General features: G+C 47.9%; 3 protein-coding genes across 9 annotated transcripts in view; 1 reads left to right on the top strand and 2 right to left on the bottom strand.

Moving 5' to 3' along the window:
* Nucleotides 1-221: 221 nt before the first annotated feature.
* Nucleotides 222-34759, bottom strand: CC2D1A (coiled-coil and C2 domain containing 1A). 3 transcript variants are annotated; one of them, XM_039514160.1, is made up of 30 exons: nucleotides 34483-34754; nucleotides 33570-33658; nucleotides 30350-30482; nucleotides 29968-30077; nucleotides 29304-29369; nucleotides 27806-27943; nucleotides 26365-26716; nucleotides 26089-26213; nucleotides 25292-25364; nucleotides 24409-24504; nucleotides 23411-23541; nucleotides 22256-22328; nucleotides 21654-21793; nucleotides 21000-21138; nucleotides 20440-20612; nucleotides 19357-19479; nucleotides 18619-18677; nucleotides 17228-17344; nucleotides 16410-16483; nucleotides 14060-14118; nucleotides 13922-13973; nucleotides 12757-12856; nucleotides 11282-11372; nucleotides 10436-10567; nucleotides 9771-9826; nucleotides 6208-6274; nucleotides 5031-5157; nucleotides 4316-4392; nucleotides 3920-3967; nucleotides 222-3498 (listed from the first exon to the last, which is right to left on the bottom strand). In XM_039514160.1, exons 2-30 carry the CDS (start codon nucleotides 33630-33632, stop codon nucleotides 3478-3480), a joined length of 3015 nt encoding a protein of 1004 aa, XP_039370094.1. In that variant the 5' UTR covers nucleotides 33633-33658; nucleotides 34483-34754; the 3' UTR covers nucleotides 222-3477. The 3 variants fall into 3 exon arrangements, 2 of the variants coding, with proteins under 2 accessions (XP_039370094.1, XP_039370095.1); XM_039514161.1 differs by lacking the exon at nucleotides 34483-34754 and adding an exon at nucleotides 33777-33953; XR_005591194.1 differs by lacking the exons at nucleotides 222-3498; nucleotides 3920-3967; nucleotides 4316-4392; nucleotides 5031-5157 and adding an exon at nucleotides 8233-8534 and having other exon boundaries at nucleotides 6215-6274; nucleotides 34483-34759.
* Nucleotides 34760-42300: 7541 nt separating this feature from the next.
* Nucleotides 42301-52939, top strand: BRME1 (break repair meiotic recombinase recruitment factor 1). 5 transcript variants are annotated; one of them, XR_005591144.1, is made up of 6 exons: nucleotides 42306-42555; nucleotides 43199-43303; nucleotides 44708-46624; nucleotides 48656-48783; nucleotides 48957-49091; nucleotides 50011-50026. XR_005591144.1 is itself a non-coding variant. In XM_039513651.1 (6 exons), the coding sequence occupies exons 1-6, from the start codon at nucleotides 42436-42438 to the stop codon at nucleotides 52170-52172; spliced, it is 2487 nt and encodes an 828-aa protein (XP_039369585.1). In that variant the 5' UTR covers nucleotides 42307-42435; the 3' UTR covers nucleotides 52173-52939. The 5 variants fall into 5 exon arrangements, 4 of the variants coding, with proteins under 4 accessions (XP_039369588.1, XP_039369587.1, XP_039369586.1 ...); XM_039513651.1 differs by lacking the exon at nucleotides 48957-49091 and adding an exon at nucleotides 52049-52939 and having other exon boundaries at nucleotides 42307-42555; nucleotides 50011-50103; XM_039513653.1 differs by lacking the exons at nucleotides 48957-49091; nucleotides 50011-50026 and adding an exon at nucleotides 49713-49912 and having other exon boundaries at nucleotides 42305-42555.
* NANOS3 (nanos C2HC-type zinc finger 3) overlaps nucleotides 52180-60948 on the bottom strand; it is a gene marked incomplete at its 5' end in the record, with an annotated part of 9479 nt that continues 710 nt past the window's right edge. Inside the window, 3 exons of the mRNA XM_039514709.1 lie at nucleotides 52180-53894; nucleotides 57556-58128; nucleotides 58749-58763. Coding sequence (XP_039370643.1) covers nucleotides 57592-58128; nucleotides 58749-58763 — 552 coding nt within the window. The remainder of the gene's footprint in view (nucleotides 53895-57555; nucleotides 58129-58748; nucleotides 58764-60948) is intronic.

The following is a 60948-nucleotide window of genomic DNA, read 5'->3' as shown; positions in this document are numbered from 1 at the left end:
TTCCACAGAACTTGTACATTCCATTAATTTACTAGGAACACAGCTTGAGCCAAGGCAGTCGCACCACTAACCGACCCACAGCCCGTGCTGGAGAGAACATACTGACACCAGGCTAGGTAAGTTCAGTGAAGGGTGGAGGCGCAATTGATTTCAGCTGCTCTCTTTCCCCTGGAGGTGGAAGCTGCCATGAGGGGAATCCGGCAGAGAACACAAGGACTGAAGAGGTTCCAGAGAGGTTTAATTGTTATTTGTTACAGGATTTCAGTTCAGGGTAGAGCTGGGTTTGGTTTTGTTTTTTTGGTAGAAAAAAAGATTTGTCTTAAAAACTTTATATAGATTTGTGGTCTCTCTAAGCACAAAATAAAACCCGAACGCAGTCAGTTCCCACATCTCTGCTTTTACATTCGCTCTCGGATTCTCCGGCCGGGCAGACAGACGCCCCCAGAGACAGGCACTTACAGCACGTAAAAACAGACCCAGCAACACACTGCAGTACTGGGCTGTGGAATCAGACCAGGAGGATCAATAGACATTTGGACAATTACCCATTATTTACCCGCAAACAACGTTTCGCTTGGGCCAGAGACAGAAAGGGTTAAAATTTGGTTTAAAAGGAAGGTAGGGGGGGAAACGGGGAAGTTGAGATTGGACCATTTCGACAGCTGATCAACTCATCCATCACCCAGCAGCAGCTCTTTGAATTTGGTTATTTACAGGGATTAAAGGAATGTTTCTGTTTAAACCAGGCCGTCACTCGCAAGGGGTGGGGAGAATCCGGATCAGCCTAACGCTCCCCTCACTTCCTGCCAGTGCAGGGGGCAGCAAGTAGCAGTGCTCCACCCGGCTCATCGCCAGTGGCAGTTTCACGCGTCTCTCAGTGCCAGGCCCGCAAGGAAGAGCCACCGGCCCCCAGCCAAGCTGGCACTGCAGGAGGGAGAGCGCTCCAGGGGGAAATCCCAGCTCCACTGAAGTCAGGGATTTCAGCCCCTCTAGTGTTTGGGCCTGTGGGGAGGTGGGACTCCCACCAGCTCTGAGGAAGGGGACAGTTCCCCGCCTCCCCCACGCAGCTGCTTGCTTGTACGATAGCTCTGCCTCTCCCCTCTGGCTCAGGGGGGGTTGCAGTCTCCTGTTTAGGCAGCTCAGAGCTGGGGGTACCTTTAGTGGCCCCCGGCTGCAGCCTCCTACTGAGCATGGGGTTTTTGAAATCAACCATTCCCAGGCAGGGTATCCCGAGCCCTGTCCCACAGCCCAGCCAGGGCTGGATATGTTCTCTTCAGCGAGAAGCTGCAGCTGGTTCACTGGAGCCAGGCGCCAGGGGAGACGGGCAGTAGGGTGAACTGCAGATCTGCCCTACTGCCACAGAGAGAAAGGCAGCCCCGTGTGTGCGCGCGCCCGGCTCTCTGTCCAAGGGACAAGGAACGGGCATGGGAGTGGGACAAGCGGCCAGAGAGGGGCTTTAGCTGCAGGTTCCTCTATGGCCACTACCAGTAAGTGACTGGGTTGTAGTGGGATGTGCAGGGCAAGGGGGATCCTGGACAGCCCTCAAACGGGCCCAGTAGCCTTCTGGGTGGATCAGGTAAGTAGTGAGAAATAGCCCTGTTCTCCACTTCCCGCTTTCACAGCCTCCTTGAAGCAGCAGGCCCATGACGGGGGTGGTAGTTCACAACGGGTACCACCCTCCCCAGGCATCCTCTGCCTGGAGCCCTGCGGATCCTGAACAAAGCAGCTGGGGCCTGCCATCCCTGGGGGAGAGGTGCGTGCAAAGTGCATTGGTGCAGGGACCCCTCCGTGCAAGATGAGCCGTGACCAGAGTGCAAATCGGGGGTGGGGAGAGGGTCCCCATGAGCCATGCTGGGGAGGAGGGGGAGGGAGCATCTTTAGTGTCATCGAGGTCGGAGAAGGTGCGCAAGTCTTAGTGGGTATTTACACGGGAGCCAGTTCCGGACGTTGGGGCAGCTGCTCTGAGCCACACTCAGGCGCCTTTCGCTCCCTGTGATCGTCCCGGCCTGGGCTGGAGGAGCTGGCAGGAACGGCCTCCCTTCGCCTGGAGCCCTCCGTGCCACATTCACACTCGCTGCGTCCCTGCTCTGACTCCTTAAAGCAGCTTCCTGCCCCACATACCGCCCCAGCTCTCACCCTGCTGCTGGGGGGGGGGGGGCTCAGACAGTGTCTCGGGGCTAGGGAAAGGGTTTTCTGCCCATCTCTGCTCACGCAGCCCCTGCCTCCCACAACGCAGGCGAAGAGCAGCTGCTGCCAAAGCAGGAGCTCTGGTGATATGGGCTGGGGAAGGGCGTGGGGGCGTCTGGGGACGTGCATTGGTCACACCACGCACCGTTTGTCTGTGTGACGCAGACAGGCGCTGGAGCCGTCCCCGGGAGCCGCTGCTGCAGGCAGAGGACGGGGCAGTGCCCAGGAACAGCACCAGGGACTGGATTAGCTGAGCGAGGGGTAAATGCCCCCCTGCCCGGGGCCTCCCTACCTTTGGGAGGGGGAGCACAGAGCAGCGCTCACAGGTCGCAGCCTTTGCCTGGGCCTGGGTGCTGCACAGTACAAAGCCCCCTTACAAACCAGTGCCCGAAAGAGCAGTGCGGATTGCACTTACCGAGGGGGGGGGGTCGCAGGGACAATGGCTGTACTCGAGCCTGGCCCTGCTCCAGCCAGCACCGGTGCCCCATGACAGGCAGGGAGTTTTCCCGGCCACTCCCTGCCCACAGAATTCTAGCACCGGGCTCTGAGGCACAGGGCAGGAGATGGGACGGGGCGGTTTCCCTTTGCACCGGGTCGTGCCTGGACGAGGACGGGGACCTGTGGCTGAGAAGAGGGTGCATGAGCCACAGATCCAGCCCAGGCCCCCGTCAGATGGTGCTGAGAACAGGCCGGGGGCTATCACAGGTAACGGCCGGCACAGATGAAGAGTCCTGCACGCTGCTGTCGGCCTCGCAGCCCCGGGCTGAGCCTGCCAAAGGGAGGCGGGACCTGTGGTCAGCACCCATTTGCCACAGGTATCTGCCCTAGGGGAGGCCCAGCCCCGGTAGACAAACCCTAGTGAGTAAAGTGCCCTCCCGCTAAGCCGGGGACCAGGAGCGGGCTGGACTCAGCATCTGTGCTTCTCGGTGAGCAGAGGGGCAGAGTGATTGTCACGTGATTGTCTGGCTCTTCTCCCTGTGGGGCATCATGCACCTCGGGGTTCGGGGTGGGGCTGTTCTGGGGGGTGAGGTCAGGGCCTGAGCTCGCTCCTACCACCAGAGTGGGGTGGGGGAGGGCACAAGGACAGCACCCGCCCTACACTAGCAGAGGATGCAAGGTCAATTTCAGGGCCTTTCCCATCCCCTCCAGTACATCTCCCCCCTCGGCAGAAAGGAGCTCCACCCCCCATTAGTGTCTGTCTCGTTTCTCCCCCATGGGATCATGGAGGGAAGAGGAGTGCAGTGTGGGGGGGGGTGCATTCTGTCCCAGGCCTTCAGAGCACCAAGGGCTTCATCTGCGGAACTTCTGAAGCTGGAAGAGAAAGAGATGTGTGGGCATTGGAGTGGCAGCCCCTGAGGCCGTGTGGGGCAGGGCAGGGACGGTCACTCGTGGGCGGGGCTACAGGAACCACAGCAGGTTGGCATGAGGGAGCTAACGCTTGCACTCGGGACCCCTGAGACTTCCAGGCCTCAAGGACTGGGAACATCTACTGCCTCGGGGCCACCATAAATCTAGTGAACCGTCTCTGAAGCATCATCGACCTCCATCGCTGGTCAGCCCCCTCCATGGCAGAGAGGCCGAGGGTGGAATGGGCCATGGAGAACGAGCTCCCCTCCACCTGCCAGTGGGGGTGCAGGGCTGAGATGTGGGAACCTGACCCTGCCCTTGGAATAAGCCAAGGGCTCCTGGCCGAATGCACTTTGACCCTGCTCAGCCGCTAGGGGCCGCTTACCTCACTCTCCACGAGATTCCGCTTGTACAGGGCTTCCTTGGCGGCGTCCTGTTAACCAACACAACAAGCATCAGGACCTCGAACACCCCTGGGGCAGAGGGCAGCTGCTGCAGGGACCATGCCACGTTTGACAGCTCGGCTGCTGTACAGCAGGTACCTTGGCAGCACTGGGTGATGGGCCTGGCACAACCTACACCCCCACACCAGGCAGTAGTGAGCATGTGAAGTTACACACCAGTCCCACAGATTCCAGTCGCCCCGTGTTACTTATCACGAGCGGAAAGGGCTCATGCAAAGACGCCTGCCCTGTCCCACCACACACCATCACAGAACCTACGTCTGGCTTCTGCCCCAGCTTCCTGCCAGGGAGAAGAGAACGGTAAGTGGTTTCCTCACCCGATTGCCCTCGTTCCCGAGACGCCGTGCCGAGTCGGTGTAGAACTGCAGGAACCTCTCCAGCTGCGACAGGTACTCTAGGGGGAGGAAGGTTAGATTCAGCCAAGCCTCTATGGGCAGGGCGGGGGTCTTCAAACCTTTCTGTGGTGGGGAATGCAGCTGAATAGCGATTCTCTCCAGGACACCTCCCCTCCCGAACTGCAGAACGCTCCCGGTGGTTGCTCACACAGTCATGCAGCGTTAGGAAAGCCCTTATCTTCAGTTGCTTTTAGCGCCATCGCTCAGTTACACAAGGCAGCCCCAGCACGGGTGACTAGCCAGCGCTCTGAGGTTTGGGAATCTCTGCTCTTGGGACCACCCCTGTGCCTACGGTGAGAGGGAGGGGGATTAAACAGGCCCAGCCAGGCACGGGCATTAGGACTAAGAAGAGCAGGGGGAGTCCTTAAAGGTGCTGTAGGAACGAGGCTCAGGAACTACCACAGACGTGACAAATGGCTGGTCTCTGCCCAAGTCCTAGTGGGACACGTGTCCCTTGCCCCAAGCCCCTTTCCCGTCTCACCCACAGCCCAGGGCGGAGGCCGGGGGAGGCTTGCGATGCCAGGCTGTGCCCACCCTGGGGCAGAAATCCTCACCTCTCACAAGCACTGCGATGGGCAGCACCTCCCGCCCCCCCCCCGCCCCCCGAAACGAGCTCCGATCACAGGGCTGCACTGACCTTTCCTGAACGCAGGGCCCCCGTGCTGCAGCTGGGATTTCAGCCACTGGCTCCGCTGCGTGATGTCCTGGAACTGTTCCACTAGCTCGTTGGGAAGCGGCTTGTGAGCCTGTCTGTACGCCAGCACCTGCCAGCAAAGCCAGAAGGCCTGTTGGCTTCCCAGGCAAACACAGAGGAGCCCACAAAGCCCTGACACACGTCAAGTCATTCTGAGCTGCGTGTGGGAATCGGCGCAGGGAGCAGGGAGCGCGGGCTGGGGAGGGAGCAGCTCAGGAAAAGCAGCCAGGACCCGGAGAGAGAGGCACTCCCGTGGGGAGTGCACACACTGCCGCCCTCCAAGCCAATGCCCAGATCTCCTGTGCAGGGCAGTGGCGGATGCATCCAGCGGCAGGGCAGGACTCCGTCCTGTATTCTCTCACCCTTTCACATTGCCCCTAGAAGGGGACATGACCTGCGACCACGTCTCCCATAACCCGGCACCCTTGCGATTGTGCGGGAAGAGCCGTTGCAGCCCACCGAGCAGGGAACCTGCAAGTCGTAAGCGGCTGGTTCCCCTCGGCGGTCACTGGGCTGGGTGGGTTCGTGAACTCAAGATCATTTCACTGGAAACCCCCACCGGGAGCAGGGCTGGTGAGGACCCACCCAGCAGAGACAAGGGACCTGCCCCAAAGACCGTGCCTACGCGAGGGAGAGACAGAGCCAACACATCTGAAAATCCTGGCCCAGTCCGGGCGGGGTGTGGTCTGAACAGGTGCTCCATGGGGAAGGTGAACCCCAGGATGCCCTAGAGGGAAATGCCCCGGCCCATCAGTGCCTCCCAGGCAGAGGCAGCCCCACAGCATTAACGTGCTGCGGCCTGATCCGAAGCCCACTGCAGTCAAAGGGAGTCTCCTAAACAGAGATAGGCCTCAGCCAGCCTCTTGGATTCAACCCCCTCCCGAGGCCAGAGCCCATTCTGCTTCCCCATCCGGATGGGAAGCGCAGGCTTTGTCAAGGCAGGCGACTGGGAGTCAGGACTCCGGGTTGCTATTTCTAGCTCCATCACCCAGATCCCTCATGGCATAACCAGCGGCTGCAGAAGACCCCCACCCCTTCCCCACAGAGTTCTGCTCGAGGCCTCGCTGAGCCGGGGCTGCCAGAGAATCTGGGCAGGGGTAGGGCATCGGGTTTCACTCACCTTCTTTTCCAGCTTCTCCTTGTCAAAGGCTAAAACATTCAAGCTGTGCAGAGTGTGAATGGGTTTGCTGGGGGAAGAGAAACATTAGCTTTGGTTAAACCCAAGAAAGGGGCAGGATTCCATCCCCTGGAGGTGGGTAGAATGTCCCCTCGCTCTGACTCCACAGAGAGGAGAGACGCCATAGGAATCGAGACCACGCCAGTGCAGGAGAGATCCCAGGGTTGACCCTACCGAGATCCTCATGGCCTGGGGAAGCTTTGCCCTGCCAGAATGCCCCATTTCACCCCAGAGCTGCTACTCCGAAGCAGGCATCAGCCCCTCGGAGGGATAGCAAGCATGCTCCTGAGAGCTGAACCCACTCCCGCTGCCTAGAAATGAGCTCCCCTGACACCTGCCAGTCGCTCCAGCTCCCAGGTCAATGGCTTTGCCTGGCTAGATGTCGCGCTGGTGGAGGTGGGAGGGGTGCAGAGGCAGCACTGTCCTCAGACAGGCACTTGGGTGCGCTACGTGGCGTTGAAAGGAACAGGGAGGGGTGGGTCAAGTACGGTCACGTTGTATCAGACTGGGGGACCAGAGCTCAGGCAGAGAGAGGGGAAGTGAACTGTCCACTGCCACAGCCAGGATTACAACTCAGGCATCCTGATTCCCAACCCCAGACCCCCCCAGCTCAAACCACTAGACTCCACTCCCGTTCCAAAGCCGTGACTACAGCCTAGGAGTCCAGAGACCCAGTCCCTTGCTCCAGTCACTAGCCCACATGCAGCCTGGAGAACACCGCAGCCTTCAGAGAAGCCACCCGCCGCACGTGAGCAGAAAACCCTTTTGAGCCAATAGCTCAGGAGACTGGTGGGGGTATTAACTCGGACCCGGTGCATTTCAGCGCACTGTGGTCTAGCGGCGCTCGTAAAACATCCTAGAAACACAGGAGCCCAGTGTCGTGTTCCCATCAGACCCCCCACCTGTCCCCCTCTAGCGACCTCTCACGTCCCAGCCCTGCCACGCAGCAGAGTGACTGATGGGCTGCTGGGGCGAGTCTGTGCCCCTCTGTCATGGCCTGCACGCCTGGACCAAGTGGGTCGGTCCAAATGCACAGAGGGAACATTCATCAGACTAAAGGAAGGGCCCCAACTCTGACAACCCCTGAGGAGGTGGAGGGTCTCTGGAGTGAAGGCGAAGCAGAAAAATGATCCCTCCTGTCACACAAATCCTGCTGCATAAAGATGCTGGGCTCTCAGAAGTGGGAGGGAGATTAGAGCATGGGGTTGGGACTCCTCGGGTCTACTCCCAGCTGTGTCACTAACTCACTGCAGGGCCTTGAGCAAGTCACTGCCTCCATTGTGCCTCAGTTTCCCCTTGAAGTTAACAGTCTCGCTGACTCCTCTCTGGTACAAACTAAGGCAAACCTTTTGCTGGGGATGGATTAGTTTGTCTCAGGGAAACTGCACAGACATGAGCTCTTCACACTCTCTCACACACACCCACCCACCCATACACGTCCCATCTTTGCCATTTCCTTTCAGAACATCGCTTGCTGCACTCAGGCTGAGAGAACCTTCCAGAACCGGGACCTCCGTCACGGGGAATCAGGGATCCAGGCAGGGAAGGGAGCTAGGGAACTGCTGTCCCTCCCCCGCAGTCCACTTGCTCTCCCCAGGCCAGATCCTAAGCCCAGGATGCATCACCGGGAAGCAGACTGCTGTGACCCTTCCTGCGACTACAGGGGATTCGCCAGCCCCTGCTTGTCCCCCCCCTGCCCCCAGCTCCTTTTCCTTTTATTCTCTCCAGCTCCGAGTCCTACTCAATTCCTTGCTCCTCCTGAGTATCTGCTTGGCCTTCCTCCTCCTCGAGCCTCTGTTCTTCACCACTTCTCTGTCCCCTCTGAGCCTCCTCCTTCTCCCTCCCTGCCTCCAGCCTGGGGCTGAGAAAACCCATTGCCCCCCCCCCCCCACTCCCTCCATCTCTGCCCCTAGCTCCCGGAGGAACTGTTCGAGCCCCCCATGCTGCCCTGCACACATCACCTCATACCTTTTCTCTGCCCCCTCAGCAGGCGCATACCTCACCTCTGCCACTGGGGAGAGGTGGCAGGAGGATGGAGTAGGGAGCAGGGTCTGTAAGACGCCAGCAAAGGGGAGAGTATCCCTGGATTACACTGAAGCAGGAGGCTCCTGGAATACCAGGGGCTCTAAATGCACTAGTCACTCTACGCTATTGCTCTTCCAGGGCCGGCAGGAGCGACAGGCGTTCCACGTAAGAACTTCCAGGGCCCGAGAGGACGAGGAGGGTCCAGTCAGAGCCGGCCTTGCTAGAGCACTGAGCAGATGGACGTTCTGAAAGGAAATTAAAGACAGAGACAAGAGACCATAAACAGCGACTGGCAGACAGAGGCTGCGCCCTGATCTCAGCAGGGCCTGCACAGACTCGCTCACCCCATTCAGAGAACCTGCCAGGACTCGCCGGGCACGGGCCATACAGCCGAAGGTATCTACGCACAGCACACTGCCTCTCAAAGTGCTTCTCAGCCAGCACTGCCAGGATCCCCTCCCCACGTACCCAGCATCTAGCCAGGATCCCCCATTCCGCACACGAAGATGGGAAGGGCAGAGTGGCCGCAACCCCATGCATTAGACAGCTACACAAATGTTCTGTTTTGCTGTCCAGACTACGGTGGCAAGTCTCTCCGTGGGTGCTGCTGTTTTACTGAACTTTCCTCACCCCACCCAGGAAGTTGGGTCTGTCCAGCAGGATGGAGGGAGTTGCTTTCTCCACTGGAGCAAATGGAAAATCAGCCGCAGATGAGCACAGCTTTGCACTTCTACACCACTGCTCATCCATAGATCTAGGAGCGCTCAAGGAAGGCAAGCGTTCTTTCCACTTTAGAGCTGGGGAAACTGAGGCATGGGGCAGCAAAGTGACTTGCCCAGGGTCACACAGTGAGTTAGTGGCAGAGCTGTGAATGAGCTCAGTTCCTTGCTCTAACAAAAGCATCCCCCCACCCCAGTTACAAAATAACTGATGACTGGCATAGGGCGTTACCATGAGCAGCTACCGTACGGCGCAATAATGCAGCTTGTTAGAGCACCAGGCAGGGAAGGGATAATTAGTGACTGAATAATAATCTGGGTTCTGTTCCCTACTCTGGCACCACTCGTAACCACTCACTTCCCCCTCTCTGGGCCTTAGTTTTCCCACCTGTACAATGGGGATAATTCTGACCTACATCCCAGAGAAGACATTGTGAAGTGCAGGGAGATTCTGTGAGTGGACAGAAGGTCCTAGAGAAGGGCAAATAATTTATTATTATTATTATCCTGGAGTTTACAGTCTACAATATCAGCACTGCCAGCTGAGGGTAGTTTGCTTATGCCCACGTCTCATCATCCAAAGCTACAGAAGCAGCAGCTCACCAGGGATGCAAAACGTCCAGCAGGAATCCCGCCCCCGTAGCCCCGACAGAATGGGAGCGGGGAAGGATCCTTACGCAGACAAATCCTCACAGTTTCCTCAGAGCACAGACAAAACCCTAAGCCGCACAACTAAGCTAAGCCAACGCTAGGGGGACGTACCTGTTGCCCACGTCCCTTACTGGACCGACGGTTGGTTTTGGTTTGGGGAGAGCAACCTGAAAGAAGAGGCAGAAGCTTTCAAAATAAGTCCTAGCAGTGCGATGCCTTTTCATCCCCGGATCTCCGGGTGCTCTACAAGGGGCCAGGGCAGGATCATGACCCCACTATACCGACTGGGAAATGACTTGTCCAGCCTCACACAAGTTAATGGCACAGCTGGGAAGAGACTCTCCCCAGTACAGAGCCCTGCACACCGGGCTGGGCTGCCTCTCTATTGGAAGGGGAAAGGGCCTTTTAAAGCAAAATCCCCGGGGGCATCACCACAGCTCACAGGGACGACCCAAGGCAGACCCGCTGCATGCTGCTCCTCAGGCAATTTTTCTTTTAGGTCGAGTCCCAGCTTTTCAGACCCCGGTGCGTAGGAAGCTTTGCAGGCGAAGGGGAGATGTGATCGCTCTGTTGGGGAACGACTTACATTCCCTCCCTCACGCCAACCCCCCCGATGGAGCCCGCCGCCTCCTCTGACTGGCAGCCCAATGCCAGTGGCCTGGGGCTAAGGCAAAGTCTCTGCAGAGCCAGATCTGACTCACTTTCCCAGTCAGTCCTAGAACCATCCTGCCTAGGTCACAGGGAACCCAGAGCCCCATCAAGACAGCTGCCCTTACCGCCGGCATGGTCAGAGGGTCAATCACCAGCCATTTCTCTGTTCTTGTCTCCAGCTGCTGAGAACTCAGAGGCTCCCTTAGCCGCACAATCACCTCCAACTTCCCCCCTGTGGGCCGGCGGCCATCCAGTAGCTAGGCATGGAAAAGAATGGAGCAGACGTGGGTGTAGGGGAAACACAGTGAAAAACCAAGAAGAGGCCAAAGCAAAATGAAACAATGGTGTCTAGTCCAATATCCCATCTCCGGACATATCTAGTCTAGCATCCTGCCTCCCTGGAGCAGACCGCTGGTCCATCTAGCCCAGTATCCTCTCTCCAGCAGAGTCTTCAGAGACAGGCTCAAGCCCATAATTGGCACCTGGGCCAACAGTGAAATACTGCACACCGAAGGGGACTGGAATTCCTTCCTGACCCTGCAGCCACCTGCCGGGAAGCATGAGATTGGATTATCCTCATTTTAGCAGAATTATCTGTATTACTGGTCAATTATCCGGCCCATTAAAATATAACCATCCGGACACAGTGTCTGCCTTTGCTCCTATAGCAGTGCACTCCCTACCCACTGTACAGCAGGGAGGCATTTCCGAGAGGTGTTGACTGCAACTGGAAATGGCTGGAGTCCCCAGTAACAGAACCAGCCCGACACTGACCAGAGAGTTCAGAGCAGCTGGTAATAACATCCAGCCCCTGCCCCTGCTCTGCTGTTTGCTCCTTTCTAGCCTCAGCTGCTCGGGCCGGGAGGAAGCTCTGGGACTGAGACTCTGAAGGATAAGAGGGCAGGATTTATAGGCAGGTGCACACAGGTGCCGCTTAGAGGGAGGAGGGGGAACTCTCCACTGTTTCCTACCTCGACAATCTCCCGAAGCTCACACATTGTCTCCAGGGCCTCCAGTTTCAGCTGTGCTGTGCCCACAACGCGGTCTGTCTTGAACAGCCCCCTGGGAGATTGTGTGTGTGTGGGGAGAAAGGGATATGGCAACATAAAATTGAAGTCCTTATCAGTCCCTCAGCCCAGTGCATCCAATCCCAGCTCCCGCAAAGACCTGTTTGTTCCTGGAACGTCCCCAAAGTGGGAATCCAATTCTCAGAAGTGACTAGTGGGCAGAACCCTGCCGCTCCAACCCCCATTCCCACAATGACCGATCCCAGCAGCGACCGATCCCACAGATCGAACACGTTAACGGGAGGGTTTCAGCTTTTGGGGAAGGTTCTGTCCCTAGCCTCCTAAGGGCCAGCTGTGCTCTGGAGGTGCAGCACATTACAGACCAGTGGCCTAACTACAGAAGACAAAATATTCCTCCTCTGGTAGCTGCTGCTCCTCTCAGCTCAGTCCCAAACCTCCGTCTCCCAGGACAGTTTCCTATGCACCAGTGTCAATGCTTCATGCAGCCTCTCTGTCTCCTAGACTCTCACAACCCTCTACTCACAAGTCCTCTCCCCATCTCCCTTGTCAGAGCCCTGGTAACCCAGCAAACCCTCTCCCCGACCATGACCACTATCCTTCCAGCTAAGGAGGGACACACATTCACTGCTGCTTCTTAAGCGGCCTAGTGGGGGCACCGTTACGCTACAGTGCAAGGGGAGGTGTGACCAGACAGCAAGTGTGAAAAATCAGGACGGAGGTGGGGGGTAACAGGAGCCTATGTAAGAAAAAGACCCGAAAATCGGGACTGTCCCTATAAAATCAGGACACCTGGTCGCACACACGGGCACAGCCAAGTGCTAGCTTTAATTTAGCTAGCACGGATAACAGCGCCAGTGAAAACGCGGTGGCACAGGCTTCAGCCTGGGCTAATCACTTGAGTACGCAGCTCCCACACAGGTATGCACTTGCAGCGAAGACATACCCAGTGTGACAAACTGTTCTCCTCCCCAAGCAGGCTACCTCTGCGATGCTCCCAACACAGGGGCGGGACACAGGCAGGGAAGGAGCCCAGCTCTCTGCCTGGCAGCACAGAGCGCTTACCAGCAGGGCAGAGAGGAGGCGCTATTCCTTTGCCACACAGGGTGACAATAACCTGCTGACCAGCACTCCGGGGACACAGAGATGTGCACACTTGGTCCATCTCACAGGATTGCAGGTTTTGATTTCAGCAGCAGACCAACTGTCGGCAGCAGTGAAGCTGTTAATAAGCAGTGACGCCCAACAGCCGTTGTTTATTTCACCTTTGAACGCTGCACCGGCCCTTCTGCCTGCCCCCAATATTCATGAGTTTTCCACCCCAGGACATATCAAGAGTGTCACAAGGAAGGTTCCCTCTAGCTTCTGCAGATGACATTTAAACCTGCCCTCCAGTGCCCCCAGCCTCGCATCTCACTCACCCTTTGTGGACAACCTCAAACTTGAGGCCTTTGGTCTGAAAGACTCTCTTGAGCCCTCGGTGGCCCCGATTAATATACAGCTTGAACTGCTCTTTGAATTCTGGCAAGGGAACAGCAACAAATCATGGTATTAGCATGAGGATTACACACCAAGGAAGGAGCCATCAACTGCATCCCTGGGCAAGACATGAGGCCAGGAATAGGATTAGCAGGAAACGCTTTGCGCAGCTGCAATGATTTTCGCCTTGGGATCTCAGTGCACTTTGCAGTTCGTTATGCCTCAATACAACCCCCGCCGCCTGCTCCATTTTATAGCTGGAGAAAAGGAAACGGTGTGGTGAAGTGATCTGCCCCCCAGGTATCACAGAATCAGCAGCAGAGCTGGGAACAGAACCCAGGAGTCCTGGTTCCCCGTCCCCTGCTTTAGCCACTACAGCCATCACCTCTCAGAATCTTGGGAAGAAAGACCTCGAGGCACCAGCTGGCGTGTCACCGGAGCTTACAGCATCTCGGTCTTTCAACCTCAAGCAGAACGTATTTCACAGAACGAGTTTCCAGGTCAGGCAAGAGGAAATTGTGATGCTGACAGGAGAGGAACTAAAAACAGACCCAGCAATGCACCGAGGGGGCATAGACTGTGTGGTCCTTGCCCATAGTGAAATCTTGCCGCCATAGTGAAATCTTGTCCCTTTACCAACCACCCACCCCACCCTAATACACCAGTCCTGGGCTCCCCACGCACACAGCCCTGCTGGTGCCTCTCAGTCTCAACCTGCTGGCTCTCCACTTTTCCAGCCCGTGAGCTCCTCACACACAGTTTAGCGACTGTCCCTCAATCCTGACCTGCTCCCCTCTGCTCTCCTAGTCCCAAGTCCCCAGATAGAAGACTGACGTGCACCTGCAACGCTGTTCATCCAGGATCCCTGCAGTATCTAAGTGCTTCATTGCAGAATCAGTCTTGACCTGTCCCATCCATTTCTATTCCTGCTCTGCAACTCTCTTGAGCAGAGACTGCCCGATTACATATGGGGTGTTTTGTCACCTGGGCTCATTCCACATGCAGATCACCTTAAGGCCAGCACTCTAGTCTTCAGAAATGAAAGGCTAACGCAAGGGAACCCTCCTCCCAACACAAATGCATCCATAACTCTAGATGGGAACCTACCGGGCGAATCTGTGTTTTTGATCACGTTGGTCTTATCTTTTTGAGCTTCCTCCTACAACACAAGACACAAGGGAGGGTGAGAACTGAGCCTTCCCAACTGAAGCCTGGGAATGTCGCCGAGCAGCATTCATAACTCACCGCGTTGGGGTAGGGAAACTCGAAGCGTACGAAGGCATCCAGGTCATTGGGAGTCACACCTTAAAATACAAAAAACCCACCCAGTTTATAGCTTAAAGGAGAAACCCTAATATGCAACACATGAGATAAAAAGCCAAGGACTCTGCTAGGGTCGCTGGGAGAGAGCAATCCCCCCTGAAGCTATCTACCGGGAGAAGAGAGCTTTTTAACTCTTAATTTGGGCAGATTAATTTGTACTGGAGACGTCTGGGATAGTTGAAATGGTTGTTTAAGACAGAAGGTTCCGGCCTACGCTGAAGACAAATCCTTTTTCTAGGACTGGCTGAAAACTGTCAAAACTCTTCTGTGATGGAAAAGCGAGTTTTCGATTCAACGATATTTTTCACAAGAAGTATCCAATTTCCACAGAAAGTTTTGGCTTTTCTGCAAAAAAACCCCAAACCAAAGAATTTCTATTTTGATAATCTGCCACGTTGCCACATGGGAGCTGTAGTTCCACTGTCTCATGTCCCCACTGTCCTCTACTAGCCGAGCTCCCTGGCTGGACTACATCTTCCATGATGCACTATAGTCAGGGACTCCCAGGATGTACTGACTCCCCTCTTCAGCCGGGGAGCGGGTGCATCATGGCAGATGCACATGAACCAGGCAGCCCAGTCTGTAGGAGAATGGGAGCACAAGGTACCCAAACTACAACTCCCATAAGGCAGCATTTCCTAATAGAAAGTTTGTAGTTTTCAAATTTTCCCATAAAAAATAAATTTTCCATTGGAGGAAAAAACCCATTTCCCAACCAGCTTGAACACTTTCACTCTGAGAGGATCTATAATCCATCCTAGATCTGTGCATTCTCACGTTCTGCTCAGTTCTCCCCACACATTCACAGTTACCACCATCCACCTCCTGCCCAGCTCTTGCTATTTGATCGTATTTTGGTGTTATTTTTGTCTGATACCCTCCTAGCGTCCCATGTCCCACTTTGTTCCTCCTCTGCTAACGACTGGATACATTTCACTACACGTTAATCCTGCTGAAGAGCGTTGGCTCAGGGTAAGGACTGGGCCTCAGGAGAAATGGCTTCAGTGTGTGGCTCTGCCACAGACTCCCCGTGCAACCTTGTGCAAGTCACAACCTCTGGGTGCCTCAGTTCCCCCTCTGTAAAATGGGGATAGAAATACCGATCTACCTCCAAGGGTGTTGTGATCATAAACATCTGAGAGACACTCAGGTATTAGGGTGATGGAGTAGTACCTACATGAGCACCTAGTACTAGGTAAGTACCTAGACGAATAGAGATAGTTGCTGCAGGGGAGGGTTATTTTCAACTGAAGCTGAAAATATGGGGACTATGGAGACAGTAAATCTTCTACAGCACTTAAGTTCCTCATAAATCGTAACTTTGCATTTCCATAGCAATTTTCATTCCAGGATCTCAAAGTCTACGACAAACATTAATAAATTACAGAGACAAAGTGGGTGAGATAATATCTTTTATTGAACCAACTTCTGCTGGTGAAAGAAACAAGCTTTTCAGCTACACAGACAAGAGTGCTCTGTAAGCGCGAAAGCTTGTCTCTCTCACCAACGGAAATTAGTCCAATAAATGGTAACGCCTTACCTGCCTTTTCTGTTGAATATCCTGGAACCCACACGGCCACAACAACACTGCAAACAATTAATAAGTTAAGTCTCTCAGTCCCCTTCCCCAAGAGCTAGGTGGTATTATCCCTATTTTACACATGGGGAAATTGAGGCACAGAGGCTAAATGACTTGCCCAAGGTCACACGATCAGTGGCAGAGATTGGAATGGAACTCATTTTTCCTGACTTTTATTTCCATATTCTAATCATCCGAGCCCCACCCCCAGTGGGGTTCTTCTCCTTATTGGGACAGCTCTGCATAACACAATTTTTGATGCACCTACCAGTCCACAAGGGGATCCCATCCGAGAAGAGCAGGGAAAAGCACCAGTGATAATTGCTGGTGCTCTGACCAACAGTCTCTGGGGCATTTTACCAAAAGGTAATTAAAAAGCAGCTGAAAATGGGCACTTTGCGTGGGAGTCCAAGAGCTGGAGCAGACACTGTAGCAACATCCCGCCCCACCCACAATGTCGTCAGACAAAGTGCCATGCTCCCACTGCACCTAGGCCACCCCCACTCGGCAGCAGTCCCAGTGCCTGGGGCTCTTCACCTGCTCCAATCGGTCAGCGCATTAGCAGAACAGATTATTCCCACTGCAGAGCGAAACCACCACTCAGCACCTCTGCTTAGGGTTATTTCGCATAGCGGTAATGAGACACATCCCCTTCACCCCTCCTTTGCTAATAAGAGCCAACTGCTGTTTTACCTGGAGGAGCTGGGAGGTTGATCCCTTTCACTATAGTAAGAACCATATCGTTGCTGTTCAGCTCAGGAAAGATCCTTCAAGAATAAGGCAGAAAGAAGGTTAAACATGAAATAATTCCTACCTCCTCCAGCCAGCCAAGTAGTGACTTGGGGACGGGGGACAGGGACGGGCGGGGGGGTTGGCATGCTCTGCAGTGCCCCCTGCAGGTGCTGTAGGTCGACACTTCCTGCTCTTGCATACAGCGGACCAACACAGGTATGTCTCAACTATACCAGTAAAAATATATCTGCCAGGACAACCTTTCCATAGAAATGATGAAACACTGCACTTCTACCACCTTCCATCCAAGAATTGCAACGTCTTATCCCCATTTTGGTGATGGGGAAACAGGGACAGAGTGGGCTGGATCGATGGATAAAACAAATATTGTGTTTAATTGACTATGGAGTATGGCACCAAGACGGCACACAGGGCTAGCCAGGGGTGAAACATACAACAGCCCTATCCACTCCACCTGCTGTGGGCCCCCATCTCCACCTCATGCACACACCGGATCATGAAAGAACTCAAACCAATTATTCAGTTCCTGAGACTAGAGTGGGAGGGAGGACTCCACACCGATTGGGAGGCAGAGTCAATATGTACACTCCAGTGTATAGAAGAGCTCCCCCGAAAGCGAGGCCACGGGAAGCTGCCCCAGTGGAGGGCCAGACATATCAGCACCGGCGAGGTCTTGGTTACCTTCTCCCACCCTGCAATGAGGGATAGCATGGCTGGAATGAAAGGAGCAGGAAGCAACTGGCAGCAAATTAACCTACTTGACCACACTGAAGGTCCTCTGCTCATAGTGGTACTTGGGCAATGGGAAGCCTTTGGCATGGGCTTGCTTTAAGATTACCATGTTCTTCTTGCAATCCTCTGCCATCTTCTCAAACCTGCAGAGGGAAGGGCTAAAATGAGCCAGGAGTTTACTCTTTTGTAGCTTACCTGTTATTCTGCACTCTGCTCTCAGACCAGTGCAAGAACCTTCACGCCTGCAGCTCCTGCTGTCTGGAAGAGCATTCCTGCATTGTCCACTCCCCATCTCACTACAGATTGCAGGAGATGGCCTATCACATTCCCCCTCTTGTCTGTGGCTTTGGGTATGTCTCCACTACAATCAGGAGGCTTGACTGCAGCTCCTGTATGCCTAGCTAGAACAGCAGCAGTTTAGCCACAGTAGCACAGGTGGTTACATGGGCTCGTTGTCAGAGTACATACCCAGGGTCAAAGGTACCTTGGGTATGCATGGAGAGCTGCAATCACACCTCAGGATCGCAGTGTGGACATACCCACAATTTCTCTCTCCTTCTATTTATTAAACTCTGAACTGTAGCCTGAAAACTTCCCATGAGTGACACTAAAAAATACCCCAATTGTTTTATTTTGTAACATATATTGTGCACATCGCATAAATATCTGGTATTGTTGGCCTCTGTCCTTGCTGAAGGCATCTCTGTGTGCCTGACCCACTGAACCAGTTCCTGTCTCACAAATTCACACCACGAGCCTACGTCCAACAGATGTGGAGCAAACTGGACCCATTTGGGCCAAGACAATCTTAATTCGCAGTCTTAGCTTTGACTCAGGTTGGGGAGTGGAAGATAGATTATTGAATTTAGCGAAAGCACCTTCTAGGATGGAGAGAGAAACTGGAGACATGGGGTCACCAGTTTAATATGATCACTACAAACACTTTCTATATTTAATATAGCACCCTTCATCCAAATGCTCCAGAAGTTGCAATGCTTTTAAGTATTTCGCCCACCACTGAAATGTAGCTACCTCTGGAGTAGAGAACAGCAGCTGATGTGTGCTGTTAAACAACACTGCACAATGAGGTGTCCTGTGTGCCAGGAATTTTAGGCAGGCAGTATGGAATTACCTATGCTGGAATTTAGCGAGGACACTGGCGCTGGGAAAAATGCCATAGGATCGTTAACCCATGAGCAGTCAGGACCTCTGCTTAGCATCTAATCTGAAAGGCAGAACATCCAGCAGAGCCCCCAACACAGCCACATTTCGGAAAGGAAATGAACGACTTCCCTGATAGAAGCAACCAGGAAGGACACCCTAGGCAATTCTGCAGCAGCGTCATGGTGTGTACAACCAACACAAGGAAAGGAGCCTGAGGGAAAGGGGGAAAGAAAGCACTCCCGCTGACACTTACTTGGTTGTTTCGGCGATATTCCCTAGGTGAGTGAACTGCTTGGAGTAATTCAAACACATCTGGGACAAAAACACACGAGAGAGAAAGTTACTACAATCTGCCCTCCTCTGGCGCCTTCCAGCCAAGGATCTGCAGCACTTCAAACACGCAGACACGGCCTCCCGTGGAAGAAGTATTCTCATTCACAATTACAGATGGAGCCACTGAGACGGAAAAGGGAAGCTCACTCAGTGGGGAAACAGAACCCCTGAGTCCTGTCTCCCAAGTTATCCTTTCTCCTTTACAATCCACCCAGTACACTGCCATCGGGACGGCATTCCTGCCACCACACACTACAGCAATACACGTCGGCTTAACAAAACTGGAGTCTCCCTCAGCCCCCTGCCTAATGCCTTGGATCAGCAGTTCTTAATCTAGGAACCAACAGACCCCTGTGCTTTCTTGCTATGCCCCCCGAAATCCCACAACCCTTTGCAGAGAAGGAGGACTCCAGAAGAGGCAGAGCAAGTTTCACTTAACAAGACGCAGCAGCAGGTGTGACCCTAACACGCCTGGGATCACAGCTGGCAGAATCTCCTCCTGGAGGAAGAAGGGCAAGAAACTTGACTTAAGCCCTAGGCAGGAAAGCTCCAGTCCCTGAGGAATCCGCTGCCGTCACTGCTCTTCTGAAGAGCTTCCCAGGAGATTCTAAGCCTCTGAAAGCCCAACCAAGCGCTCTCTTCCTACTGCATCCCCCACCTCGTGCTGCTGCCTCATCAGCTTCATGAACTCCATGTACTGGCTGGCAGCCTCTGGGGAGATGCTGACCCCACGACGCTGCACGAGCATGAAATCCTCCTTGTTCACTGGGGCTTGAGGCACCTGAAACAGAAGTGAGGCATGACAGTGACCTGCGGTTTCAAGAGAAGAGATTTTCACCTACACACACCCATCTGCAAAAGTCAGTCCTGGAGTAAGGAATTGCCCATGCTGGACCACATCTTCCATCCGAGGTGCTCAAAACCCTTCTTCATTATCTCATCAAGCCTCACAGCCCCCGGAAGGCAGAGCTTATCCCCACTTTGCAAAGTGGACAAGTCACTTCCTCTTTGCATCTCCATTTCCAGAGTCCCAAAATGGGTCAGTATCAGAACCCGAACCCAGGAGTACTGACTTCCACTCTCCTGCTCTAAGCACTAGCCCCAACTCCCCTCTCAGAGCTTGGAATAGAATCCAGGAGACTTGAATGCTCACCCCCCTACTCTAACCATTAGACATATCTTCTGAGACAGGCAGAGATGTCAGCACTCCGAAAGCAAGTGCAGGGGGCGGGGTATTCCAGTGTTCAGCATGTAACTCAGCTCCAGTTATATTTAAGTTCAGGAGCTTGTGCATTCAATACTCCTGAATTCAGCCAAAAGACATAGCTATGAATATTCATGTAGTGGCTAGTTTTAGAGACAGATTATCATTACAGTATAAGTAGCAATATAACCATTTATCTTTTTGTTATGCAGGATCCCCAGAGATCTTGACAAATTTTAACAGTGACAGACGCTGTCTGTGAGGATCATAATGCCCAGCGCTAAAATGCAGCCACTTCTGGGGTGGGAAGTGTCAGCTGTCTAACTAGCACACAGCAACGGTGCACAACATGGTAGGAGAGGGAGTGAAAGATGCCATAATAAATGCATTTGGAATTGAAAGAGGCAGAATAGAATTACCCAGGCCTTCTGGGCTTTTGAAAAGGTCAGGAATCTTTAACGACTGAGTGGTCAGAGATCAGTATTTCTCACGCCGTGGATTGGTCTCAAATTAAATGCACTGCAGGGACCTCCTTACTTTGGTTATGTCGACAGGAAGCCCACCCTGGGACGCCTCGATCATGGGGTCAAGTCCCTTGGCCTGACGCAGGAACAGCTTCGCTCCCTCAATGTCATTCTTCTGTTTGGCTCGAAGCGCCGCCTGCATCAGTTGTTTTTTCCTGCCCTCCAGGAAAGCCAGCTGCTGTTGGGCTGCCAGGAGGAAGAGAAAGAAGATAGTCACATTGGGGGTGGCTGTCAGGACCTCATGCTACGGGTCGTCCGAGCTGGAAAGGGAAGCTGGGAATGTTGGTGTATTCAAAATACCGGGCCCATCAGACCCTACAGTCCTCTCTGGTTCCTAGCCTGTGCTGCCTTGTGTCACCATGCATGCTCTCCCTAAATCCTGGCCTGGCCTCCCGACTACACCACAGGTACCGAGTCAGACAAGGGAACCATTCCAGCCAGAGAACCGTAGCAGGCACCAGCACCACAGATCAGCATATAGGATAGTGTGGCCCTGAACGCAGTCTGGCCGCTTCCTACAGTATCGGCCTTGATAAAGACGGAACGTTTCTGAGAGCTGGAAAGCACAAGTACCTTTTGTGGTGGCTTTTGCGGTGGATTTGCCAGTCCCAGCAGGATTTGCTGCTGCAGGGGTACCTCCCGAAGACACACGTGGAACCAGCTTGGGCTGGGACGAGGCGGCTGGCTTTGACAGCGCAGGGCGGGAGCCCGGCTGTAATTAACAATCAGAAAAATACATGAAGCTATTTTTCTTACAACAGAACGTGACATTTCTGAACCCTGGGACTCAGGTAAGGTGGGAATTGAAACAAATGGAGAGGAAAAAAGCCAATGTTAGCTAGCACTATAAAATTCAACCCAAACACAGACCCAAAGGACTTCAAGGGACCATCGTGATCATCTGGTCTGACCTCCCACACATTGCAGACCACAGAACCTCACCCACCCAATCCTGTAATAGACCCCTAACCTGTAGCTGAGTTGCTGAAGTCCTCAAATCATGGTTTAAAGACTTCAAGTTACAGAGAATCCACCTTTTATGCTAGCTTAAACCTGCAAGTGACCTGTATCCAGTTTCCATAGAGAAAAAAGTTCCATAGCACAAATGAATGGGGTTCTGTATAAACTGGTCCCACCCCTGATAATCAGTTAATACAACTCAGCGTTGGTTTTAACTGAGCCATCTTGTGCCCAACGGATCAGGCTCCCAGATTAGCAGAACCTGACCTTTTTCATCCCTTCCACATTGTCATCTTCCTCATCATTCTCTCGGTCTTCCTGATTGGCTAGTTTCATAGCGGTTTCCAGGACTCCCATGATGCTTTGGTCTCCCGATGAAGCCTCCATGCCATGGATGGGTGGGAAGCCTGCCAAAGAGATGGCAAGTCTAAAGAGGAGATCGAAACTGATGAAACTACTATAGAGCGCTGCTGCGTACCTGAGCGCCCCAAAGAGGTAGGAAGATTCCACATCTAGCTACTTGTGTGATAATGCCATTCAAACCCGCTGAGTGAACAGTGCCATATAACAGAACTGCAGGGAACAAGGGGGCGATCTCAGAAGAAATGCCAAGGACCACAGAAAGGAGACTGAAATTCCCTCTTGCTCCTAGGGGAAAGGTCCTTCTAGGGCAGGGCTCAGAGACATTGGTGGGGATGGAGTGTAGAAATGTGCCCTGTTACTGCCAATGCTGTATGTGTTGTAAAACAGAGAGGTCTCCAAGCTGCTATTCCAGAGTGAAATTCACACATATGGAAGTTTTAAAAAACCATGAGTGAAGAGCGTCCTCTACTGTTCTACACTGGTAGCAAGATAAAACCAGAAAATACCTGGTGGAACAGGCAGCTCAGCAAAATCCACAGTTTTCCCCGCTTTGTGAGCTCGGATGGCCTCTTGGTATTGCTGAAAGAGAAATCAGGACTGAGTACCTCTGCCATGGTGCCTCACAGGCATGCCGTATCCCTTATTATTTACACTAGGGTAGCACCTATGAGCCCCAGTTGTGGGCAAGGAACCCGTTGTGCTAGGTACTGTACGAACAGAACAAAAAGGTGGTCCCTGCTCCAGAGAGTTTACAATCTAAGTATCAGCCAAGAGGCAGCAGGTGGATACAGACAGATGGGGGGAGCACAAGGAAACACTGAGACAATCCGCATGCAAGCTGCCAATAAGGGGGGTGGTCCCATCAACTAATCAGAGTCAGACAACCAGCTTGCGCCTCAGAATCTTTTTACTGAGGAGTTCGAATCTTATCCCCATGGAACCAGTTAGGGATTTCTCCTCCCATTACTGCACTGAGTGGGGTATGAGAGAAGAAACCTGGCTAACTCTAACATCCATTGGAATTATGCCATCAGTGGCAGATTAGATTCCAAATCATGGTTGAGTTTTGCTTAGGTCTAAAAGATCAGGGTTTTTTAAGCCCTCCATTTCTCTGTCAAGATACTGGCAATTTGCACCAGGCTTTAATGCTCAGCCTTCAAGAAGATATTGAGCAAAACTGATGGACTTTACGAATAAAGATGATAGGCACAAGGATCTTTCATGCATCTCTGAAATGCAGCAGTCTCTGGGGTGGAACGGAGCAGCTGTTTAACAGCGCACAGAAACATTTATGCTACTTGAAGTGATGTATCATGGATCCAAATGAAACTGCAGGGGGATTTGGGAAGGCAGTATGCAGTTATCCAAAATGTACCCCCCAACTTTTGGGGAAAGCACTAAAGACTAATGACTACGAGTGGGGAAGAATCTCACTCAATAAGATGGCACCTCCAGAGGCACTGTGCCCCCGGCAAGTGGGGTCAGCACCGACTCAAAGAGAAGGCAACCCCTGATTGAATCCCCAGCCAGCAGATAACACTGCCCCAGAAGGAATAATGCCCTGCTGTAGAGCTCTAATTCAGAACGGTATCTGGCGGGGGGTGAGGGGAGCCAGGATCCACGCAGAGCTGTAGGCCACAGGACTTTCACGCTTTTCTCACCTTCACAATGCGCTCGTGCATTCTTGCCTTCCGGTCATCTCCTTTGCTCTTGGCCTGAGCGGAGGCTGTTTTGTACCGCTCCATCCTCTGCTGCAGGGCTTCCAACATGTCTCGCGGGGGTGGAGGGAGCTCTGTTGCAGGGGTGGCGAGAAAGGGATGACAGGTTTATTGGGTTTACTTTTCTAACTTCTCCCTCCTTAACAAAAACCTGTAACTCTGCCCCAGCCCTCGCTGAGGTGGTGACAGGAGGCAACTCAGCCTTTCATTTCCAACCCATTTCTAACCGCTGCCTAGAATATCTCGCTCTCATCCTAAGTTTTCATCAGATGATCTCAAAGTGATTTACATATGAAGTCATAGAATTATCCCCCCTTTTTACAGATGGGGAAACTGAGGCACAAAGCAGGCCATGACTTGCCACCCAACAGGAGAGCCAGAAATAGAACCCAGGTGTTCCGAGTCCTAGTCCAGTGCTCTATCCACTCGGCCACACTGACTCCTCCCTGAGCATTGACAATAAATAAGAGATGTTCCCTGCCAATCAGGGAGCAAACGTGTTCCCACCCCAGCACTCACACGCCCACCCATCCCCGTGTCACGACGATTCTTCCGGTTACCCGAACATGCAGCACAAGCTCTGCAAGGCTCTAGAATGTTTTCTGGTAGATGCCGGGAGCTCTGCGGGTAACAGCTGAACCGGAGTTTGCACAGTAATTCCACTCAAGCTAGTGACACTCCCAGGCTTGCCTCCTCCTCCCCTCCAGGTCCCATTTACTTTCTGAGCAGGTTTTTCCTTTCACTACAGAGGGGGTTTGCTGTCCTTAGGAACAAACGCAAGGTTGGCAAGATACACAGCAACTACCACACAAGCAGTACAGCATGCAGCTCCCATTTGGTCTAATGGAAATTCCAGGGTTGATCGGCTGCACGGCATAATAAACAACCTCCAGTCACGCTGGGGCAGCCAAGGTACCAAGGCACCGTTCTGGAGATCATACCTGCAGCAGGGGCTGCTGATTTTGCTAAAGGCATGGTTGTCGACACAGCAGATTGTTGTCGTAGACCTGGGGACAACAGCTCCTTGGGCAGCTGGTCTGTGAAAATAAGATTTTAAGTGACAAGCAGAAAGTAAAGAAAAAAAAAATCAACCAACCCAGATTGACAGAAAGTAGAGAGGTAACTCCTCTCCCACCCGGCCCAGCCAACCCAGTCCTCACAAGGAGCAGCACCCAGATGGTCACTGCAATGATGATATTCCGTCTTTCTCTGGCACCTTCCAAGCCAGGATCCCAAAGCACTTAATTAAACCTCCCCTTTCCTCCCAGCCCCACTTTACAAACACAGCAATTGAGACACAGAGTGGTGGAGTCCCCTTCTAAAGGCCACATAGTCAGTAAGTGCCAGAACTGGAAATAGAACCCACGAGTCCCGACTTCCAGGCCCTCTCCAACCACTGGATGACACTAAGGGCTGGTCTATACCAGAAAGGCTTTGCTGATACAGCTGTACCAGTGCAGCTGTACTGCCAGAGCTCCCTAGTGCAGCTTTACTGGCATCAGGAGAGCTTTGGCTGGTACAATCCACCTCCCCAAATGACAACATAGGGACTCTTACCAGTCCAGCTGCATGTCAACGGGCGGTTTTGCAGGCATAGCCATGTAAGTCAAGGTGGTGGATTTCTTCACATCTCTGACCAATACAGCTATGCAGGCAAAATTTTATAGGCCTGTCTTAGCAAAGAAAGATCACGACTGCTGTGTTCACTCTTTTAGCACTTTCCTCCACTCAGTCAGTGCCTCCATTGCCACATCAATGAAATCAGCGGGAACCTTCCCAGAAAGCAGACGCGGCTGTTTGGCGAAGCTGAGTACCAATTCTCACCTGGAGGTGGGGGCAGATGGCCCAGATCCACGGTTTCACCTTTCTCCAAAGCTTCTACAATGGGATCAAAGCTCTGAAAGGCACAAGCCAGGGAGAATAGTACTTGTAACCGCTTTCTTCAAAAGATCTTAAAACACTTCACTCAAAACCACTCAAACCAACCTCGTATATCCCATGTGAAGTGGGATTTATCTCCAATTTACAACTGAAAAAAACAGAGCAATTTGCCCAAGGTTTCACAGTGAGCTGAAATTAGAACACAGTAGTCTTGGCTTCCAATGTTCTGCTCTAAGTACTAGGCCACATTCTCCCCCCAGAATCAGAAACAGAACCCAGGTCTCTGGGCTCCCAGCCTCCTGCTACAGCAAGTGAACCATACTACCAGCGCAGGTTCGTGTTGGTTACAAAGGGATGCTCCAAAGGTGGAGGACAGATGGGAGCAGAGGAATGTAGTTTCTTAAGCCACACCTGAGCTGGCCTATGGAGACAATAACTGCATCTGCATTAACTGCAATTTTCAAGGTCTTTTTTTGTAGAGGGGAGACCACAGTTTGATTTTAAATTCCCCATACGAAGCAGAACAGCTGAACTGAAGGAAAAGCCTGTCCCAGAATAAGACTAGCCAAGGTGAAACAGTCACAAACATGCCACAGAACCAGTGGATGTGGTTTACCAGCAGCCTTCTAAGCACCAACTGGTCAACTTCTTAATTGCACCCACTGAAAGTGTCACTTCTAGGGCCAAACCAAAGCCCCTGCCAAGCTGACAGAACAGTGCTTTGGCTGGCAGGCACCTACCTTAGCGATGCGGTAGTATTTACTGGCCATCTCGACGCTGCCTTCCTGTTTAGCGTGCAGCGCGGCTAGCTTGTACTCCCGCTGCCTGTCCTGTAGGAGCGCCTGGGTGCTGACGTTTTCAGAACCTGTAGAGAGACAGAGAAAAGAGCCATTGTGCTTTGTGTTTCAGAATCATCCGATGCAAGGTCGGGGGAACATCATGGTCATAGATCAGCAGGAATTTATAAGCTCAACCTACTGTGATGAGAGAGAATGAAAAGGCCCCCCCATGCTTACCTGATAGTGCCAAAGGGACAGGTTTTTCCTCTGGTGTCTCCGGGGATCTGATGGGCAAGGCCAGGGCTGGCTTTGGAAGTACAGGAGGCGACGGCTTGGGAGACACAGGAGGTGGCGGCTTGGGAGATGCTGCAGAGGGTCCCTGTGGAGGTGCTGCAGTGGGTGGCTGTGGAGGAGAATGGCTGGATAAACTGAACCTTCCGTTGGGTGCGGAGCCCTGGGATGACAGAGTCAGTGGAGAAGGGGATGGCAGCTGGGAGTTCCCGCTCTTTCCTAGTGCAACTGCGGGGGGGATTTCTTCCTCATCAATCTTTTTGCCCTTCCTCACAGAGGTCAGCATGTTTTCTAATGTCTTGGGAAAAAACAACAATGGATAATTAGCGATAAGCTTCCAAACTCTCACTCTTGGTTTTGCCAACAGCTATAGAAAAGAGGCGCTTTAAAATTAGCCAGAACTTCAGCTAAGAGCCTGACAGCAGGAAAACTGGATACCACCACCTTAGTCAGCCCAGAAACTGCAGCCTAATTAGACCTCAGAAACCCACAGCCTGTCATCAGCTAAAAAGCCATTCCTCAGCCAAACAGCAAGTTCCTAATTCCCACATTTTTCATGACTAGAAGGTAGCAGCCTCTTAGATGAGTGCCATTCATCCTTCAGGAGCCAAAAGTGTTCTACAAACCGCATGCTCTTTATGGACAAATCTATCACAGAAATGCAGCTCTCAGTGGTGGGAAGCAGCAGGACGATTAGGAACAGCACACTGTCAGAGCACATCCAGTTTCGTAAGTGAAGACTCCATACCCAAATGAAGATGCAGGGACAATTTTAGGGCGGCAGAATAAAAGTACCCAAGATAGAATTTGGCCAGGATGCTGGGACGAGCACTCTGACTTGAGAAAAGCACTATGGGAACTTTAATGACCAGGAGTGATCAGGTCCTCACTTTTCCATCTAATTGGAAAGCCCACACCTGCAGTTGTACAGGATCCATTAGGACGATGCTGGGGCCTTTGGGTTCAATATTATCTCTGAGGACACAGCTATATCACTTAATATTAAGACATCAGAGCGCTGCATCCCCTGCAATATACTGTTGCTGAAGAGGTTATCAGCTATTGTATTATCTATATTTAGGCACCTCAATAAAAATGGCCTGATTTTCAGAAGGGCACAGGACCCATAGCTTCCTCTAAAGGCACTAGGAGCAAGGCTGAAAAAACAGGCCCCTTACGTGGGTGCCTAAATATGGATTTAAGTGCCATACTTTGACGTCTGAAAATGTTGGCCATGCTCAGTTGCAAATTTAAGATCAAACAATTTCTATTAAGTTTCTAAAAAAATATTTTCGGTTTTATTCTTAAAAAGCATCTTGCAAGACAAGATGGTTACCAAGCCGTTAGCCTGGGCACAGCATGTTCAGGTGCATTATTTAACGCTCACCTTGAGGCCTCGTTCATATCTACGCACTTTGGCCCCGTCTCCAGCTTGCTTTGCGTTAGCGATGGCTGTTCTGTACATTTCCAGCCTTTCCACCAGAGTAGATTCTACGCTGCTGGAATCAGCTGGAGTTTCATTCACCTGTAAGAGCCCAGGGAAGAGGAGGAAAAAGTGTTGTTAATTAATCCAAAGCACTGGCCTAATGAGGGACAGCCATAGCAACACTTCCAACGAGCGACTGATTTTGTTCAACTCAAGACAGTCAAACTAGATTGATCAGTTTCACTTCCTGGTTCTTACATGCTAGAACAATTCTCCTGGACAACGTGGGTCTACAGTGACCACAACTCAGGGTCTCTCTGTTCAGACACTAAGGACTGAGGGTGGGCAGCTGGTGAAGCAATTGGTGCCTTAGAAAGGTCTGAAAGCACAAGGCTCTGGAGTTGGGGTTAACTAATCCAACCACACACAACAAAAATGTCCCTATTCATATTAGATTTTCCCCGTCCGTTTTTTGTTTGTTTGTTTTTAAAACAGAACTGATTTTCAACTAGTTCAGAGTCTTTTAAAGACACTCACAGGAAAAAACAACACATTATGTGAAGGGACTTGGTAAAGGAATAAGAACTCTCCTCAGGGTATACCAGGGTTCAAGCAACGGCTACTAAAAACTGAAGCTGAGGAAGGATGCATTCATCTTCCATATTCAGGAAAGCCTTTAAAAAGACAATGGAACAGCCAATGTATGGCCACAGGAAAGTGCGGTAGTTATGACACACTCTCTAATGAAACTGAGAAATTAATGGCAGTAGTACAAGGCCTTTTCTGCTAGTAGCAACAACCTAGACTCAGAGGTTTATGATTTTTTCCCAACTTCATCAGCTATAAATTCTAAAACCCATCTGATTTCAAGACAACTAAATACTCGATTTTTCCTTAGGGACTTGGCTCCTGAAGAGTGACTTTACTGGGGGTGCACATTTAGGCCCTGATCCTGCAATTTATGACACACGGGACAGCAGCTGCACCTGCAAAGCGCCACTAAGGCAACGTGGCTCCCGGCGGTCACAGCATTCTGCCCATACATTGCAAATTTCTGGAGTGTGCCTCATCTTTTCCACCCAATTATTTTGCTCAATTTACAGGGAACAAAACAAGCCTCCTGACTGTCTACCAATGTCACCAATTCAATCTGGATCTGAAAAAACCCAAACCCAATATTGTAAGCTGTCAGAACCTGGCTCCAGCTCACTCGTTCCCCCTGAACCGACAGGAAGATGAACTGTCATCTCATAGGTCGTTTACATCTTTAACGTTTCTGCAATGCTAAGAGGCACATATGCTGGTTTGCATCAATGGGGTGAGCATATATAACTTCCAGACACACCGGGAACAGATACGTAGCACACGGAGGAGCCATTTCTGTATTATGGCCACACTTTCAACTGGAAACAGTGAGAAGAATGAAAGAGGACGCAAAGTTGGAAGGGGAGTTTTGCACCTTAGCAGCAGGTATTGCCGCATCCTTGATTTCTTTCTCTTCACCCAGGACTTCATTGAGTTCTGCCTACAAAACAAAGAAATTTGGTCTCTTAATTTTGTTTAGAGATGCACAAAATGTAAGTCACACTGATGGGAAGTGGAGCAGCAATTTATAAACTTCAGCGAGACAGATTAAGGGTGACAACTAGCAAGGGAGAAGCTTTGCAGCAAAAGTCCCAGCACTTCATGAGTATCTCCTCCTTATTAGGATGGGACAGGCACTTATGTATAATACACCATCTTTAAGGAAATGGAATAATCTAGGAGTCAAGTCACTAATTCCAGTATATACAGATCAGTAACACTGCGGGATTCCTGTATGAATGTCAGTATAATGGGTTTAGCTCACAATGCAGCTGTGAGCAAAATTCAATAGAAGGATCCCTGGTCAGTGATACGCTGAGGTATAAAACTTTTTGGAGAAAAAAAAATCCTGTTTCTCCAAGAGGACCTAGAGGGAGCAGGGAGATGGCAGATGAATGGATCTATTTGCCTGTTGCTACACAAGAATTCTCATTCAGACAGGTCACTTTAGACATTCCCCACATATGAGGCATCGACCTGATAACAAGGACTTTTGTGTAACATTCCCAGTCCTTCACCGAGTACAAAGTCCTTCATACCATCAGATCATCTTCATCTTCCAGATCTTCTTCCTCTTCCCCATCCTCTTCATCCAGGTCCTTCATGCAGAGAGCGGCCATTCTCTCAATAGCTTCCATGGGCAAAGGGGCTGAAAAGAAGAGGAGACAAATACACAACTCATGTCACATAACCGTTTAATATCAGAGTTCAGACGAGTGTGCTGGGGGGGGGGGGCGGGGGAAGAAAGGTCTAATTGCTAAGCACAGGACTGCGAGGCTCTGCCACTTCTCTCTCGCTGTAGCTCTGAAATTAAGGACTAGAAACTTACCGTTTGTAACTCTTTTAATCAAGCCCTTCTGGGATTCAGATGTGTCCTAGCTGAGCAGATGTATAATGGGCATAGAGTAGAGAACCACTTACTTTTCCCTTTCGGCTTCTCTTTTGAATCTGGCCGACCTCCGACAATAGTTATTAATTCTGCTTCCAGTTCACCATCCTCCTCCTTATCATTGTCCATCATCCCATCTGGAGAGAAATCCACTAGCAAACCCATCTAGAGAGGATAAAAGACAAACCATGAGTCCATGGTTTCCTAATAGGCAACAAGAGGCAGTGGTATCTAGTGCTTAGATCCAGGGACCAGGCGTCAGGTCTCCCGAATTCTAGTCTCAACTAAAAGAGGGAGAAGTGTCATCTGATGGTTAGAGCAGGAGATAAGGAGGGGGTACCCAGTATCCTGCCTTCTGATAGTGGTAAGCGCCACCTGGAGCCTGTACTGCACCCCAAACCCTCTTCCTCAGGCCTGAGTCCCCTCCCACACCCAAACTCCCCCCCCAGAGCCTGCACCTCCTCCTGCACCCCAACCCTCTGCCCCAGCCCTGACTCCCCTCCAACACTCAAACTCCCTCCTAGAGCCCAGAATCCGCACCCTCTCCCACACTCCAAACCCCTCGTCCCCAGCCCAGAGCCACCTCCTGCACCCCCAAACCCTCTCATCCCCGGCCTCACCCCAGAACCAGCACCCCCAGCTGGAGCCCTCACCCCCTCCCGCACCCCAATCCCCTACCCCAGCCCAGTGAAAATGAGCGAGGGTGGGGGAGAGCGAGCGATGGAAGGGCCTCGGAGAAGGGGAGTGGTCTCGGAGAAGGGACGGGGCAGGGCAAGGGTGTTTGGTTTTCTGCAGTCAGAAAGTTGGCAACCCTAGTCACTTTACCGCCCTGTGCCAATTTTCCCCACTGATAAAATGAAACTAACAGGACACCTACTTACACTACTAGGCATTGCACAGTTTAACATATGTTCATGAAGCATTTTGAGAGCCTCATATGAGAGGAGCTACAGGAGTATAATCGTATTACACAACACATTCTTTATGACAGCTTCCCTTAACGTGTGGTCAGGGCGTGTCTTGGAGGGCACCTCATTGTAATATCGGCGAGGATTGTTTTCATACTGCTTGTTAAGAAGAATCATCTCTCCCTCCAACAGAGACTGCTGCAAAGACTTAATTGCAGGTGTGTATGTGCTTTTAGAGGAGTGGTTGGTTTGCGCTTCCCAACACCTGTCTAGCTTGGAGTTTGACCCAATCCCTGAAGGGCGGAAGAAGAAAGCATAAGGGAGCAGGCCAGACTTTCAACTGAGACAGGGCAGGGCAGGGCAACACAAATCCTATATTCATGCACCACTACGTAAAAATCCCTGACAGATGGCAAAACTCAACTCAGTACCTCCTCCTGGTAGATTACTAAAAGAAAGGCTAATGCAAGTACTATAAACCTTCAGACAGCCTGAAAATGGGGAAGCAACATGCGATCCCCTCACCCTCCAAGCTGCAGCACAGTCAGATACATTTTACGATCTATCAAGGTTTATAGCCAGTGAAATTGAAAGCTCTCACCAATTGACTGGTCATACATTAATTTTATTGAAAGCAGGATTCAAGCGAAGGGGGAGGTTTAATCCATTATCCACACCTAATTGGATTCTGTCTGACCCAGAGCCCTCCAGCACATGAAGAGGGCTGTTACCATATGTCACTAGACAGTTTGTCCTCCACAGACTTGCTCTGGATCTCTGATTTGGTCCATGACTTGCACGTTGTGACAATTTGACCATTCTTAACATGCTCCTCCTGCAGACAGGTACTTCTATTAATAATTCAGTGAGGTGCCAGACAGCAGTACTAGTTACTGTCAGCTGTGCCTAGGTACCGCAGTGACTGGAATACCAGATACAATACCACTGAAAGCGTTAGCAGGTTTTCCAGCCATCCCAGCTTTTAGCACATAGGTAAGTTCAGTAAAAAGGGTGCAAAAGAAAAAGGTCTACAGAAGCTCAATTACCCACATCCCCGGATACAAGAGACCTGGAATAATGCCCAGCTTTATCCACCACAGACTGAAAATGCTGCAGGATGCTGGACCATCCATCCCACAGAGTGGCAATTTAACCTGGGATCTATGACAAGCCATCAAATTTTATTCCTCTGAGACAGTCACTTAGGAGCAATCAAGTTCCCACCCTTAGATTGGCACATGTGCTGCCCAGATTAGCGAGTGGCTGGCACAGTGTTACAGAAAAATTAGCTTTGAAAAGTTAAACTGATTCTTTGACATTTGCAAACCCATATTTAACACCATTCATTTCAATCATCTTCAGCAAAATCCTAAATTCTCCTCCCCAATCATTCTAGGAAAATAAAGCAATTGTTTGACCATGCCCATGCCAGTAGCTGTCAGAAAGGAGACCTGCAACTCACGTAAACCTTCTGTGTGATTCTGATCTAGGTTAATAAAAGTTAGAGACAGAAACAACTCAAAAGATCACCCTGCCCATCTGCCTGTACACAGAGATTGAGAAATCTCAGATTTTTAGTTCATTATGTAAACACAAATGAACATTAACATCAGGAATTCTGCATCATGAAACTAGGGTAAAAGTAGACGCTGTGCTTTCAGGAAATGTACACACCACTATTTTAAATTCCACACATTAGTATTTTTCTTGTTTACTTTTAATTCCACGTTTTGTGCATTAGCAGAGAGATGTTGGGAACAGATGAATCACTCCTCTTCATCTGGTCCCATCTTTGTCCCAAGGGGCTAGGGTGAGGGGTATGATGATGATTTGTTTACTTCTATTATTTCTGGTTTGTCAGTTCTCCTGATGTGATTTCTAAATGACAGAAAATCTAATTCCCACCTTGGGATGGGGACAGAGGCCACTTGGGTTACAACCTGGCCAATTTCCCCACTGGCTAAACCAGTATTTATACCATAAGGCCAGCAGGACAGAATTTTTCCCACAATGAAAGAACCAATATTACTAACAAACAGCAACAATTTTTCATCTCTATAGAACTTTTCATCCCGCAGGAGCCCAAACTTTACAAACTACAGGCCTGGACCTGCTCCCACTGAAGTCAAGAGTAGCAAGGTTGGGGCCTTTATACACACAAAGGTTACTTCAGAGATCACTTGTTGGGGGGTGGGAGCAGCAGCCACAGGGATTGAGGGAATTTCAGATTCTGACAACAGGACAAGTACATTTTTTTACACCAAGAATCTCAAAGCAGATCCGAAGGGAGAGGTGTTTCCTCATACAGACAGGGGAGAGGTAGAAAAGGAAACCCAGGACTCACCTGTCTGGCTTTGGCAGCACCACTGCGTCCTGGTGGTGGAGGCGGCCTCCTGTTCTTGCTCATTTCTTTTTTCTCCCCCTCAGACTGAGCTGAAGAGAATCAGTGCATTATTAGGTCAGATGGAGCTAGATGGTTACAATGGGATCACTCAGGCACTGTCCCTGTGTTTCCACTCCCTCACCCCATGGGGCAATTTGGCTAACCAACCTCATTCCTTCCTCCTCCTAATGCTTTCTTCTTCCCCTCCTCTTCACATCTGCCTACTCAGCCCTCTGCCGTCATCCCAATTTCCCCCTCATACCACCTCCAATGCCCCTCTCCTCCCAAGAGACCCCAACTGCCAGGAGCCCTCCCACAAATCCTCAACACAGCACACACACTTCCCAGATCCTTGCTTCCCTCTCAACCCAGGAGACACATAATGAACTATCCTCCCTGCCCATAGTGGTCCCTCTCTCACCCTGCTTGAACTCCCCACATGCCCCCCACCCCCAGCAACCACACCCTGAAGCCCCACACAGCTCATTGTTCACTCCCCCATAAGCCTACTCCCCCCAACCCCAAGGCTTCTGCCACCACCAGCACCCTGCTCCCCCACCCAGAAACCTCCCACCTCCTGACCCCTCCCCCCAGCACCCTGCTCCCCCACCCAGAAACCTCCCACCTCCTGACCCTCCCCCCGGCACCCTGCTCCGCCACCCAGAACCCTCCCACCTCCTGACCCCTCCCCAGCACCCTGCTCCCCACCCCGATCCCCACATCCTGACCCCTCCCCAGCACCCTGCTCCCCACCCCAGCACCCCCCACACTTGCTGACCCCACAAGAGCCTCGCTCTCTCCCCCAGCAGAGGGCTCTCTTCGAAGACACCCCGAGGGCAGGGGGCCCCATTCCCTCCTTATCTCCCCAACTCACTTCCTGCTTTGCCCAGGCAGCTGTCAACAACACGCCTTGCTTTACGGCCACCGGCACACCATTGTCGCAAAACCAGCGCCGCGGTCGACTTGCTTTACGGCACCGGCTGAGGGGGAAGGGACTACATTTCCCAGAAGACAACGCAGGGAGGTAACAGAATCGCGCATGTGTAATAGTGGAGGAGGCGTGACCTAGAGAGGGGCGGGGCTAACAGACAAAGGTCGGGAGGGCACTTGGAACCCCTAAACGGAGGGCGTGGCTGAGAGACAGAGCGGAAGAAACCTGGGGAGGGCCCCGATTAGGGGGCGGAGCTAAATGCCCAGCCAGGGAACTGAGGGCGGAGCGGCGAAGCGAGGGGGGCGGAGCCAAGGAAAGGGCGGGAAAAGTGTTGTTAGCCGGAGCTAGCGCGAGCCGCCTGCGGCGACGGCCTGAGGCGATGCCGGCGCGAGCCCTGAGGCGAAGGGCGGGGCAGGGGGTGAGACTCAGGATGGGCGGGAAAACCCTGGTTGCGCTGAGGGGAGCGGTACCCCCCACTCTCCTGAGGTGAATATGGCGCGTCCTTGGGGGCAGGAGGCCCACCCCGAGGACACCCCCGGGCCTCAACAGACGCCGCAGGGCGGTCGGTCGCTGGGCTGCCCGGCGCCCTCCCACCGTAGCCAAGCAACGTGGGGCAGCGTGTTGGCAGGATGCGGCTGTGCCAACAGGCTCTGGGCTTTTTGCTGCCCAGAGCAAAAAAAAAAGATTTGGCTGCCCCCCACCCCAGCGCTGGGCTCTCACCCCCCCCGCAGTGCCCTCCTCCACCTGCACCCCTCACTGCCCCAGCCCTGGGCTCTCCCTTCCCCCCTCCCCCTGCTGCCCCAGCGCTGGGCTCTCACCCCAGTGCCCTCCCCACCTTCCCCACTGCCCCAGCCCTGGGCTCTCCCTTCCCTCCTTGCCCCAGCGCTGGACTCTCACCCCTGCCCTCCCCCACCTGCACCCCCTGCCGCTCCCGCCCTGGGCTCTCCATTTCCCACTGCCCCAACCCTGAGCTCTAACCCCTGTGCCCTCCCCACTTGCACCCCTGCTGCCCCAGCCCTGGGCTCTCACACACACCCCCCGCCGCCCCAGCCCTGGGCTCTCAATTCCCCCCACCGCTGCCCCAGCCCTGAGCGCTCACCCCTGTCCCCCACCCGCTGCTGCCCCAGCCCTGGGCTCTCACCCCCCCACCCGCACCCCCAGCTACCCCAGCCCTGGGCTCCCCCCAACCAGTGCTGACTCTGCTCACTCTCCCCTCGCCTCCAGCTAGTCCGGCGCTGGCAGGGTCAGGGTAAGCAGCGGGGCTCCCGGGCTGCGCCTCAGCCCAGGGTCCCTCCAGCCAGGGCTCCCGCTTCCAGGACTGGCCGGGACCTGGGAGGGCAGAGCCAGGGGACCACCCCGGCAGGGGGCTGAGGAGCCCGGGCAGGGTAGCTCCAGGGGGAGCGGAGCCCCAGAGAGTGGGACGTGGGCCCCGCATGGCAGCACCCCGCCCTCTGTGGCCCTGCTGCTGCTTCTGGCCGCCCTGCCAGAGTCCCTGGCCGCTTCACCCAGCCCCCACTGCGGTGCTGGGGGGCAGCTGCCCTGCAGCACCTGCAGGCGGCTACAGGGTGTCCCCCAGCCTGAGTGTCCCCTGCTCAGAGCCTGCTCGGCCCAGCCACAAGGTGCAGGTGCTGCTCCCCCACGGCGCGAACCGTAGCAGCCCCAGGGTGTCCCCCACACGACATGCTGCTGCCAGGGCCGGCTCTAGGCTTTTGCTGCCCAAAGCAAAAAAAAAAAAAAAGATGGCCGGAATGCCGCCCCTGAAAATGTGCCGCCTCAAGCATGTGCTTGGTTTGCTGGTGCCTAGAGCCGGCCCTGCCAACTGGCCGGCTCGTCCGAAGGAGATGGGCCACTTCCGGCGATCCCATCAGGAGATGTTGGTGTAACGGAGTGATGCCACTGTGTCACAACAAGATAGCGATGTGCTGGCGAAGATACCGTCACAATGTGCTGGCGAGAGCTGGTCGGGAAACGGATTTTCTGTCCCGTGACAAATTTAGAAATTCTGAGGAAACAAGACCTGAACTGAGACAAAAGGCTAACATTTCAAAACAAAAGTCTAAATAAAATTATTGTTTTGGGTCCATTGAAAACATTTGCTTTTGATGCATTTGAAATGTTTCAGTTTGATTTTGACTATTTTAAATAGTTTTTACTGTACATTTTCAAAACCAAAACTGCTTTGAAATGAAAAATTGAAGCTTTCTCTTCTGAAAATGTCAAAACAGGATTTTTCCACATTTTAAAAACTTTTTCCATTTTTTTTTCAAAATATAATTTAACCAAAATACAAAAATTGGTTTAGTTGAAATAGCATTTTCCAATGGAAAACTGTTTTGACAAAAAAAATTTCAGCCAGCTCTAGTGCTGGCTCAATGTTGGCAGACCAAGATGCCAGCTGGTGATGAGGAGATGTGCCATTCACAGCGACATCACTACATTGCATCGGAGTGGCACAGTTTTCTCAATAGCAGGCCCATACTGCCGGAGTTCACTCCCAGCAGAAAAGTGATTTACCAGGAAGCTGGCCACTCTTAGAATAGAAAGAGCTGCGAAAAGAAGCAACTCATTGCCCATGCCTTCTGAGCTGGTTAAATCCTGATTTCCTAGCTCGCTGGTGAAAGTGCAGGCAGATGAGGTGCTTGGCCTCTCTAATTGAGAACTTGAATATTTCAGTGTCAACTTTGTAAGGTGTCTAGATACTTTGATAATAGGTATAACAACATGTGGGCAAAATCTGTATCCGTGTAGCTGAATAATCTGCATAGCTTCACGCTGTCTTGCATGAGAAGACAAGGTGGGTGAGCTTAATGCCTTTTTTTGGACCAACTTCTGTTGGTGAAAGAGACAAGCTTTTGAGCGACACAGAGCTCTTCTACAAGACGGCTGCAACAAAATTACAGATACCTTTGTCTGGCATATCTGCTCAAATGCTATGGATGGAAAAAGTATCTCCTGGAATTATGTACTAATAATTTAAAAAATCCATAGTAAAATGTCAACATTTGTTTAATGTGTTTTGCCTTGTATGAAATAACATACACCGAGACTTGTGTATCTTGAGCACTCTCATGTGTTTCCCTCATCTAGATTTACCAAACCGTCAAGATGAATAAAAGGAAGAAAGAACCATCAGGTAATAATGTAATACCAGGGCCTAGTTTGGTGCTACAAGTGGGTGTGAGATGCCACCACTCCCCCCAACCTAGTAGAGTCCAGGGTGTATTGAAGGCCACTCTTTTCATGTACCTGGTGCTGGAGAATAATAAGAGGGCTTCATGTTTCTAAAACTGAATTGGCTCTTTATTAAGATAATTTTTTACAGAGATGTTGTCTCCTCTAGCATTCAAACCATGCGTAGGCAAACTGGTTCCTGCTTGGTGTCTCCTCCAAACCTTTCCACCCTGCAAAATGTGTTTCTCCATCTAAGTTTCATGCAGGTTGCTACACTACTGAGAGGGATCTGGTTTCAAGGAGTTTCAGGGAGTACACACACAATTTTAAACAACTGCACAATCTATTGTGAGCCACTGTGGTCTCATATTGGCACCTCACATGGGCAGATCTTACTTTGTGGGTGGAGCTTAGAAGAGAACCACCACCCACAGATGCTGGCTTCCTCCAGGCCCTAGGGGGTGCTCAGCCCCACCTCCCCCTGCTCTGCCCCACCCCCACGCAGCCCCTTCCCTCAAACCCCCACTCCTGTCCCACCTCTTTCTGCCCCTGCCCCACCCCAGGCCCTGACCCCACCCCTTCTCCCAAGTCCCCATCCTTGGCCCATCCCTACCCCACCTCTTCCCACCTAGTTCTGCCCCCTCCCCAGAGCAAGCCCCCCTCCCCCACCCCAGTGCCTCCTGCATGCTGTGGAACAGCTGATGGCAGCGGGCAAGAGGCACTGGGAGGAAGGGGGAGGAGTTGATCGGCAGGGCTGATGGGGGTGCTAAGCACCCACTAATTTTTGTGTGTGGGTGTTCTAGCCCTGGAGCACCCACAGAGTCGGCGCCTATGCCACCATCTTTTCCCCTCCTTTCACCCTGCTGCTGTACAATACTTTGCACTTCTATAGCAAGTTTCATCTGAAGATCTCAAAGCATTTTACAGATATTAATTACATTTACAACCCCTTTGTGTGGTAGATATCTATTATTATCCCTGTTTTGCAGATGAGGATATGGAAGCACTGAGATGTGCAGTAATTTGCTCGGAGCCTCACAAGGAGCCACTGACAAAGCAGGGAATAGCACCCAGACAGCTCCTCCAGTTCCTTTATAACACTTCCTCTCAGGCAGAGCTTAATTTGTAAAGAAAGAGGTGCCCAGGCTCAAACAATAACAATGGCATCCTCTGCACAGCATGACCTCACATGCACTGTACATGCAAGGTCACACTTTGTATGTCGGTGACAGAAGAGGTAAAGCTCTGCTCTCAAGTGGTTTTGTTTTAATAAATATTTCATGAAGTTTCTCAGTAGTCCGCACTTAGAGACCCTGGCTGTTTATCAGGGAGCAAGCCCATTTCTTCTTGTTTGGGTACACAAGAATTCACCATTTGCATTGTGTGCTCCTGCTGTCTTTCTTGATTGCATTTGTTCTTACTCCATGGGATATCAGAAGGGAGTCTGGCCTGGTGCCTCTTAGTACAGTTGGTAATAAAGAAATAAAGTTGATGATTTCCAAGTGGGGTGCACAGTCTGCAGTTCTTTGGAAACAATCCTCATCTTTTTACCCTCATCTAACTGAAACACACTTTGAAGAATCAATAAATGCTGCATCTTTAAAAATCCAGCACAGCACGACAGTCCATTTAAAAAACACTCTAGAATCAATCAGATCTGCTTAGGTTCTTTTAACTCTGATGGGGAGTATGGGAAACTGGTACTAGAGGGCTAGCAGCACTTGAACTTTCTATTCAAAGATCAGGTGGCAATGCATGCGTGCAAGAGCAAGCTTCCTGCCAATGCATTGCAGTAAGGACCTAAAGGCAAAGTGCCCGATTCTGCTCTCATTTACACTTAGGCTTGGAAGGGTTAGATTTTTTTCAGTAAATGTCTATTTCATCGTAGTTTGCAGTGTTGTAGCTGAGTTGGTCCCAGGATACAGAAACTGATGAAAAAATATTTCCTTCAATAATAATTAGAAAGGCAAAGTAAGAAAAATACTGCTTGAGAATTTATAAGAATTTGATCTATGGATATTTACTTTGTATATTTTGATAGGTGATGTTGCTAATTTGTGTTTTAAAAGTTATAAAATTTTAATTTTAAAACTGTCTACTGTCATCGAATAATTGTCTGACCACCTCAATTTCCTGCAACTGTGAACATTTAAATCGATAAAAATAGAAAAAAATACTTGAAACCCGTAACTTTGCACACTGGTGAAAATTTAAATAGATAAAAATAAAAATGCTTAAAAATAAACATTGATATTATCTATCAAAATTATGAAAAAATAATAATCAAATTCTGCCAAACCTATTTACACTGTTATAACTGCATTGACTTCAATAGAATTGCTCCTGATTTACACTATTGTGTAAAAGAAGAATTGCGTCCAAGGAACGACACGACCAAACTAAGCTTAACCATATGGGTGATAATTTGTAGTTCTTACTGCTAAACTAGTTCAGTCTCAGCTCCCTCCCCTGAGTAGAACCTGTCTAATCTACTCAGAGATTGAGTTTTGTCAAATAATACGTTGTGGCATAATTATTATGTAGTTTGTGTTATGCAGCTTTCTGGTAGGTGGAGGATCACTAGAGAATTCCTGTTCAGCCTCTCAGCTGGCAGTGCTTACAGGTTTACTCTAGAAAGGAGACCTGGAATTTGACCACTGCATAATTAACTTTTAACACTGGCAACATACATGAGGCTTTCTTCCAAGATGCAGAGGGGGTTTCAGGATTCCTTGCTTAGCATTTGTTTTCCAGTCTGCCAAATCAGGAGGTGTCCAAAGTGCAGCAAGAGGGACAAATACAGCCTGTAGCCTCTTAAAATATCACTCATGGCTAATCTGCTTGCAACCTCAGGATGAAGACAAACATGACAAATTTAGGTTTTATTGGTCATGAATTTATCCAACCCATATGTTTTATTCATCTACTGAGGAAAAATAAAAGTACCAGCATCTTTCTTTAAACTGATGTAAATACTGTACTGAACTGGCTAAGGCACCACTGCCCTCAACTGGGATCAGAAGTCCTCTACTGTGTATCATAGGTCCTATATTGCTAACAACTAAAGACGATCCCCCTTTAGCTCAAATGGTAGAGATGTGTGTTTCTGTAGCAGGAGGATATAAGATTCATCTCTGCTATTGTAATTATATGTAATTGAAAAGAAAAGAATAATATGTAAGCTCCTGATCACCATGATGTGCAGGATAGTAATTTCTGTGTGAAGTTCCTAGATGCTCAATTAATTATTACTCTCTCTATATAAAATAGGTTCTGGCAGCTAGCAAATATCTAATGTAGCTTACCTCAATGTTGCTAAATCTGGAAATCCCTGTGCCACATCATTAAGAGGATTGCTGGATACAGTTAAAGGACCTGATTCTTAGTTACACTAAAGCCAATTTACACGCCTCTGGCAGTGGAAAAATGCTGCTTTACATCCCCTTTAAGGCACCTTAACACTGCAAGAGGGCTGCAAAGGGCCCATAGCATAACTATCAGATCCAAAATCATCTGTAGCATTTTATGTTGTCACAGATTGCATTAGAAATTTAGTGTTAGTTTGACATTTTTATGCAGCTGCAAAAATTAATGCAAAACCTGCAAAAATGACCACTTGGCCAACTATATGATACCTTGAGCTTATTCAGTTTCCACTGATAGGGCCTGTGGAGTAATTGCCACAGCTCCCAAGCTACAATGTAACTGTATAAAATTGCACTCTTTTTCTGTTCTAGATGAGAGATGTAGTGTAATTATTCCTGGTGCATGGAACATTATCAATTTGACTTTTTAATGATTTTTTCCCCTTAAAAGAAGGAAACGAACTCAATGTTTCCAAAGCAAAAAGAAGCCTTAGGGAGAATTCCCAGCTGACAGCAGAGAATAATTTTGAAATACCAGTACAACCTCCATCCAATGATTCCAAAAGAAAATCAAAACCAACCACAGCAGGAACAAAGCAGGAACAGGAAGAGAAAAGCCAGGAAAACACTGAAGCTTTGGCAGTAAACTTGCAAACAAGGTAATTGAATTTGTTCCCCATGAAGCACTGAATCATCAGACATCAGTTTCTTGGATGATAGAAGACAGAGATTTGGAGTAACAAAGGCGGGGGGGGGGGAGTTCTCCCTGTACAGTGGGGTGAGTGGGATGAATACGGATAAATACTCCCTTTTTCTGACTCCCTGCACGTTTAATTTTCACTGTCTTTGATCACTTGCACAGAATTTCTTTCACATAAGATTTCTTTATAGGAGAATGTTCACTTGAAGCCTGAGGGCCAAATTCTGCAATTCTTTACTCAGGCAAAACCTAATAAGTCAAGAACTGCAAGATTTGTCCCTATGGATCTAATTTTCAGAGTTATTAAGCATGAAGTTATAGAGTTGTGCTGGCTCAGCACCTCTGAAAATCAGGCCCTTTTACTGTATATGTGTGCTTCAGTTTTACTGGTGTATATTAATAATACTTTGTGCTTTAGTAGTGTCTTTCAGTTGAGAGTCTCAGAGTGTTTTACAGATAGTCTCATAGAATTCCTGTGAAATTGATCCATATTGTTATCCCCTTTTTACAGAAGGAAGAACGGGCACAGAATTATTATGATTTGCTCCAAGATAACATGGCAAGGCATTGATAGAGCTGGAAATAGAATGCAGGGGCCCAGAATCTGTGCTCTAGCCTCTTCCTAGGGAATTTATTAATTTGTTAATTTACAGTTCCTAAATGTGCATGCTGTTGTGCTGTCTTTTTCTAACCAGCTCAAATGACAAAGAAAGAAAAACTACCTCTGAACCGAAACAGTTAAGTCAGGCAAAGGAGTTTATTTCTCTTCCTTTATCTCAGGTAAGTCTGTTCTAATGGTGTGATGCAAAACTAATATTAGCAATAAATTGTGCTGTGGTTTGCTAGGTGCTGTCTAGACATGGCACAGCTGGATTTGATTCCATTATGTAGCTGGATTTTCTGTGTGTACATATTGTTATCTCCTACACCTCAAACTTGGATGCTTATGGTTTGTTGGCAGCAGCTTTACCAAAGCAACATGCATTGGAAAAAGGTTAACCTCATAGAGATGCTGCCTATGGACCACACATTCATCACAAGACCTAAATACATATTAATAATGTACAACTAATATAATCCTCTGTTCTCTTGTAAAATAAAATAAATGTTAAAATGTGTGAAATTATGTGAAATGCATTCTTTAAATTGTTCTGCTCTGTTTTCTATGTTCAGCCAAATAGTCTATGTGAGTTTAGATTCAGGCTTGACATGTGATTGGGTAGATTGAAATGGGTTGGTTTGCATAATTTAACTAGACAGGATTATAAAACCAGATACATTCATTCCCTTGATATCTTTCTAATCAATACTGAAAGTGTCTGATCTGAGGGAGCTTGGGTCGGGGTTGCTCAGAGTGCTGTATTACTTAGTACATTTGGTAATAACCACCCTTTACACTCATCATTATTGAACTTGGTTGTAGAATTCAGTAGGGAAGTTTGTGCCAGTCTTCGCAAAACCAAAGAAAGGTTTGACTGAAACACCTGAGAGAAATGATGGAGAAGCAGCAGGGTTTCAAACAGAACAGGTACAGCACTTGATCATCAATTAACAGGTTAGACAGCCCTACCAATGCATGTGCAGTTATATACAAGACAACCTACAATTTACAGGCACCTCTTGTTGTTAGATGTTGGAGAACATTTAGCAAAATAATTCCTTCTGACTCTAAAATTTAAAGCACATTTTATTTCACATTAGTAATTAAATATGAACATATTCCATGCAACACAGTTCAATGGAACAGTGCCCAGGAATGAACCCCTTTGGTTCTTCCAAAAGTTTTGCCCAGATATGAAGAGAACGAAAACATTATGCATGACATTTTCAAAAGCATCTAAGTGACTTAGGAGCCTAAGTCCCTTCTTCAAACGGCTCTTAGGGTTGAAGGCCCTTTCAATGAGACTTAGGCTTCTAAATGTCAAAGTTACTCTTGACTATGAGCCTTAGGCTTCTAAGTTACTCAGGCTAAGTCTACACTGGGGGGGAGTTGACCTAAGCTAAGCAACTTCAGCTACGTCGGCGTATCTTAGGTCAATTTACCTGGCCGTGAGGACGGCGGTGAGTCAACCACTGCCGCTCCCCCGTTGACTCCACTTCCACCTCTCGCCGCAGTGGAGTTCCAGAGTCAAAGGTAGAGCGATCGGAGATTGATTTTAGACACAATAAATCAATCCCCAATAGATTGATCACTACCAGCAGATCCGGCGGGTAGTGTAGACATACCCTTAAGCACTTCTGAAAATGTTTCCTGATGTCGGTAATATACAATAATTGACCAGCCAACAAGATATAATAAATCTTGGCTCTGCTTATTGTAGAACCATAAATATTAAGGATGGAAAAAAAACCTGTTAAGTCCATCTACTCTATTAGGCCAGTAAGATTGCTCTGCTGTCTCTTTTCTAGTGCTATTTCTTGTTCAATTTTAAATGACTCAGTGACAGAGTTTCCACTAGATCCCTTGAGAAATTATTCCACAGTGTAAATTGTCTCAGCAGAGGGGAACAATTACTATATATTCCCATGCAAATGGGAGTAATAAGTCCAGGAAGACTAAAAAACCGAAAGCTGTTCAGTGGGTGTATTTAAAAATCTTTCTGAATTCTGAGAACTGCGGCACAGTCTGCTGTTGGCAGAGGTCCTTGGGAGTTTCATCAGGCTTCAGAAAACTGTTCTGAAAGAGAGAGGACAAAGCCTCAGGCAGATCCAGCCAGTGTATATTAAATTCAATGGAACTGTGCCAATTTACACCATCTGAGGATTAGCCCCCACTACTTTATCACATACTTACATATAATTTTCACCTTTGTAAATATCCTCTGAATTCAGTGCGCAGCTCCTATAAATTGCCTGGTAATTGTTTGTATAGACTGGAGTAGAGATCTATATACTGGAAAATACTGAAGTTGTTCTATTATTTTCCTCCAAGACAGTAATGATGCACAAACTTCAGGAAATATTAGAGCCTAATCTCCAATGCACAGACAGCAATCTGGCATGTGAGTCCTCAGAAGCAGATATGCAGGAAGCAAAGTTCTCACCAGAGTCATTTCAGTTGATGGGGTCCAAAGTGCAAGAAGCTGGAGATATGGAAATTTCTCACTGTCAGAAATGTACAAGTGAAGGGCTGGATGTTAAAACTCAGAACCAGCAGAAGATTAAAAACATAAGCACCAAGGCTGCTATGGTAGGTGATTCTCACCAAGGAACAGGGATAGCATCTAATTTACAAGAAGACAACTGTGACAAAAACACCTTCGTGGAACTTGTTCCCTTATTTCCAGATACTTTATGTCATAAGGATGCAGGCAGTCATGAAAACAGGAACCTGTCTCTAGGGTCACTTGAATGCCCCATTGAAAAGGATGTGAGCTGTAGTATACTAACAGAATACAGAATTTCTGACAGAGGTAAAGGCAATCAAAATGAAGACCTTCTGAATAGTTGCCTTGAGAATGTGGACCAAAAGATACCCACAGAGGATGAAATTGCCATAAAACTAGGCAACTTTGTTAAAGAAGAAAAAGAGACTAAGGATGTGCATGGGGAAGTCATAGATCTGATGGATACAAGCGTCAAAAGCAAAATGGAGAGCAACCTAATGAAACCTCAATTTTTAGTAGATTTAAAGATCACCACAGATAAAGAAAAGAACAACTCATGCACAAGGGGCAGAGGTGAAGAGCAAAGCAGCAGTGACAAAGGAGCAGAGCAGAACAGTCCATTCAAAGATGACAAAGCTGCAGAACAAAATAGCCTTCACAGCAGTGGCAAAATTGCAGAACACAGCGACCTGTGCAGCGCTGGTAAAATTGCAGATCGAAGCAGCTCAAAAAGCAGTGTCAAAACCACACAGCAAAGTAGCCCATGCGTAAGTGCTGAAGTTGTAGTAGAGCAAAGAGGCAATTGCAAAATTACAGAGCAAAGCAGCTCACAGAGCAGTAGTGGCAGAGTCTCAGAGAAAATCAACAGTGACAAAGACAGAGGTACTTCTGGGAAGGATTTTCTTAGTAGTACTCCATCCATGATTGTTGATCTGAAGATGGATATAGAGGTTACTGAATTAAAAAGCATACAAGCTACTGAAACAACCTGTCTATTCTGCATACAAACTGAAGGGCGTGGTCACTTAGAGTGCAACAACACCTCACTGCAAACAGCTTTTTACAATGGAGAGAGTTATACAGGCAAAGAAGAGGCAGAAAAGAAGAGCAAGACATCTGTAGGCACCAGAGCAGAATCTGACCCAAATGCTTCAACTCCCTTGATTGATAATAGCTTTATATGTGAGAACAATCAAGAAGATTACATCACTTTGGAGTCAGGGAAGGAAAATGGAAGTGAGAAGGTGAGGCCTGGTAGGAAACAGTCACCATTTAGTATCTGTGACTCAAGACCTAATGCATTAGAAGTGAAACAGTCAAATACAGATATTGTCCCACAGGCAGCAACTCAAATTCCAGAGGCAGGAATAAAGTCTTCTCCCCTTTCATTTGGCCTCCCGTTGAATGTAAAAAACAATGAAGAAATGGTCATTTGTGAGAAAAATAAAATGGACCCTGTTCCCATGGAAAATTGTCTTTCCCCTATAGATGTTCTTGAGCAACTGGAAAGAGAAAAGGTGATAATCAATCATAAAAGAGAAACTGATGCTAATTCAGGTGTCTGGAAATCTCTTTCTGCAGCAGATACAGGTTTGCCTAGTAGTGCACTGAGGGATTCTTCCCCAGTGGACCAAACCTGCTCACCTTGGGAAGATGCACTTTCTCTGGATCTAGAATTGTTGCCTGACAACCCGTTACAGACTGTCCTTGAAGATAACAGAGTTGAATTTCCACTAAAGCAGGTAAGCTGATTGTCAAGTTACAATAATGTTGAACATAAATACGCATTTTGGACTGAATTGGGCCCACCTAGCATACAAAGGAAAACTACATTCAAAATACACCTGGCCAAACATGGAGTTTTATATATAGATGCAAAATTTCTGGGCCCTTTTATGATCAGTTTACAGTGTACATTATGAGATTTTATTAGGCCTACCTCAGGCCCCAATTCAGCAAAACACTTAAGCAAGAATAATTCCATTGGAAATCAGAGGGACTGTTCCTGTGTTTTGTGACAATTTGGAGAATCTATTTACATCTTACAAATTCTGGTTGATTTCATCAAATTGCTGTGTAATTGAATGCCCAGGGAAGTCAGGTTGACCAAGTTTGTCTGCAGGGAAGGGGACAAGGGGTTTGAACAGTGGAACGAGGAAACAAAGAAACCAGGTGTTAATACTAGGAGGTAAAAACTCATAGAGCCAGAAAGGAAGCTTCGGTAGGAGAGAAGAACAAAGGCTCATGCTTTCATAGAGGTCCTTTCTGACTGAAGGACCAGCTGAGGAAGAAGGAGACTAGCTGCAGGAGAGAGATTCTGTGATTTAGAGGCAAAGCCATGTGCAGGCGGGGGATACCCTACAGGACTCTGACCATATCCCAAAGAACACTCACGAGTGGTGAGAAAATTGAGGCAAGGAATGGTGTGTAGGTGTTTTATTATCTGTATATCTGTTTAAATTGTGTTAGAAATCTTTGCAAAGTCTGTCCAATGTATGCTTCAACTATCGCATGTCCCTGAAAATGAGGGTGCCCACAGGGCTGCAACTCTGGGAAGGTTGTGTGTAAGCTATTGAGGAGTCTGGGACGCTGGCACTAGTCACAGAACCTGGGCAGTTATACCAGGGGTCTCAGCTCTCAGAATAGAGGATCTACACCTGAGAAAGTGCCTAGAAACCCAAAGCCAGAGGCAGTGCCTGGACTCTGCTCAGACTTAGGAAGCTTAAAAGCATGAGTCCAACATGGTGGGACCCAAACACTACAGCCAGGTGAGTGTGCAGAAGAGAGAGCTTGACTAGAGCTGTGACATGTTTAAAGTTAAATGGGACTCCTCATATGCTTAAGTGTTCTACTGAATTGGGGCTTAAATATAGACCCATTGGGTAAGGCATTTCTAATAAGGGCATTTATTTAAAACACTTCTTTTAAGAGGAAGATCAACCCCCCCCTCACACTTTTTTTAGCCTTGATGGCATTTGTTTAAAACATGCTACCATAGAGTAGAACTATCCAAAATGCATCCTGCTGGCCAAATGCAGCGTACAGTCTTAAAATGTAGCTTTTGGCTACACTCCCCCTAAATGCCTAAACCTGCAAGGTAAGAATAAAACTGATAAACTAAAAGGCAAAATCTTCAAAAGTGACCATTTTTGGGTGCACAGCTTGAGGTTTTTTAGGACAGGGGTCTAAATACAGCCTTTGGGCTCCCTAAAATTTGCCAATGAGGCTTCTAGTGTTGCAGAGTTTGGACAACTCATTAGAGGATATGCCTGCATCAGAGTTCTGCCTGTACTCATCACTGATTACTTAATAATTAATTATTATTATACCAGGATGTACAAACCTTGTGCAAAACAACAATAGATTTCTTCCTTCCTGGTTTTAATTTGGCATGGAGTATGGGAGAGGGATGACTGCACATTGGAATTCTATTCTATACTACAGACGCTCCCCGGGTTACGCAAGACCCGACTTACGCAAAAAGTTCCATAAGCCAGAAATAGGATTTTCGAGTTGCGGAAATTTTTGCATAATATAGAGGTATACGTTTCCGACTTACTCAAAATTAGAGTTACGCAAGGCTTTCTGGAATGGAATGCTTGTGTAAGTCAGGGGCGTCTATATTCTATTCTATATAGGTTTTTATACCATGCTCATCACCATAATATATGAGCACTTTCCAGTAGTACATTAAGCAACTTCTCTTGGTGTGTCAAATTAAATAGTTATACAGAGCATTTCTCTATTATTTTTATTAACTTCCTCCTTCTCAGCGATTTTCTGTGGATAGTAATTGCAGTCCTTCCATCCCTGAAAGTGATCTGTATCCTGAAGGAGAACGACGTCCAAAGACACCAGTCCCAATCATTAATATATCTTACCCAAACAAGCTGCAACCCAGGTAGGGAGACTTCTTACTGAGCAGTGTGAAACCTTATTTTCAATATGTTCCTTCCATTCATAGTTTTGTGCTCTGGAGTAAGCAATATTGCATTTCACTAGTCCAGGACTGTACATATTAATCCTGACTACTGAAAACAGAATAATTATTTCAACTGATTTCTTTGGTACTAGGAACATTTCTGGCAAGAAGGAATAACAAGATTCAATTGTATTTCAAGCTATCATGGAAAGAATGGAAAGTGTGAGCTGGCTGTAGTACTGATTTTAGAGCTATACAGACATGCTCTGTCATTGCCACTCTATATGATAAGTATCCATGTATAAATTTATGAGTACTAGCCTTCCATACGGGGGGAGGAGGTGTGAGATGGCATTGTGGATTCGCATTTAGAGGTGTACTCTACACATGGATTAGAGTTGTGGACAATCTGGAATTGGGCAATTACATTTTGTCTACCTAAAACTTCCCTTGCAGTTTTAAATAGATCTAATATTCTTTACTTCCTGCCCTAAACTTTTGCATAATATTGCTGAGGACTTCTCACTGCTTTGTTCCATACTTTTCTGGAGTGGGTGGACAAAGTCATTACTATAGTTCGCAATCCTTTCAGATGAGTAATGTGTAGCAATGTGAGATACTAGTTTCTCGTCAAATACCAAATATAGAGAACTTCTCATTATATAAGTAATACAGTTTTCTTCCTAGACCCTCATTCTGATTTTTCTCAAAACAAGAACATCTTTTTTTTTAAACTTATCTGGAGCTTGAAAAAATGGAAACTAGATATAGATTGTAGAAAAGTTACGTTGACCCAGCTATGTTGCTCACAGGTGTGAAAATCCACATTCCTGAGCGACGTAGTTAAGCCAACCTAACCCCTAGTGTAGACAGACTAGGCTGATGGAAGAATTCTTCTGTCCACCTAGTTGCTGCCTCTCAAGGATTAACTACAGCAAGAACCCCTCCCGTCACTGTAGTGAGTGTCTACACTGAAGTGCTACAACAGTGCAACTGCAGCAGGTAGCCAAAATATATAATGAGCCTGATTTTTGTTTACACTAAGGTCCTTTGGCAGTGTACGGAAGCTTAAAGTTGCATTTAGTCATATACTGTATAGGGGCCTTAGTATAAATGAGAATCAGGCCTAATGTTTTAGCTGAGTGGGTATTGATGAGTTGGTGTTTAGGATTGTTTTAGTTCTTCTCTCCTTCCTTTTTTCATCAGGGTTGAGATGATGGAGGGGGGTTGTGATCCCACCAAAGAGGAAGATGCAACAGATGTTGTTTGTGGTCTGATTATTGAGCTCTCTAATCTCAAGTAAGAACATACTTCGGTATCAGGGATGGTACATGTAGAACTCTTCACAGCATGTGATTCTCTTGATTATTGACTGAAGGATAGGTGGATTGGTTTACTGTGCTTTATAATATAGACAGCTTCAGAGATTGTCTGTTTTAGTGTCAAATGTCCAGGTCTTTGTATGCCCTGTAAGAGGTTGAACCCGCACATGACATGTGCACAGTTAGGTGGGCATAAGGGCAAGGTTAAAAAGTGATCAGTAAAGCAGGGAGCACAGGAGAGGGACTCCTGCACTACTGACAGAACTACTGTGGGGCTACCATATCACTCCTGTGTACCAGCAGGTTAAAACTACTGCTTACTGTGAAAGACTTTGCTTAAGATTACTTATGCCACAAACCTCCATTCACACTTGTGCTGGAGTGTAACAGCCTTACTGCACACTCTGCTGCAAACCACACAAGGATTTGAAGGGTCAAAGTTTATTGCATTGTCTTTGCTAGGAAAAAAAGATACTTTTTCAAAATCCTTGCGTACATACAGCAAATTGTAATTACCTAAGAACATAAGACTGGCCATACTGGGTCAGGCCAATGGTCCATTGAGCCCAGTATCCTGTCTTCAGACAGTGGCCAATACCAGGTATTTCAGAGGGAATGAACAGAACAGAATTATCAGGCGATCCATCCCCTCTCACCCATTCCCAGCTTCTGACGAACAGAGGCTAGGGACTATTCAGAGCATGGTTTTGCATCCCTGCCCATTCTGGCTGATAGCCATTGATGGACCTATCCTCCATGAACTTATCTAGTTCTTTTTTTAACCCTGTTATACTCTTGGCCTTCACAACATCCTCTGGCAAAGAGTTCCACAGGTTGACTGTGCATTGTGTGAAGAAATACTTCCTTGTGTTTGTTTTAAACCTGCTGCCTATTAATTTCATTGGGCGACCCCTAGTTCTTGTGTTATGAGTAAATAACACTTCGTTATTTACTTTCTCCACACCAGTCATGATTTTGTAGACTTCTATCATACCCCCTTAGTCATCTGTCTTCCAAGCTCAGAAGTCCTAGTCGTCTTAATCTCTCCTCATGGAAGTTGTCCATACCCCTAATAGGATGTTTCTCTTTTCTGCACCTTTTCCAATTCCAATGCATTTTTTGATATGGGGCAATCAGATCTGCACCCAGTATTCAAGATGTGGGATACCATGGATTTATATAGCGACAATATGATATTTTCTGTCTTATCATCTATGCCTTTCCTAATTATTGCTAACATTTTATTAGCTTTTTTTTACTGCTGCTGCACATGGAGTTATTGCGGATAGTTCTCTAAAAACATCTGCTCAAAGATCTTTCTTTTTAATAGGGGTTAGCTGATCAAAGTAAATCCTAATCTCTACTAGTTAGTTTTTTTAGTGTAGACTTAGTCTACAGTCAGCTGCTAGCAGATAACATGTTAAACTACTTTTCCTGTCTTCATGATTTAAAACTTCTCACTCCTTTTATCATAGTGAAGATAGGCCTGAGAGGGGAAGGGATTTCATTTATTTAAGCTCCCTATTCAGGAATTTGAATTAAATAAATGCAAGTAAACAAACCATAAAATCTGAAGAGTTTTTATTTTTAGGCCCCTATTCATCTTTAACCAAATGAGCAATCCCTTCCTTATGCACATGCTTAAGTGCTATGCTGAATGGGGCCTAATGCTTTAAGATGTTTTGCTTATTTGTACCCATTTAGGAGAAAAATCTGTCTTTCCCAAACCCATTCTTTCACTTAAAGGTGATCTGCAAGGGAAAGAAAAGCTGTGTGTGAATTATAGAGCTTTCAGATTAATGAAGGAAAAATTAGTGAACTTTGAGTGGGTTTTTTTTAAAAGATATTTGGAATCTCATTCCTGCAGCTGTGAGGAGAGTTTGTTGCTAATGTGAAACACATCTTGTTTTCATTCTTTCTAGTCGACTGATAATGAACACCCACAGGGATCTGGAGTCTTTAAAGAGATTGAAGTACAGAAAAAGCAGACAATCCGGAAGGTTTATTGCTCATGCCCTGAAGGGAGCGACAAATACTCTGTACTAAGTAAAAAATGGAAGGCGCTCTAGGACTGTGCATCAAATCAGAGCTACATAGCAGCATTGTTGGGTTTAATGGTTTAAATGGCCAGAGGTTTTGTTCTGGTGTTGCTTTTACTCTCCTACATTTGGCATTTTGAACCTTATTCTTATTTACACTCAGGGCCCTTGACAGCACTCTAGCCATGTTAAGGCTCCTTTTCACTGGCAGAATGTAGTAAATGAGGCTGAACTATAAATGAGACTAAGGCCCAGTGTCTTAGAACCAAATTCTTGCTGGCTACTGGCTGATTGCAGTACAGGAATATCCACTCATCTCCTGCCTCCCCAAAAGGCACATATACAGATTTCAAAAAACAGTTGTATGCTCAAATTCTGGTTGTAAACCGTTGGTCTTTCCCTTCCAACCTTGTCCAGACTAGAGGTTAAAGGTGAAATGTTGAGCCATTCTAGCTACCATGTTTGAAAAAGTCTAGTGTAGACAAGGCAGCATATACATGCTAAACTGTTCAAGGTAAACCCTAGTCTCCCCACTGAAGACTTCACCTCAATCAGTTTAGCATGTGTTTAAAGTCCCAGACTTTTGAAAATACCTTTCATCCACTTCTGTTATGGAGCCCTTGCAGAGCAGGCTTTCTTCATGTTTTCAGGGAAAACCAGAACTGAGGTGCTCTTTTCAGTCCTATGACCCTGCAACAGCCTGGATTTGTGCAGTATTATTCTGATATAAATTATGCAGAAAACATTGGCCCTTGAATAAAAAGTGAAACTGTTTTCCAGCTGTTTTAAATCTATATGGGATGGCAAACCTGAATGTTGATATTTATTTCTTTTCTTTCCTCTTTTCATTGTGTGCAATAAACAAAACAATACTAGTTGAACACAATCTTCATAATCCATGGATGAGTCTTCAAACATTTCAGTACTTCATTATCTCTATAATATCATGCACCTTTTTTTAAACAAAACATTAATACAGTTTTCTTTTTTACTAATGAAACAATTTTCAATAGAATGACAACCAAAAACTGGCAAATAAAATAACTTTCAGAAATAACTGGCAAATATATGTATAACATATAAAACAATTTTCAAAGAAAATAAAGGCAGGAAGACTTGAGACTGAGGGAAAATCATTAGACACTCACCCACTTAACATTAGCTGGTAAATTAACCTTGTTACATAATGCCCCCTCAAACTCAAATATGGGAACACCTAGCTTTTAAGAGCCATTTGATTGTTGTCTGAGCTTTCAGAAATGGCCAAAGCGCTCTGTTGGAGTCTTCAGTCAGGACTATTTTGTTGATATTCTCTCCCACTCTTCAACTGAATGACATAATTGCATAAAGACTGAGGCATCTGCCATCAGCTTCCTAGGTGCAAGTCTTACCCCTCCATGAACTGGAACATCCAGTGGAAGCCAAGGCAGGTGTCTGTCTTGGATAGAAAGGTAAAATGGTCCTGTAGAATGGTTGGCAAGTTAGTGATGGTGGGAGAATTCACCTCCATACTCTCCCCTTATTTCCACCTGGCTCTTGGAGCAAAGTGGCAATCTGGCACCCAGACCTCTCTCTCCACATAGCATGAGTAATGCAGGCAATCTCTTTGGCTTCCTCCATGCCATCCTCCTCTAGTATTGATGCATCTGCTGTTCCATCAGCCTGAAATGCCAGAGAAGGGACATCACCTGAGGCAGAGTTGGGAAGGTGAGGAAGAAGATGCCTCGTTCTTTAGGAGATAAAAAAATTAAGCAAATGTAATTCTACATCCCTTTCCCCCCCCCTCAGAGGAACACATGTAATTATTGGGCTAAATCCTGACCAATTTAGGACTTATCTACATGAGAAAGATGCATCAGTTGAACTAAAGTTTTTATTTAAAAAACTAGTTAAACTGGTGCAAACCCCTGTATGGACACTGATTTTGGTTTAAGGGTATGTAACTTTTATGTTGAAATGTTCCCATCAAAAATGAGGATGCAATAAAACCAAACTTAGTTTTCAGGTTCGAGCCTCTAGGTTGGTTACAGAAAATGTATTTTGTAGAGGACCACAGGGAGACACTTGGAATGATACAACCAAACTATTTAAAGGGAAAATGATAAGCAAGCAGAATGCAATTACTAGATACACAATATTACAGTTATACTTCACCTCAAGGAAGGGATTGTATCAATAGGTGATCAGTCCACTGACTGAGAGAAGAGCCTTATAATCCTGGAACCTAATGATACCCTTCTGATGTTAATTGGAGCTCCTTTGCAATTTATCAAAAGGACTCCTTTTATACTCAATACTAATTAGCATTAAACTGACATTTACCATAATTTACCACCTTCTTATTGGCTCTTTACATTACCCATTATTTAAATTAACATCTGCACCAATGTCCTTCCCATGCTATCAATATAGGTAATATTTTAATAAAACATTAATTAAAAACCTTGCTTAAATCAGTTATAACCAAAACATAATGGTAACATAACCCTGGGTCACATCCTGCCAACTCTTACGTTCACATAACACTTGGTCTCCAACTTCTCTCTAACTGTCTCACACTAGTAGCTTCAATTCTCCTCTACACTTAGCCTAGGTTAGGCCCAAAATCTACTGTGACAAGGTGGCCAATGTAGTATGGTGCCTCCTGTGCTTTTCTTGGTGGGGGGGCTAAGATGCCACCCCTTGCCCCTGCTCTTGGGGCACTGAGGGCCCCACTAGTGGCCTGGCAAGGTGGTAAAGGAGGGAAGCAGGGGAGGGTTCTGGGTTTGCTCCTTACTCTGAGCCCCAGTCCCTCTCAACCTCTGTGGGGTCTTACCCTCTTCCCCCTTGGGTGGGGTACCTTCAGTCCTTAAACACTGGGGGAAGCTCTCCCTTATTCCGGTTTTCTGATCATCCAGGTCTCACAGCACACCTCTAAACTCTAGTCCTCTCTCCTTCTCCCCTGACTGCCTGAAGCAGGGGGTTTTATTAGATTGCTAACAGGGCCTTAATTGACTACAGATGCTCCAATTTAACCTGTAGCAACCCTCCCTAGTCTACAGGGAACGACGCCTTAATTAGCCTAGGGCTCATATACTTCCCCTCGACCACTCTCCCACTGCTCCCTGGCCCTCCTGTATCATGCTACCTTGTACTTATTTCTTAACCCAAACCATCATATAGACCAGTGGTCCCGGGACCGTGGCAGCGGTGGAGCATCCACTGAAATGCTGCCGAGTTTCTGCGGCATTTCAGCGGTGACGCCTCTCGAATACGTCGCTTGTCGGCGGAAAGCAGCGTCATTGAGAGGCATCGCCGCCGAAATGCCGCAGAAATTTGGCAGCATTTCGGCGGATGCTCCATTAAACCAATTCCTAAGCCTAACTAAAAACCACAGTTGAAACTTCCTTGTGTATACAAGGCCTTATTCAGTTTTTACTTAGGCAAACCCCAGAATCCTGCCATAGGAGAAGTTTGAGTAAGGATTTCTGAATTTGGTCCTCTGTTTGGGAGTTTTAATCCTTTCATGGCTGCTTTATAAAAAAAAAAAGTTGCTTTGAGTTCTACAGTTGAAAAATTTATCGTAAATATCAGTGACCTGGAGCAAAATAATTCTCAGAGTCAAGACTTGTGACACACAGAAGTTGCATCACTTTAAGTCAGTTAAAAAAATACAATTTAGTTAATACTATGCAAATCCCTATGGGGTCACTCATAATGATTTAGACATAGTAAATACTGATTTAGCTTGCTGCACCAGTTAATGCAGACTTGAACTGATTTAACCTGATGGAAACCGCTTTATTTTGGTTTAAGAATGGCTTATTTGGATTCAGCTTAAACCTGACCTAACTGACTTAAGCTAAACCAAAACAAACCTTGTTTAAACCAACATAAGGCTGTGTCTACACTACAGAGACTATACCAGCATAGTTACATCATAGGAGCACCATCTCCCCAAAGCTAGTTACATGACCTTCCACGGAAGCGCCCGTTAACTTAGCTGTATCTACAATTTTGCATGTGGACAAGCCCTCGGAGGTGCAAACTAAACTTCTATAAGCCAAGTTTAAACTGATATAGGAGTAGCCACACACAGAATCGCCCCAGTTTAACTAAATCAGTTTAATTTAAAATCATACCTTCAGTATTTAAATTGGTGCAACTGTGTAGCTCTGGCCTCAGTCATTATAAATTATAGCAGCCCTCTCTTAGTCAACACTACCATCCTGTGGCCATTTCCTTCAACTTACAGCAACTGAAAAAAAAATCCAAGCCTACCCTTTCTCACTAATATTAAAAGCATTTCCCTTGTCATAAAATGTGCGGCTCTATGAATTCTAGGTTTATTTTCTCCCAGTGGTTAAACCTGGAGACAAGCATCAGGATTCCTGGGTGATATTTCCAGCTATGGGGATGAGTGTAGTTTAGTAGTTAAAGCAGGAAGAAAGTAGGAGACGCTGTCCTACTCTCTCTTCCCAGCTCTGCTACTGATTCACTGGATAAACTTGAACAGTTCACTTTCACAGTATCTCTGTGTGCCTGAGATTCCGCGTCTTTAAAATGGAGATAATATGTATCCATTTCAGAACGAGATTGTGAGGATTCCTCAGATGAAGAGAGCAGTAGAAGTGTAAAGTATTATTACATTAAACACCCGGAAAACTTTTTTCCAGAAAATTCACAGAGAAGCCCAGGGCCCAGCAATGAAAGGGATTAACTAACAAGCGTTTTTGCAGTAAGGAAGAAAAAGTCAACTAAAGTTACTCTGGATTTACATTGGTGAAACTGAATGTCAAGTCTGGTACTAAATATTGAATTCATGGATATGTGGTAGTAACACATTTCCATGATATTGTAACAATGTCCCAAAACATCCCCTCCTCCTAGGTAGAGAGGACAAAAACCCAGTGAACAACTCTCTGTGAAGTTGTTGGCTTATCCTAGTTTTATTGAAGTGTGAATTGAGGCAGAGAGGTGAAGTGGTTTGCCCAACAAGATCCCAGAGCAAGTTAGATCCTGTCTATACTGAAACTATAACCCAAGTCAGGGGGACAATTACAGGACAGTTGATCCCTCATTTGGCTGCAATGCCATTAAAATCTGTTTTGTAGACAGTGTCATAATTGGGCGAAAGCTAGGAATAAAATTGAAGTCTACTGCCGCTCTCAGTCCTGTGCGCTAGTCACAGTGCAATCCTCTCTTTCTTCTGGAAATTTCAGACAGGGAGCTGTTATCACTGGAATGCATGCCTGAGTCATGAACTTCCCACATATATTCATGGGGTTGATAATGCTGAGGTTATTGACATGAAACATTTCTTATTTATGAGAGTTCAGCGGCAGGACTACTTTCAAATTTAAATGGCATAGCTAGGTTCTCAGCAAAAAATATGGGAAATAAAACGTTACCTGAGCATGGAGTCCAGGAGCTGAAGCCTTTCCATTTTAAAAGTCATTTGGCAGGGGTGACGTATCGTCCTTGTTCCTTTCAGAAGGGGCACTGGGAGGCCAAATCAGCTGCTTTCCCACAGAATTCCTGGAGGAGCAGTTGTACACTGAGGTGTATCCTTTCTGGGTCAGGGGACAGAATCGTTTGGTGTGAGCCTTATCCTGTGTGGCCCCACACTGGGGGCAGATGTAATTACGCAGGATTGGACATTCCACCCGTCCCTTCTTGTCTTTTAAATTGTGTGTCATATAAATATTCCTTGACTCTCCATTGTGCTTGCAAAAAACACAGAGAGAATTTCCTGTCAGAGTCACTGGGGAAAGGTCTGTTCTGAATGTGGGACTGTCTACCTCATCTTCAGAGGCAGCAGTCACCTGCAAGTTGTCCCCTTTATTCTGTTGGTTTTGTATCTCTTCCACCACTTTTGCCAGCCCCAGATAGTCCTTCCACATGTCAAACATCTGAAAATCCTGCATCTTGTAACTCTCAGATGGCTCCCAGTCCCTCCCCTGAATGTGATGTGCTTTTATTTTCTAAAAGGGCCATCAGAGGTCTCTCCAAAGGAGCCAATCACATCTTTAGAATCCTACCTGACACAGTCAGCCCCCTCCCCCATCAGTCAGCCTGGAGCCAATGAGTCTGGTTGTTTTTTGTCTTGGTACTTTTTCATTTTAAAGGGTTATCTCAAAGAAAAGTTCTAAAAGATAACTGTCCTGCAACATTACCTTGTCAGAAAACCTGGGGTTTAAAGTCACAACAATCTGTGACTGTTAGACCAAGTATTAAGAATGATATAGCTATGTAACTATGCTGAAATTGCAAGTAGTATTTCAAAGAGATTTTTTAATGACAAATAGGACATGGGCTAAACATTTGATTGTAAATGCTGTTGCTTAAACTCCATTTCTGCTGATTTTCTCATCAAGTTCTTCTACTATTATTACTTTGACTTTTGCAATTCCCTTCTTTAAGGCCTTCCCCATTCCCAGCTCTCTAGACTTCTTAGCACTGGACACCTTCATCAGGGGCGGCTCCAGGCCCCAGCATGCCAAGCGCGTGCTTGGGGCGGCATGCCGCAGGGGGCGCTCTGCCAGTCGCCGAGAGGGCGGCAGGCGGCTCCGGTGGACCTCCCGCAGACGTGCCTGCGGAGGGTCCGCTGGTCCCGCGGCTTCGGTGGAGCATCTGCAGGCATGTCTGCGGGAGGTCCACTGGAGCCGCAGGACCAGCGACCAGCAGAGCGCCCCCCGCGGCATGCCGCCCTGCTTGGGGCAGCGAAATGGCTAGAGCTGCACCGACCTTCATATATACAAAAAGTGGATCAGCTACACCATCAACTGCCTCTTTGAACACATGCTGACCAATATTGTCCATTGTTCACTTGTACTCCTCTATCTGTCTGTGGCCTGGGCTGCACTGGGAAATTGGGCACCACATCACTTTGTGATGTAAAAAATCCACTTTCTAAGCAAGGCAATTAAACTGACCTAACCCCCAGTATAGACAGTGCTCAGTCAATGGGAAAATTCTCCTGTTGACCTAGCTACCACCTCCTGGGGAGGCAGAGTACCTATGCTGACAGGAGAACCCCTCCTGTTGGTGTGAGTTGTATCTTCATTGAAGCGCTCCAGCGGCACTGCTGCAGCATCTTAAGTACAGACGAGCCCTTAATCTACCTCTCGTCTCACACTTGGATTGCAAACTCCTTGGGGCAGGGACCATCTTTTGGTTCTGTATTTGTACAACACCTACCACAATGAGGTCCTGTTCAATAACTAGGGCTCTTAGATGCTATGATAATAAAAATAAATAAAACCAACTTCCTTGACTCTCTATTTATATCAAGATCCAATTAAAAATTGCCTCCAAGGCTGCCGAACTTTTGTACCTCTGAACAAAAAGCTGTTATGATTTGATGTTTTGGTAATTAATGTAAATATTTCTATTGATCTTAGATTTTTTTAAAAAACCTCTCGGCCCTGTCCTCAGCTGGTGTAAACTGTCATTACAGTCAGCTGTAGGAGCTAAGCCAATGTATGCCAGGTTTGCCCCCCACTCCATTTTAGCAAGACTTGAATTTGGGGCCTAACTATTTTGGACAGTCTTTGTAAACTTGCATTCCCATTGTCAAATTTTACAGGGCCTAATCTTGCAGTCCTTACTCAAACAACAGGATTTTTGCTGAGTAAGGACATGTGTGATTGGGCCCATAATATTCATATTCCCTTCTACCTAGGAAATGTTCGCTTGGCTTTTCATACCCAAACATCTAGGTACTGGAACTCATCAGTTGAAATCTATCCACTGCAACAATGAGGGAACCACAGCAGATTTCCATCTTATTAGAATTGATTTTCAAGCTCCAGGAGACCTGGTTATAAAAATTGCTTTTCAGGGAACAACTGAAATACTTTTCAGTATGCTCAGGTCCCCTTTGCAAAATAACGAAATAACAGACGTATAGGGTGAAATCCTGACTGCAGACAGAACTCAGTTTTCTGCTCTAACCACTAGACATGCTCCCTGCCATTAAATGGTGATTCGCCATTTTTTGTTTCAAATTTATGGTCTGACTGACAGGATTGACGAAACTGCAGCCAATTCTGCTAGGATTGTCAGCCAAAATCTCAAGAATAATATTAACTTTTCAGCCAGTGCTTCACAAAACATCTGCCACCTCCAGTCTCACTGTTTTAATGTTTCAGTTCATACTTGTAAATGAAGATCTTTGTAAGATATACAAAGCTGTCTACACGTATCTGAAACACCAAGGAGAGAAAAGGATTATTTAGGATAGCCCGAGGAGCTGTGACATAAATAATAAAAGGAAATTTAAGATGAATATCTGAAAATACAAGTCCTAATGGTAAAATTAGTAGAATGATCTCCCCGAGAAAAGAGGAAGTATCTATCCTGTTTTCCATGTTCATCACTGTAGTTTCTGGTGTCTGTCTAAGCCCTGTTGCTCAAGTCTTTTAAAACTACACAAAGCACTTGACAATAGCCTGCAGAGGCTACACTAATTGAGATACAGACTAGCTGAAGAAAAAACCCTAATAGGTCTTTTATATTTAAATTCTATGATGACTGAAGTTAATGGGAGATGCAGGCACCTATGAAAATCAGTCCACTATTCTTTGTTTTTTAAAAGTATTATTTACTTCACAAGGACTTTGAAATTCTCCAGCCTTTGCCTTGCATTCCTATATTGCATTTAGATGGGCATTTCCTGAAAGGTCCTTAGCATTCCCATTGAAGTGATGTCCCATCCCTTTGTCAGCAAAAGGTCAGAAGACAAGGTCATTCCCATGTGACGTGTCCATTCCAATCACAGTTGCATTCATTGATCAGTGAGC

The sequence above is a fragment of the Mauremys reevesii genome, linkage group 25 (genome assembly GCF_016161935.1).
Source record: "Mauremys reevesii isolate NIE-2019 linkage group 25, ASM1616193v1, whole genome shotgun sequence".
NCBI lineage: Eukaryota > Metazoa > Chordata > Testudines > Geoemydidae > Mauremys > Mauremys reevesii.
This window is presented reverse-complemented; position numbering and strand designations above follow the sequence as displayed.

Bases quoted from the DNA above. Each gene is read 5' to 3' on its own strand.
- BRME1 (XM_039513651.1), top strand. From the start codon at position 42,436: ATGTGCATGCTGTTGTGCTGTCTTTTTCTAACCAGCTCAAATGACAAA. The intron at 43,304-44,707 runs GTACAGCACTTG...TTTTCCTCCAAG, and splicing joins CAGGGTTTCAAACAGAACAG to ACAGTAATGATGCACAAACT. The intron at 46,625-48,655 runs GTAAGCTGATTG...CCTCCTTCTCAG, and splicing joins TTGAATTTCCACTAAAGCAG to CGATTTTCTGTGGATAGTAA.
- CC2D1A (XM_039514160.1), bottom strand. From the start codon at position 33,632: ATGAGCAAGAACAGGAGGCCGCCTCCACCACCAGGACGCAGTGGTGCT. The intron at 12,857-13,921 runs GTAGGTTCCCAT...TTCCCTTGCCAG, and splicing joins CAAAAACACAGATTCGCCCG to AATTCAAAGAGCAGTTCAAG. The intron at 11,373-12,756 runs GTGAGTGAGATG...ACAATCTCCCAG, and splicing joins TTTGAGGTTGTCCACAAAGG to GGGGCTGTTCAAGACAGACC.